The sequence below is a fragment of the Ictalurus punctatus genome, chromosome 5 (assembly GCF_001660625.3).
Source record: "Ictalurus punctatus breed USDA103 chromosome 5, Coco_2.0, whole genome shotgun sequence".
Taxonomy (NCBI): domain Eukaryota; kingdom Metazoa; phylum Chordata; class Actinopteri; order Siluriformes; family Ictaluridae; genus Ictalurus; species Ictalurus punctatus.
Genome location: NC_030420.2, coordinates 18,743,286 through 18,815,374, shown reverse-complemented (window position 1 = coordinate 18,815,374; position 72,089 = coordinate 18,743,286). Strand labels below are relative to the sequence as shown.

Genomic DNA, 72,089 nt, shown 5'->3' with positions numbered 1-72,089 from the left:
TTCATTACACACAAAGTGAAATATTTCAAGCCTTTTTTGCTTTAATGTTGATGATTACAGCTTACAGCTCATAGAAATAAAAAATCCAGTTTCTCAAAATATTAGAATAAAGAGTTTATAATACAGAAATGTCAACCTTCTGAAAAGTATATTAATTTAATTTAATTAAAAGATCCTTTTGCACGAATTACTGCATCAATGTGGCGTGGCATGGAGGCAATCAGTCTGTGGCACTGCTGAGGTGTTATGGAAGCCCAAGTTGCTTTGATAGCGGCCTTCAGCTCGTCTGTATTGTTGGATCTGGTGTCTCTCATAGATTCTCTATGGGGTTCAGGTGAGACGAGTTGGCTGGTCAATCAAACACAGTAATACCAGGGCCAGCAAACTAGTTACTAGTAGTTTTGGCACTGTGGGCAGGTGCCAAGTCCTGCTGGAAAAGGAAATCAGCGCCTCCATAAAGCTTGTCAGCAGATGGAAGCAGGAAGTTCTCTAAAATCTCCTGTTAGACACTGCATTGACTCTCAACTTGAGAAAACACAGTGGACCAACACCAGCAGATGGCACCCAAAATCATCACTGACTGTGGAAACGTCACACTGGACTTCAAGCAACTTGGATTCTGTGCCTCTCCATTCTTACTCTCTTCTTCTCTCCTTTATTCTAATATTTTGAGATACTGTTTTTTTTTCTTTTCCATGAGCTGTAAGCCTTAATCATCAAGATTAAAACAAAAAAAAAGGCTTGAAATATTTCTTTATTTGTAATGAATCTGGCATATATGAAAGTTCCAGTTTTTGAATTATGGAAAACAATTTTCCATGATATCCAATTTTTTGTTAGATGCACCTGTATAGCTCAAGTCAAGTACCTTATATAACGAAAAATGGTTCTTGACAAGAGAAGGTTCTTTGCAGAACCTATGGTGCTGTAAAGAACCATTGAGGAACCTTTATTTTTAAGAGTATAGATCCAGAATGGGGTAATTTCCATCTTCTTTGTACGCCTCCTTCTTTTGGAATCAGATAATCTCTTAAAGTGAGGTGATCTGACTGTTTCACTAGTAGTAAGAGCAGTCAGTATAGCCAGTTGGTGTGGGTCTTGCATCTTTGTGGGGTGCACCCATGTGTTTGGTATTGGTGAAAATGTAAGCGATTTTCAGATAAGATTCTTCTTTCAGAGAAGACTCACTTTCACTGAAATATGGCCTGGAAGCATGGTCATGTCCTGATCTAGCACAAACTTTAGTGCTTTGGATTTCTATTGCAGCACCACTGTGGACCACACTGTATCTTATGTAACTCCCTGCATCCACTGTTTTGGTTTTTGAAGTCCAGCTTTGCTGGATTAGTGTAATGGATCAGAGGGTTTCATTTGAGAGTGACACTTTTTGAACAAGTCAGTAAGCTGAACAAATCACTCCACTACTTCCAAATGCATGCCAGGGAATGGGGTTCTAAAGCGGTCACGTCGTAGTGTGCTTAAACAAAACTTCAGATGTTAATGGTTACATTTTTATAGCAGAAAGAATCAGGTACCGATACATTTTTTCGAAGTAGAGTGTATTGTTTCTTTAGCATTCATTCCAACATAAAGTCCCCTTCAAAAGTATTGGAACAGCATGGCCGATTCTTTTGTTTTTTGCTACACACTGAAGATATTTGGGTTTGACATCCAAAGATGAATGAGATGTTAGAACTTCAGCTTTCATTTCCTGATATTTACTTGTAGATATGTTTAACACCTTGGAATATGACACCTTTGTTGGCAGAACACCCAATTTTTGGGTGAGAAGAATTATTGGAATAGACAATCGTCAAGTAAATTAAATACTTATTATACCATGTGGCTGTTGAATTCTCAATTCTGATCGAAACGTTGAACAGACGTTCTTTAGGTGTGCAATTATTTTTGAGTAAATGCACAGCTAAAATAGTTCCAATCAGGTCTTGACCACATTACAGTTCTAGATTACTTTGCCAAGATAACTGAAATAACGGAAAAGTTTGCCTACTGTCCACCACAACACACACATTTAACAACAAGCAAAATAACAGAATTTTCCAGAAATAAGGAAGTAATAATTGAGGACCAGCCGTTGAATTATTGGAAAAAATAATGCACACCGAGGTGGGAATGTGGCCACGTGGCGAAGCGGAGGCTTTAGCCATTCATATGCAGTTATTGTAGAAAAGAGAGAGCAAGAAAAAAGAGAGCAAGTGCCTGAGAGAGCATGTGTGATTGCAGTAATGAGACAGAAAAGGCAGTGAACAGTTATAAATATCCATCCATCCATCTTCTATACCGCTTATTCTTTTCAGGGTCGCGGGGAACCTGGAGCCTATCCCAGGGAGCATGCGGCACAAGTCGGGGTACACCCTGGACAGGGTGCCAATCAGTTATAAATGTTTATTTATTTATTCGTTGTTTTCTGCAGTAATAAAAAAAAAAAAACCCAGTGAACAAGGCCTATAAATATTTATTTATTTATTTATTTATTTGTTCTCACTCTCTCTCACTCTCTCTCCAGTAACTGCATATCAATGGCTCAAGTCTCCATTACTAGTTCTAAAATGATGTTTTGGAATTTGCAACAGAGGCTTGAAATGGGATGCATAATAAATTAGTTCCACACAGATGAGCGTTTTAAGGAAAAAACCTGACAAATGTATTGAGGTGTAGTAGCTGTGGTATAAGCTGAATAATTGACTTGGGTCTGTTGAATTATTAGAAATTAATGTACACTCAAGGTGTGAGGGCCACTCCACTTGGCGGCCGCATCATCACCTCAGGGTGTACATTATTTTCTAATAATTCAACAGGTCCATTGTAAATGATTCCTTACTTTTATGGTTGCACATCCCTTGCTTACAATTACTGCATCAAGCTGCTAGCCCACTAACATCAGCAAACATTTCCAGGCTTGTAACTGCATCTTCTTTCAGTTGTTGTTTGTTTTGGGGGGTTTCTCCCTTCAGTTTCCTCTTCAGGAGGTGAAATTCATTCTCAGCTGGGGTAAGTTCTGGTGATTAACTTGGCCAGTCTAAAACCTTCCACTTTTTTCTCCTGATCAAGTCCATTGTTGTGCTGGCAGGGTGTTTTTGGTCTTTGTCTTGCTGCATGATGAAGACCCTCCCAATTAGATTGTATGCATTTCTCTGAAAATTAGCAGACAGGATGGTTCTGTAAACTTCTGAATTCATTCTGCTGTTGCCATCATGAGTTACATCATCAGTGAAGATTATGAGCCTATTCCAGAAGCAACCATGCCTTGACTCTACCTCCACCACATGGCTCATTTCTGTATTTCTTTGCAAATTCGAATCTGGCCTTGCAATTCTTACTGCTGATGGGGGTGTGCATCTTGTGGTATGGCCTCTATATTTCTGCTCTCAAAGCGTTCTTTGAATGGTGAATTGTGAAGTTTATACAAATAGTTCTAAGATTCTACTTTGCACTCAAGTTATTGCTGACAATATAATTTCTACTAAAAACCTTTGTTTTAAATTGAAACGGGAGTATTTTTTTACTTGGAAAGCAACTATATTTCTGATAAATGTAGGATAGGTAGATATCTTAGGAGCACAACCATACTCATAATGTGAAAATGCAAATGTCTACCTTAAATTTTTCCATTTTACAGAAGACCCCACTGAAGTGAAAGAGGCTGGTGAAGTTTTTGACAGTCTTGTTGGAAAGCAAGTGGAATATTCAAATGAGGATGGCGCACAGAGGACCGGCACGATTATTCATCACGTTCAGGCTAAGCCATCCGTCTACTTTATTAAATTTGATGATGACTATCATATCTATGTTTATGACATGGTTTGAGTTTAGAAATTTGACACTATGATACAGTGAACATTTCTTGCCTTTTACTGCTGTTTCTGTGAATGTTTTGTATATAAAAGCCTTTCCGATATTGTTTAATTTGGCTGCCAGGTGTTGCTGTTGTGAGGCTGCAATGAAGTGGTTTTACTATTAATTATTTGTGACATTGGTTGTTGTCTTGCTTGCTCCCTTGTGGATGTGCAGCCAACAGCAACTTGACTGGTTCTTGTTTGTGTTCGTTAGTTTTTCATTTGCTTAAAGATGTTGCTGTTACCTTTCGAAGAGTAATTTTGTCTTTTCTGACACTTATTATATCGTGGCCTTATTGAAAGGCATAAAGTAACCATATGTACTTAATTGTTTTCTATTAAAGGAATAAACTCAAATATGATATGTATATTTATTGGACCCATTATTTGTGTTGTAGTTATGTATTCCATTATTCTGAATGTTTTAAAATGACTAACTCAAATGTATGAACTCAAAAAATTAATTAAATAAAGCAAATTAAATCAAACTAATTAAGTGATATATCAGGAATGGTAGGGTCTTCTAGACGTTGCAAGAATAAAAAAGGGAATTATACACCAACTTCCTGGTGTTTCTGATTTTCTGAAAATTAAGCATATATGCACAATTAATTCTGCTCATATACTGCAAACCTTTTTATTCTGGGCATTAAATGTTAGACTAGCTTTTATCTACTGTACACTCATCTGTATCTCATATACACTATATATCCAAAAGTATGTGGACTCCCCTCATAATTATTACTTTAAGGAGTTTCAGTCACACCCACTGCCGGTGCATAAAATCAAGCACACAGCTAGGCAATCTCCACAGACAAACATTAGCAGTAGAATGGGCTGTATTGAATTAACTATTATTGTGAAATGGATGTGTCTAGGAGGAACAACTGCTCAGCCAGAGGTAGACCATGTGTAAAACTTGCATACCCTCTGTTGTATCACTCACCACATATTTCCAAACTGCCTCTTGAAGCAACTTCAGCACAAGCACTGTGCATTGGTAACTACATGAAATGAGTTTCCAAGGCTGAGCCGCCTTACACAAGCTTAAGAATATCATCCGCAAGTGTCAGATGGAGCGGTATAATGCATGAATGGTTATTAATATTAATATTAATGCCCATGGCTTTGGAATGGGATGTCCAACAAGCTCATATAGGTATGGTGGTCAGGTGTCCACATACAGTATCTCACAAAAGTGAGTACACCCCTCACATTTTTGTAAATATTTGATTATAACTTTTAATGTGACAACACTGAGAAATGACACTTTGCTACAATGTAAAGTAGTGAGTGTACAGCTTGTATAACAGTGTAAATTTGCTGTCCCCTCAAAATAACTCAACACACAGCCATTAATGTCTAAACCGCTGGCAACAAAAGTGAGTACACCCCTAAGTGAAAATGTCCAAACTGGACCCAAAGTGTCAATATTTTGTGTGTCCACCATTATTTTCAAACACTGCCTTAACCCTCTTGGGTATAGAGTTCACCAGATCTTCACAGGTTGCCACTGGAGTCCTCTTCCACTACTCCATTACAAAATCACGGAGCTGGTGGTTATTAGAGACATTGTGCTCCTCCACCTTCCGTTTGAGGATGCCCCACAGATGCTCAATAGGGTTTAGGTCTGGAGACATGCTTGGCCAGTCCATCACCTTCACCCTCAGCTTCTTTAGCAAGGCAGTGGTCGTCTTGGAGGTGTGTTTGGGGTCTTTATCATGCTGGAATACTGCATACTTATCATGCTCTGCTTCAGTATGTCACAGTACATGTTGGCATTTATGGTTCCCTCAATGAATAGACGTATGAGTGCTGCCAGCATTGCTGCAAAGGTTGAAGGGGTGGGGGGTCAGCCTGTCAGTGCTCAGACCATACGCCGCACACTGCATCAAATTGGTCTGCATGGCTGTCGTCCCAGAAGGAAGCCTCTTCTAAGAGGTACTCACTTTTGTGAGATACTGTACATTTGGCCATATAGTATGCATGCAGGTAATTAATGTTCCATCTTCTCACAAATTGAAACGTTATAGTATGTAGCTAAAACAGATTTAACCCTTTCACAAACAAGTGTAAAAATGTACAAATTTACAGTTCTCTCCGGAACCACTGTTTTTGCTGTAGACTGAAGACATTTGTGTTTGAGATCAATAGATGAATATGAGAAGAGAATTTAGAATTTCAGCTTTTATTTCCTGTTATTTATATGTAAACAACATAGAACATAGCACATTTTGTATCAGACCACCCAATTTGTAGGCAAGCAAAAATAGTGGAACATGACTGACTGACAGGTGTTTCTTGTTACCCATGTGTGTCCTGTTAGATTGATTGTTAAACAATAAATAGCTCTGAACATCTACTCTTGGTTTTAGCTCAGTTTCACCTGTGAAGACTGCGTTTGTTGTTTAAAGGATAAGCCATTTTGAAGCTGGGAAAAGATGGCATAGCCAATTTCCAAAACAATTTGGAATGTCCTGAAAAAGAAAGAAACCACTGGTGTGCTCAGCAACAGACATCGAATGGGTCAGCCAAGAAAAACAACAGGTGATGATAGAAACATTGTGAGAGCTGTGAAGAAAAACCCAAAAACAGCAGTCAGTGACATCACCAGCAACCTCCACAAGGCAGGAATGAAGGCATTAAAATCCACCATTTGAAGAAGACTTTAAGAGCAAAAATATAGAGGCCATATCACAAGATGCAAACCACTCATGAGCAATAAGCATTGCCAGAAAGGCCAGATTGGAATTTGCAAAGAAATATAGAGATAGAGATAGGCCACAAAGGTTCTGGAACCAAGATGAACCTCTGCTAAAGTGATGGAAAGGCCAAAGTGTGGAGAAAGATAGGATCTGCTCATGATCCAAAACATAAAAGCTCATCCATGAAACATGGTGGAGGTATTGTCCTGGTTTGGTCTTGCATGGCTGCTTCTAGAACAGGCTCACTAATCTTTATTGATGATGATGGTAGCAGCGGAATGAATTCAGAAGTTTACAGGAACATTTTGTCTGCCAATTTACAGTGAAATGCATCCAAATTAACCAGGAGGAACTTTATCAAGACAGTGATCCAAAACACACTGTCAACTCAACAAAGGATTTTATCAGGGGGTGAAAAGTGAAAGGTTTTAGACTGACCAAGTCAATCACCAGATCTTACCCCAATTGAGCATGTATTTCACCCCCTGAAGAGGAGACTGACAGGTGAAAGCTCCCGAAACCAAGAACAACTGAAAGAGGATGTGGTAAAAGCCAGGAAAAGCATCACAACAGAAGAAACCAACAATACTGTGGTCAATGAGTTGCAGGTATTTACAGTCTCAAATAGAGTCACAACTTTCTTCTCAAATATACACACAAACCGTCCAATAATCACAACAAATTAATGTATCAGTGGCAAAAAAAATGTAATAAAATAGGTGAAAGCACAAAAAGTACTGAGCCATTAAATCTGTACATTTGTTGAAAAAAATTATATAATTCAGAACCCTGGTGTTCTATGATGTGTCCCTCTGGGGAACATTTCAAGGTTCTAATTAGAAACATAGAACATAAGCTTTCACTTTCAGAGAGGCTACAAGCAGAACCCCTGCAGAAAGCAGAAAGCTAGAGGTCACATTACACTATTCTGCTGCCAAAAGTTGGGAGCAAACATATCAGTTTTGTGCAAATTACTTTTCTTGCAATAACACACATGCAGAAATCTCCCTTGCTCATGTGCAGATTTGCTTTGCTTTTGCACAAAATGTGCACACATTTACAACATGCTTATTGATAATATTTAATACCTAAAATATCTTTCAACAAAATATTCCTCATAAAATTTATGCTTTATGCCTGTCCAAATACAAAACATTAAAAACATAATAACTGAGGCCTAATACAAAACAGTATTATTTGTGGAGTGGTCATTTGTGTAGTGGTGTGAGAACAACAAACTGCTACTCTATATGTCCAAGTCCAAGGAGTTGGTGGTGGACTATAGGAGAAAGAAGACAGTAACCCAGCCCATATTCATCAAGGGGGAGGAAGTCATGGTGGTCAGTGATTATAAATATCTTGGTGCCCACCTCAGCAGCAGACTGGACTGGAGAACCAACAGTGAGGCAGTCTACAAGAAGGGTATGACCAGTCTGTGGTTGCGAGAGTAGCATCAGAGCTGGTGATGCAAAGAAGCTCAATAAGCTAATCAGGAAACCTGGCTCCATCCTAGGCCACAAACTTGAAACCCTGGTGATGGTGGTGGACAGGCGGACAGTGGACAAAATTAAGAGGATCTTGGACAATAGCAAACACCTCCTCCATGTTACACTGGCCAAACAGTGGAGGTCCTGGTTATGGCAGCTTCACTGTAACAAAGAAAGATACAGTAATTCAGTAATAAGTACTTCTTGCCCACTGGTATCTGACTCTACAATGAGTCAACAGTAATGTTGGGTAGCTATGTGGACATTGGAGATGATGGACATATCTACTGAGTTTGCATACCCAGCTACTACATTGCATACTGCACAACAGTTTTTACTTAGGGTCACTGCACATTCTGACACACTCACCCCCACTTTACCTACTGTACATTTTTATACACACATTAACGAAACTGCTCATCACACATATCTAATTTACAGCTTTAAACCTGCCAACCTGTAATATATTTCATGCAGTTAATCTGTACTGTAACCTTAGTCTGTAAATAACTTGGAGAGCTATTTATATGTATATTTTTATTCCCTCCTATTTGTGATGTATATTGTGAGTTTATTGTGCATTTTAAAGTCTTGTGAACTTAAGCCGTAGCCCTCCTTGTTGATTTTGTTTTGTGGCTGCCATAATACCAAATTTCCCCTTGGGGATCAATAAAGTATTCTCTATCTATCTATCTATTAAACATTAACAGTAAATTAATGTCACTAGACATGTCACAAATCCTTCATAAAATGAAAACTCACACAATATCTGAGTGCTAATTGTTAGTGACTCTTATGTCCAAATATGACACAGTGTGCCATTTTGGCCAAAAACATGTAAAATAATTTCTGACATTTTCAGAAAGCAGCTTTACAGAAATATATAAATTCAGAATATAAAATTTAAATATATAAATCTGTCCCTAGGGAGCAAGCAAGAGGCAATGACAGCAAGGAAAATCTCCCTGAGATGCTATGAGGAATAAACCTTGAGTGGAACCACACTCAAAAGGGAACCCATCCTCATCTGGGTGACAACAAATAGTGCAATTATAAATAATTCCCTTATATAACTGTGTATTACATAGTCAATAAACTTCATTAAAGTTTTCATATGAAGTCTGTTTTTTTTTTGTTTTTTTTTTGGAAGTTATCAACTGTTCACTGATGGAGACTTGAGTGCAAAACTGTTCATGCAGTCCTAAAGCTATCATATTAACTACAGTCCAAAGCCATAGTCATGGTTTTTAAGTAGTACCATCCACACAGTAATCTCATCTTTAGGCTGGCCATCTTCATGGACACTTTGAACTCAATTCAACTCAACAGGGACAATCTAGAAAGCCTGAAGTGGCATGTAGTTTTCTTACAGTTGGGACCAAAAGTTTACATACACCTAGGCTCAAGATATTCAATCTCAGTTTTTCTCCATACATTTTATCCATCCATTTTCTCTACCACTTATCCTACACAGGGTCACGGGGGAGCCTGGAGCCTATCCCAGTGAACTCAAGGCAAAAAGTGGGGGACACCCTGAATGGGGGACCAGCCCATTACAGGGCACAATCGCAAACATTAAAGACAATTTGGAAATGCCAATCAGATTACAGTACATCTCTTTGGACTGGGGAGGAAATCCCTGAAGCACACAGAGAAAATGCAAACTATGCACACAGCACAGAGGTGGGATTTGAACCCCCAACCCTGGAGATGTGAGGCAAGCATGCTAACTACTGAGCCACTGTGCTCCCCCACACATCATATTACCATTAGGGCATCTATTTTATATACAAATCACTCCTCTTTGGTTTTTATTATCATTTTCCATACTGTCCAAACTTTTTCGTAATTTGGGTTGTATGTTGTTGTTGTATGCATGGGTTTCCACTGGGTTCTCGGGTTTCCTCCTACCTCTGAAAAGTTGGTTGAGGGTTCAGTTCTCACCTCTACTCTGTGTGTGCACAGTTTGTTCTTCCCATTCTTTGGGGGTTTCCTCAAGATACTCCAATTTCCTCCTCAGGCTCAAAAACATGCATTGTAGGCTGACTGGCATTTCCAAATTGTATGTGTGTGTGTGTTGATGATTTTTCCCGGAATTCCGTATCCCAGTTTTACGTGTTCTACCCGCTACTCTGTCAACTGATAGAGCTTGTAGAATTACTTTATCTTACCTTCTCAGGAGGTGGAATCTTCATACCGCTGGGCTCGAGAACCCTTGAAGTCCTTTCTCTTTCTCTAAAGAAGTTGGTAACAAAGGAGTCTTACTCTTGAAGTAAGGTATACGAATCGTCCTTTATATGGACTTCGGTTTATTAAAGAACAAAAGGATTACAATTATCTTAACTCAGAATATAAACAAAAATAAAATAAAGAACAACCTTAGACCACGCAGGATCTGAATTGTGGTTTTCTTTTTACAAGAACTTAAAACGACCAAGTCTTCACCCGAGGAAGTGGCAACTCAATGCTTGCTTATCCTAAATATTTATACATTTTTTCTATTGCAGTTTCAGGTGCTAGGGTTTAAGCTGATGCTGAAAATATCATGCGGTTATGTGCGCCAGCTCGCTTTATTAAAGGTTACAGGATGCGGTTATGTAAGCTAGCTTGCTTTCTTAAGAGAATAATAGAATGTAAAAGGTCAAGAGATTGTGGTATAGAGCACTAGCTTTAAAGCTGTGTGTGTGTTGAAAAATCAGGATGCATGTTTTTCATGGTTCAGTGGTGTGTTTCAGTTTTATATCTATGCGTTCTATCAATTTCTCCAGTGCATCCACCTGTCTAGTAAAAGCAGAGGGTCTCGGTCCCTCAAGACAGTTTTGCGCTACTTTTTTCATTTCTTCTGTGTACCTTTGCCCGTATCTCTGATTTAATTGCCTAATGCCTTCAGCTCTCCTATATTTAGCATGGTTCCCTAACATTTCAGCTTCAGCCCTCTTTTGATTCAAGACACTCAGTATACTATCACATTCTTTCACTAAACAATCATTTTTCAATATTAGTTTTTCAGTTCTCTTCACATCCAGCGTGTCGAATTGTAAATCTCCTCCATGTTGCTGGGTACCTCGGGACTGGCTTTTCCCTTTTCGCCTTTTTGGCCCTCTTTTTCTACTGACGTGGTTGTGTTTCCCCGGGCTGTCAAGGTTGAGGGTCTTTTCATAGTTCAATCATAACACATATTCCAAGGCAGTTATAAGATATAATATTAACATAACATATTATATCAGCTTGTATTTACATTAAGCAAGAAATAACGGCAGAGCTGAGGCTACAAATTTCTGAGATCTAAATCTCCAACAACAGTGTGTGTGCGTGTGTGTGTGTGTGTGTGTGTGTGTGTGTGTGTGTGTGTGTGTGTGAGTGATTGTGCCCTGCGATGGGCACCCATCCCTGGGATAGGCTCCAGGCTCCCTGCGACCCTGTGAAAGATAAACTTTACAGAAAATGGATGGATGGATAATTCTGCTTGAAATTCAATGTTCATAATGAACAATTTATTATCACATTCCACATAAGAGTTTTAAAAGATTCAAAGATACTGATCTGCCAAAGTCTGGTGAAACTGGAGAAATTTATAATCTCTCTCTTGTAGCACTTGTGGAATGCAAGCAATGTGGACTAGAAAGTTTACCAACCTGCACAAGAGGGCACTACACCAAAACATGTCAATATGTAGAAAATTATGTATGCATAATACTAGGCTTGTAAAAATTTATTGCAAGCCTACTGACATTTTATGCTTTTTTTGGGTCACCATTTACAGATATCTTTTTTACAGATATAATTTACCCAATTTTGTCATTCTTTCTGACTGTAGCCTATATATATTTGAATAGTTTGTACTTGCGAAATGTGTTACAACTAGGCTGGGAGTATATACATAAGAGTAGATTTGATGCTAGTATTTCTGTAGGATGTTACTGTTCTTTCATATTGTGGCCTATGATTTGTTTTTATTCATAATCTCAACATATCGTTGAAAGTCAAATTCTTTGGTGTTATAGATGTGCTGAACAATTCTGCTTTCATAGTTTTAAGGGGGGGGAGTTTGCTGTAGAAGGCAGAACAGAGCAGGCACTCAGTAGCTCACTGAGGCCTTTAGGGTACCTCACAGCAAATTAGACTCACACAGACTTGTAGATACAGTAGATATAGTCATTTCAGGTAGCCTTAATACAAGCACAAAGTCAGTCAAGTTGATAGAAGTTTATATGGATTAAGTGCTGACTTGCAGTGCAGGTTAGGCTAGTCAAGAGAGCCGCGAAATATACAGCAAGGTGAGTACATTATGCAAATGCTTTAATTATATATTTGAGTGACTGATTACTTCATACTGTACATTAAATAGCTATATTTAATGCATATAATATGTGTTTAATATGTGTGTAAACTAAAATAAGTGATCTGAGCCCAGATTCCTAATTTGAAGAATGTAGTAGGAAGAATGTCTTATGATTGTTAGTGAAGGAAGATTGTGGGAAACGTTTGATTTTGAAATTGGACAATGATTATTACTGTTGGAAAAAGAAACAACCACTAGAGATAATTGGCTAGAAATTCACTTGATATTCCTAAAGAGTAATTTTAAGCCCCATGTCCTCAGACTTGCTACTCTGGCACAAACTGCTATACTATTAAATTCAAAGTGCATGTAAATTACAGTTAGCTTGTAAAATTGTCCATTTATAATTTATGGTACATTTTAGAATGTTAACTGTTATAGTACCATAATTTCCTTTTTAGTGTGGTTTTATATCACATTTTTTAAAAGTAATTTTATGCGAAGGATATCTTTGAACATCCTGCTCCTTTCATATACAAAAACAGGACAATATTCATAACCACTCATAACCAAGCCAGAAGGTAGTACTGCAACTTTAAGCATAACTACAAATATGTGGATGGGCAATATGTATAAGCATGCACATTACTCTTACAACTGCTCCTTTATCAGCAGGGTGGTAGGTGATATACGTGAATAGGCTGTTTATGTTGGTGCTGAATTCTGATTCTTCAGGGTCACCCTAAAATGTTTCATTGCTCAAACTTTTCTAGCACCTAATGTTTATTGTTTATTTTATTTTTTACCCAGTAAAGAACATGAAATAAACTTAAAGATATTACACAAATGTTTTTAGAACATGCTGGCAAAAATATTTTGTCTATGTAATTTAAGTAACCACAGTGAAGCAGAAATTATCATAGCAAAATTCTAGTGCTTATGATGATTACAGCTCCATACAAGCTATTAAACTTTGTTGGTCTATTTTTTCTCAATAGTGATATAAATAGATTTGGATGTTATGGATGGATGCTTCTGGTGATGTGGAAAGACTAAAACAACCTGAAGAAACATGGAGACGTGAAGATGCTTAAAGACAAAAGTTTGACCATAGAAATTCATTTTTAGAAATGTGTTAAATGACAAATAACAAAATATGAGCCAATATGCGAGCCTGACTTTGAACAACTTCACTCACATGAGTGAAAGTAAACATTTCTACCACTCCAGGCTATTTTAACTCCTAAAATAGCCTAGCAAAAATAAAAAGTGCAACCATGCTGAAGAGATGGCTTGTGGCCATGATGGCCCGTACAAAACTTCTGATTATGGTTGCATTCTGCTTTACACTATTCCTGTATAACCCAGACTGCAGAACTCGTGGAAATCAACACCAACAAATTTTGCTCAAAAAGACCATGGATGATATGAAATATCAAGCTTTGCTGCAAGAACGTGAGGAGCAACATCATCACTATACTGCAAGCCTAAGAAAGCAGATTTTCCATTTGAAATATGCTCTCAGAGAGAAACGACTTCTACAGAAGGAGGAAACACACAATAGTCATTCAGAACTTGAGGTGTTCCTTCACAAGCAACTACATCGTATGAAAAGTCAGGTTGGCGTGACTATACCAAATGAGTTTGCTGCAGTGCCATATGAGAGCTTTACACTTCACAATGTCTATCAGCTTGACACCGGGCTCACAAAGCATCTGCGAAAAACTCTTCGAAGGGATATGGCTGGGGCATTAGAAGCAGCTCTGCATATCCTTAATGGTCCTAAGGATAAGGATGACCCTCGATTTCGTAAGACATACTCACCGCATGACTTCTTTGAGGGTGAGATTGCCTTTGATTGCCACCTTTAGTTCATTTCCAGATGCTTTTATCCAAAGAAACTTGCATTTCTGCATTTCATAACTCATTTCTTAAAGTTCATTTAAAGTGCAACTACACTGAGTCAGTGCTAGTACTCACAAGTACTTTAAACACGATTAAGAGAGAAATGAAGTAGAAAGTCTGTTTTAACTCTTTCACTTTTTCCTGAAAGTGGCATGCTATTAACTGTTTTGTTTTTTCTTTTATATTTTGCATTACACTAGGAATTTTTCATTCTGAAAGAGATAAAGGATCTCTATATGATCTCACATTCAGAGACAATACTTCTCTGGACTTCAGGAGGCTGGAGCTCTTTCGGCCATTTGCACCTCTGCAAAATGTGAAGGAAGAAATAATCGACACATCCAGGATGCTAATAAATATAATTGTGCCATTGGCCACGAGGGTTGACACATTTCAACAATTCATGAACAATTTTAGGTAGGATTCAACTCTATATTCCAAACTGCAATGCAACATTTTGTTAAACCAGATTGTAATGCTACACAATGCTGCTATACAAAGACATACATGTTTAACCTCCACTCCTCACAGGGAAATTTGTGTTAAGGATGAAAGGATCCATCTTACTGTAGTGAATTTTGGAACAGAGAAGATAAATCAAGTAAGAAGAATTATAGAAACTGCTGCAAGGTAGTATGAGACTATTTGCTCAAGTGTATGTAAATGTGTGTAAATAAAAAAAATGTTAGGTTAATTAATTATTCCTGTCAAACAGGAGAGTGAGATCAAGGAATTTCACTTTAATCCACCTCGATGAGAAGTTTACCAGAGGACGAGCTTTGAACATAGGAGCTCGAGCTTGGAAGAAAAGCAATGTCCTCCTATTTTTCTGTGATGTCGATGTCCACTTTACTGTTGATTTCCTAAACTCGTGCCGCATTAACTCCCAACCTGGTAGGACCACTTTCTTAAACAGAAAGTCATTTAGATTTTGGTCTTTGATGTTTTACATTATTGTATTTCAGTGTATACTGTAACATTGATACTGTTGTTTTGTTCTGACTGATATGTTGATGGTAGTGGTCATTTTTTCTTGGATCTTTTAGGTAAAAGAGTCTTCTACCCCATACCTTTTAAGAAGTACAACCCAGATGTAATTTATGGTGACCATACACCCACTCTTGAAAAACAGCAGGTGAGAAATGACACAGAACAACCCCTCCTAACCAATAGTGAGAATGACCTTGATACGTATGAGATTAGATTTGTGCTGAAAGTATTGAATGTAACTTTTCAAGAAATGAACAAAAATATACAACGAGAAAGGAAAAAAAAAACACTCTGAAACTGAAAGCAGTGAACTCAGTGGCAAAAATTTAACATGGTCTTCAAATAAACAGCATTCTTTGTTAACAGTTTTCTAAGCTTCATTTTTGCTTATCATGGTTTATGTATGTGCTGCCAGAGTTTTCGTTCACTCTATCAAAGCTTTCGTTTATGCTCCACAAGTTTATGTTCGCTATTCTGCCACAAATCTCATGTTTGGGTGGGCTTACCAACGATCTACTTTGATTTGCTAGTGAGATTTGGATCAACAGCTCGAGCATCTAGTTGAGGAGCAGGAGGATGACGTTGATGATGATCATTACTGGCCTGATGATTCTGAGGTGACCTTGTAGTTGGGTCTAAGATCATATCAATCAGTTATGTAAATCAATTTCTAACACTGTATCAGAGCATTCCTTGTTGTGCCTTGTGCACACACCACAGTGACTGGACAGCAGACAACTGATCTATAGATCAACTGTTTATCTGTCATAAAGGACATCATCATTATGGCCTATAATCAGCATAGACAACTGTCTATGGCATGCCTTTCTAAGAGGACTATCTTCTCCTTATAACTTAGTGGTGTGCCATACTTGGACAATTGGAGCTATTGCTACCTGGGCATCACCATTTTCCTTCTCCAGGTTACAAGGGTAATATCACCTTCTAGAGGTATCAATGCAATTATCTTGGAATAGTTTCCCAGTTAGTTTCTCATTAAAAAAATAAGAATTACCATTTCCATGACTTTAATTCTATTCTTATCTGGATGGGTGTACTGTTATACCAACACCAATCTGGCAAGAACTCAGCAAGAATGTTGCAGGGAAAGAAGCATAACAAGTGGAATTTATTGCAAATACTGTCTCATCCATCAGTTTGTGACTTTTTTCGTCATGTGTGTGCACACTCACCAGAAAGTGTCCTGGTGGTTTTAATCCTCTCGTGCTTATCAGGTGTGCAAAGAACCACAGTTAAATGACTAACTAGTGTTCTTTTTCCTTACACTATTTTCTTTTCTTTATTGTTCTTAACAGGTAATAAATAAAAGCACTGGATTCTGGAGAGAGTTAGGCTTTGGAATAACATGCCAGTATTTGTCAGATTTCATCAACATAGGTAATCGTAATATTTCACAAAATGCTAAATCATGCAACATTGTGAATTTCAAAAATTGTTTGAGAACATTTAATTAACTACCTAAGGCATAAGCAGTGTAACTTTAGCTATTGCCATTGTACTTTGCTATTATGCATTCGTGCCCCAATTTATTATGACACACATACTCATGGTTCATTTATGAATGTCACAATTGCATTATTAAAATAAGTGTGATCGTACAACATTATACACATTTTGAGTTGCACAAAATTTTGGTTGTATTATAAGTAGTCCTTGGAAGCAAAAATCAGCATTATTGTCTTTAATATTATACAGCGTTTGTGAAAGAATACATTCTGATACTCTAACTGATATTTTCTTTACACATTTCTTCCCATTTCTCTCCTTTACTTATATTCCAAAGGAGGTTTTGATGTAACTAACAAATATACGGGAGAAGAAGATTTGCACCTGTACAGAAAATACCTGCACAGCAATCTCATGGTAGTGCGTGCACCTTCACGAGAACTCTTCCATATGTGGCATAAGACACCTTGTGCAGAAAACCTACCAACAGAATCATTTAATGAGTGCATACAGACTAGAGCCATGAATGAGGCCTCTCACAGTCAGATGGGAAAACTGTTCTTTCACCAACAAATAGATAATCATCTACACAAATACAATCAAACAGAAACTCAGTGATAGTGCAGAAGACATTACACATACATGAGGGAAATATTTTGTGCCATAAACACTTTAATAATGCAAGTCTTGTTTGTTATTTATTTGTATGCGTTGATAAGCTTTATAAGTTTTCGACCCAACGAGGACCCAGAACAGAGCAATCTGGAGACAAAAGATTAGGAGAGCCGACCCCAAGTAGATATGGGAAAAGGCCTGACAAAGAAGAAGATAAGCTTTATTAGTTTTAAGTAACTAGTTCAGTTATCCCAGACACAGGTAAAATCCATAATGTGACTACACCCTTCATGTTCTCATAATGCTCACTATATGTATGTATGTATATACTGTATATTAATCCAGTTTCTGTATGGCTAAGGGCTGAACATGTGTAAAATTATCCTATGAAGACAATGTATTTAATTTTGTTTTACTTGTACAACATTCTGGTCAGGTTTATGCATGATTTTTCACTTTTCCTCCATTTCACACACAGAAATGCACTGATCACTACTTCAAGAATGATGTTGGTCTTATTAAAAAAAAAAAAAAAGAAGAATTACCCTTTGTACAATTTTGCTTATTCAATATAGTCAACATTGTATTTCCAGTCTATGACTTTATTTTTATTCTTATATGGATGTACTGTTGTAGAATATTAGTTTTATTTTAATTATTATTTCTCATATGTGTTTGAAGCATCATAGATTTTTATGTGTTCATGATAGCTTTAGAAGGCCTCAGTATGTTCATATAGTGGTAAGTTCCATATCACTCTCTCTCTCTCAGCAGCATCGCTGATCCGAGGCTGGTATCAGCGAAATCTTATTATTTGCGTACAGGAGAGATAATGGAATGTGTTGCTAAGGGACTTGGGCAGTTTATCTATAAGTTGACCTTGGTTCACAAGCACAGGAGGGCTTTTAGGGAAGGTTGGAGTCGGGGAGATTGGAAGTTGAGAGTGAGACCTAGGTACAAGAACGGAACATCTGTATGTTTATTGAATCTTCAATAAAGAGACACATTTCCATCTTCAATATTTGTGCCTGCATGCATCTTTTCTAAGAAGGGGGAAATCAATCTGTTAGGGAATCCCATTGATTAGCACCTTCTGTGTGATAGAAAATAGTAGTAAAATAGTAGTGCTTGTCACCTTATATGTGTTTTTACTATGGATGGTGCCAATTTGTACTGTTTGATGTTTGAAAGTTTGCATTCACATAACAGAACAACTTATTCCCCATTTTACTTTCTTGTTTCTAATTTACCCTGTATTGCCCCAACCAAAACTTTTTACTCTGTCTTGCTTAAAAGGTATATTATATTATTATCATTGTGTACAGTATATTATTCATATACAGGAATGTAATTATCAAATGATTCTTTAATACTTAGACAGATCGAATCTTACAACTATTCCTACAGCTACTTATCTTCACCAACTAAACAATCTGAGGTGTCCCTACAGTCAAATAACTCAAGTGCTATGTAATCTGTGTAATCTTCTTTTACACCCAGGAATATAAGCACATAATTACCAAATAACCGGTCTAACCAATACATATATACAATATACCAATACATATATACCAATACATACATAACATCTACTATCGATTGTTATGGACAACAAATCATATAAAAATCCTGTTTTAAAGTAGTTTTAATGATAACACTGGTATTAAACATTTTATGTCATTTTAGACCATGATGCATTGTTTAAAATTATGCCAAACCTATAAAATGATGAGTAAAATTTCTATGACTTGTTGGAGCCCATAGAGAAGGCCTTAAGATTTCTTTGAAATAAAAATTATATAACTCAGGAAACCTGATGGTCTTGTTGAATTGTTTTCACTAGTGGATCTTTATATGGCATAGAAGAAATGTTTCATACAATGGTCAAAAGTAGTGTTAGCCTCACTAAGCTCACTAAGTTTTAACAGGCCAGATGAAATGTGTTACTGATGCACGTGGGGTGGGGAGCAAAGGCTAACCCGTCTGGTCCAATCCCACAGAAGAGCTACTATAACACAAACTGCTGAAAAATTAATGTGCTTTTGGAGGTGGGCAGGTTTCAGCATGGACACTCTGAGTGGTCTGCAGCTACGACTTCAAGCTGCAATGCACTTTTGGGTTCAGACACCTTTCTATCATAACCAGCATTACTTTTTCAGCAATTTGTGCTACAGTAGCTCTTCTGTGGGATCAGAAAATACAGGCTAGCCTTAGCTCCCCACATGCATCACTGACTCTTTCGCATCCATGACCCTGTCATTGGTTCACCGGTTGTCCTTTCTTGGACCACTTTTGGTATGTACTAACCACTGCATCAGAGGAACACCCCACAAGACCTGTCATTTTAGAGATGCTCTGATCCAGTTGTTTAGCCATCACAATTTGGCCCTTGTTAAAGTTGCTCAGATCCTTAAGCTTGCCCATTTTTCCTGCTTCAAACACAGTGACTTTGAGAACTGACTGTTAACTTGCTGCCTAATATATCCCACCCCTTGAGGTGTTCCATTATCAAGAGATAATGTATGTTCTTCACTTCACCTGTCAATGGTTTTAATGTTATGGCTGATTTAAAAGATGACTTTGATTTAAAAAAATGTAGCCTGAGCTGAAATTGAGTTTGACACTCCTGGAGAATGTACGAAAGGCCTGGGCCTAAAATCCACAAACCCAAGAAAACAATTTATTGTTTTCTTGGGTTTGTTATAATATCATATTTTCCAAGCTGGTACTCAGGTCTCTTCAGGTGACGCCTCCAAGAAACCTGTACCATTCAATCAAGAACACTGAATACCTGCTTCATGTGTGTATGCCTGTGTGTGTATGTCATGAATCTCCTCCTCTCTGTGTATGACACCTGTCTCAGCATGATGTGCACTGATTGCTGTTTGTTGTTCACTCTATCTAATTTTGTTTATGCAGACATGCACTTTTATTTTGAAATGGCATTGTTGTTCCTGGTCCTGCCCCAAATCCTATACTTGTGTAAACCTGTTTCTTGTTCAAGCTCATTACTCAATGTGAACAGCGATGGTCCTGTTCTGCCATTAATTTTTGCCTTACCTTGTCTTTTGTTTATATCTACCCTTTTTATTTTTGAGTATGTTGTCACTATTTACTTTTAATAAAGTTCCTGTGCAAATGTCCTTTTTCTACTGAGTCAAAATGAGTCCAGAAGTCTGACTGCCAATAATTACTGAATTATTTTTCACTAAACATTTTAAATATAAAATAATAGACTGTTACAATAGAGATAATATTTAGCAGAACAAATTCTTGTATGACACTGAAAATTTGATATTATAATTGAAAACTTATCGGAAATTATAATAAATCCTATCTGAACATTTCACCAATTCAACTAGGGAATTAATATTTAATTTGAATGCTATCAATTTATTATATAGCGCAACAACAACAAAAACAACAACAACAACAACAATAATAATATACTTTTAATATTATTTAATTTAACATTATAATAATATGATAATAACAAGACATTTACTTAAATAAATATTTAAGTACATTAAATATTTTACTTAGACATGTACTTTACAGTACATTTACATAGATACATAAATGTGTACTTCTAGTCAAGCGCGAATCTTGTTTAAGAAAACGACATTTTATAAGCTTTTTTCATGCTCGGTACATTGGAATCTTTAGTGTATACATTGCATGAAGGCTACAGGGCCTGAAGGGGTTAATATTGACATTTTCCGCTTTGAAAGGGGCGGAGCCTAAGAGATCGCTGGCTGCGAAGCAGCATACTATCATGCTAAATAGTATGGCATAATAGTACGCAACCTAAGGTTTGATATACTAGTTAGTACGATAGTATGCGCATGCATACTCCCAGTCGCGCGATGATGACTAAACAGATAGCGGTAACATCGGACAATTTGTACCGTAACAGTTGAGTCATTTTTAGTTTGGTTTGCGCGTGATGATTTGATGTAGCTATTTTTTTTTAGTTGGGAGTAAATTTAGAAACATTTATTTTACTTTAGCTAATGTGTTTTGCGGCCTTCGAATTAAGTAAATTATTCCTGTTATTGAAAAATTAGATTTACAAGATTAGATTTTCAGAGAAAGAAAGATGTTCGAGACTCAAAGGTACTTCTTCCTTCTCCTGGATGTCACCTGCGTTGTCCTTGGTAAGTGACTAGAGCCTTGTTTCAGTAGCACAGTCTCTTCCCAGCACTACTTCCCCTTCGTCTGGAAAAATACAGAGACCTTTAATGCGCTATAGTATACTATACGTAGCAGCTGGTAATTTAAAAAAAGATAGAGGGCTTCGTGTATAATCACAACTTCCGGGGAATGCGCATATGACGATAAACAATATAAGACTTTCATTCTATGCAGAAAAAAAGAGAAGTGGGATTGCTGTTTCCCCCCACAGACAGTTCCTTTTAAAACAAATTCTAGACTCTTAATACTCCTGTGTTAAGTACACTGTTTTTACACTGTTGTTGTTTTATATAACGGCTGATTGATGTGATGATAACAATATTTTGAGAGCAAATGGTTGGTAAAATGACAGTACTGTAATTAAATACCTTTTAAGAAATGAAAATAACACTAAATAACCACAGACCTAATTAATTATATTAATTATGAGCATTACGAAAAGATTCATTTTACTTTAACCTAAGCATAAAATACATTTATTATGCACAAACATTTTTAGGAAGCTTAATCCAAACACATTGTATCCTATACACACACACACACACACACACACACACACACACACATATATATATATATATATATATATATATATATATATATATATATATATATATATATATAAAGCTGACTGCAAATTAGCTGCAAAATGTGACAAAACTTAGCCAGGCACTAGAATGTAAGAGTAAAGCACTCCATTAATAAATTAGATGAACTAGAGCACAAAGCCTTTGTTTAAAATCCCTGTACATAATAAAATGAAATTGAGCTGCACTGTGAGATTCTAGTGGAAACAGCCAGCTAACAAATAACAATATTGCAAATAACAAATAAAAACAAATAACACTCCTCTGAGAGCTTATTTTAAATCCCTATTCTCAAATGCACACATGTTCCCTAAGACAAAATATAGCAGATACAGACAAGACCAGACAAGTTATAACACACCCAATTTAGTTAAAAAAAAAAAAAAAAAAAGATCAAGTGATACTTTCATTATGTCCAAAAACAATGATGATCTCAGGAAATGAAACAATGACTACGTTTACATGGACAGCAATAATATAATTACTGACCTTATTCTGAATAAGATAATACTGTGATTAAGGTGTTTACATGAGTCGCTTTTAGAATACTCCTTTCACGTTCCCGTTTTACATGATGTAGATCATAGATCGATTAATGGCACACGTCATTAATTCCTCACGCCACGCCGTCTGATGTTCCCTCCAGAATTTCACGTATTAACATACAGTTCGTCTTCGTTATGGTACCATATACAGTTTTGGGTGTTTTTATTTTTAATTTTACGAAAGCTGCAAGTGCAGTTCATTATTTGTCATGCTATACGTGCTAATAGACGACTGCTGGAAGCCATGGGCTGTGTCCCAAACCGCGTACTTACCTACAATATAGTAGCCGAAACACATGTATTTCGCCTACTACATAATGTAGTAGGTAAGTACGCGGTTTCAGACGCAGCCATGTTCACTTGTTTGCCGTCAAACGGTTGAGCACTGCCGTGTGTGTACGTGTCTGGTTGCGAATTGCGGTGAAAACTCCCACACGACGTTAATAGTGTGATGTGTATGTACATATGTGAATGTAATGCGTGTCGATATTGCGACTAAAACAGGAATACTCCACATGTCTTAATTCGATTTGTGTTTACTTTGAGTATGACTTTAGCCGGATTAAGGTAATCAATAATCGTTGTTTGAATGGTAGTTTATTAATCAGAGTATTGTCTTAATCTGATTAATATCTGGTTAATATTGTCCATGTAAACATACTGACTGACTCATACTCCTGGTTTGGTATGCGGTTAAGGTATTCATGACTCTGAGGAGATAAATTATCTATGACCATTATGCTCGTATGACAACTTTGCAAATAAATCAATAAATAAATGTCTTGCTTGTTCAGCAGGAAAAAAACTAAAATACAAAAAATAATCATGTGCATTGTAGCTTTAATTCTCATCAGATGCAATACTGCAAGTCAAAGTCAACATATTTCATTTCAGTTTCTTGAAGAACCATTAAATGTCTTGTCATTTTGTTCATGGATTAATGCATTTTTTTGTGTTTTATTACTAAATGTCTTTAAAGGATTTCAGACATCTAGGCCACTCTGAACACCTTGTTGTAGTAAGTCAGTGTGACTGGCGTTTTTTTGCCCTACACACACTCAGACAGAAATGAAAAATACAAAACACAAGTAGACACTGTATATCCTAGCCTAAGTTTGTTAACACAGTTTTATCATTTTAACAAAATGACATTTTGGGATTGGTATTGGATAACATTGTGTACTTGGAAGGGGTATTATGGTTCCCTTTTTAACTAGTCAAGAGGATATGTCATAATAAAACAAACAGCGTATTGTAGTCATCTAGCTTCACACTTGGCATAGCTGTTGCAATGTTGTCATACAAATCACATGAAAAAATGAGGAACAATTGTTATTCATTAAAATGAAGAACAAAACTCATGTGACAGATATTTTTCTCAGCCAGTTGTCATCTGTATAGTTTCAGCTGTGGTGTTTGGTGAAGTAATCTAATTTACCATAATTTCTTTCAGCTGGACTTCCCTTTGCAGTATTAAATTTACAACACAACCCATTCAAAAGAGGATTTTTTTGCAGTGATGACACAATCAAGTACCCGTACAAAGAAGATACTATATCTTATCAGCTGCTAATGGGAATAATGATTCCATTCACATTATTTGTAGTAAGTATTTCTTTTTATGTATTTATTTATTTATTTATTTACAAATAGGGAATTGTGAAAGGCTATGATTACTAAGCCCATATGTCAAATGAGTATTTATTATCATTCCTCTGTATAGCTTGTATACATTGGGACGAAATATCATGTCTTCAGGACCATGGTTCAACACAGAACAGTATGGAAGGCTATAGAAAGTGCAGATACACAACATTGTGAGATGAGTGCAAGACAATAAATGCACAGAACAGGACAATAAATACACAGGACAATAAAGCACACAAGTTTCGAAATATTTATTTGAGGACCTTAAATCTTTTACTCCATATATTCATGTATTCTATACTTTTGTATTGAAGGGTGCCAATCTCACAAACCAGACTGCTAGCATTTGTAAGAGGGTCTAGTTCCTGACTAAGAACCACCTTCTTTAGTAGGATTAGCCCATTCAGTTGACATTGCAATCCTGTAGCCAATCAGCAAACAAAACTGCTAATAAACTTCTAAAGATGGAATGCCGTGAACAGTCTAGTGACTATATCTTCAAAAGTTTGTTTTTCATTGGCTGCTAGTGCCTGTATGTGCATACACAGAATTGTGCAGATTCCAATTTTGAAGCTTGTGGCAAGAAAGGTGTGCAGTAAGTATCAGAGGCCTTGTGGGCATAGGCAGAGCATCTGAGGCTAAGACTACATGATGCCATTCATTTTACAGAATGTAGGTAAGAAGTTCTTAACAAAGTAAAGGTTAGAAACTTCAGTCGGTTCATTACTTGGATTGAGGCATGTATCTTTTATATAATGTACCACATTAGTCAACATAATATCATCATGATATTTCCCCTTGAAAATATTGTCACTATATGCTGCCTAAATTTTTGGGCAGAGTTTGCGTACTCCTGAGATAAAGGGTGTTTAAAAGCAAGAAATGATAAAAAATAAAAGTTTAGATTAATCATAATAGACAGAGATTTGAATAAAAAATATAATCATAACCTATATATTTAGAATATAGTGTGGTTAATTTTTGTAGAAATGATAGTTACGTTCATTTTCAGTCTTTCAAATTTGTCTAAATTGAACAGTATGGAATCTTCCCATATTAATTTGTTGCTAGCCTATAAAGTAGCACTTGATACAGCACATCCAAAGAATAACAGAGAAGCAGGCCAGAAATGCTAATAACTGAGCTCTCCACTAAGCAAATGATAGCCGATATTGTATGAACAGAATCTCATATCATAAAAGAAAGATCATTACAAACATTATTATTCAAAGAATTATAATTTATTTAATGTAACCACCTACTAAATTGTGTACAGCATTTAGTTTTACACTAAATTGAGAACATAAACCTCATAGGTTTAGATCATTATAAGTGCACATGTTTTTCATGCTTTTCATTTTTTATATGTACTTTCATGCATGCCTGGTGTCTTTTGGGGGACATCCTAAAAAAGTACACACTAGAATAATAATTTTTGTTTCCCATCTATAAAGTTACAGTGTTTAAAAGTCAACAGAAACTTTCAACTGAGATTAAATGCAATATCTCTCACAGAAGAAATTAGAAAAATTATATTAGCAGCATCATTGATTGGTCTTCAAAACTGGAACATTATGAAGCTTTGGTGTGCAAAACATACCAGGTTTTTTTCTAGACTCAGAGCAAGAGAAACTCTGTGAACAAAAACTGAAATACTTGTCGAGGACACAAGGACATGCCTATAATTTACAACAATACACAAAAGGTTAGCATGAAAGTAGTTTATTAATTATTTTTTTACCAGCATTCAGCGAATTACATATAATGTTTTAATTATATTGTACTAAACTTACTATCTAGATATTGCCATAAAGGATGAAAATAAAATGGGTGCTTGTTGTCCTATTATGCATCTCATCTCATTTTTACAGATCATTGGTGGAGAGTGTATTTCTATATATCTCAGATCCAGATCCTCCTTAATCAATGACTATGTAGCCTGCACCTACAAAGCTGTTGGGTCATTTATTTTTGGAGCAGCAATAAATCAGTCCCTGACTGACATTGCAAAGTACACCATTGGTCGGCTGAGGCCACATTTCCTGAGCATATGCAAGCCCAACTGGAGCCTTGTGGATTGTAAATCAGGTTACATTCAGAACTTCACATGTACAGGAGACAAGACATTGGTCACTGAAGGCAGGTAAGAACTCCAGAAAGCAATTCTGGGCCTAGATTTTAAAGCTGTTGTCTTGAATTTGAAAATAAAGCAATAATTAAAATATTTAAAGGAGAAATGAAATCAACTTAAAATAAAATTTATACTTACAGTATATGTTCAATGTTATTATCTTCCCTTATTTTGCTATCTGCCAGTTCTTTTTTTTTTAGTGTTTTTATGTCTGTCTGCATTGCTAGTGTATTTGTGTGATTATTCTTTTATGTATTTCTTCTTGTTCTTGGTGTCATTATCTTCACAAACATAAAAGATTGTAATAATTTTTTTTACAGGCTTTCATTTTTTTCTGGACATTCTTCCTTTTCAATGTATTGTATGCTGTTTGTTGCAGTAAGCACAACTTCTATCTTATTATACTATTACAGAAACCATGCTTGATTACTCACACTTTAAATTACTAATATTTCTCTGTTTTACCTTGAAAAGCTGTACCTGCAACTGAGAATGAAAGCAGAATGGGCCCGGTTGATAAGGCCGACTATCCAGTTCTTCTTAATTTCAGCATCTGTGTATGTGGGTCTGTCACGAGTCTCAGACTACAAACATCACTGGAGTGATGTTCTCACTGGATTCATACAGGGAGCCATTGTGGCAATATTTATCGTGAGTATTTTGCAGGTCTGTTGATGCTGAGTCAGATTTACTATGACTAATAAAGGTTAGTCTTGACAGAATAAGCCTTTATTTCAATTTTATGTGTACAGCCAATTCCACACTTATTGGTATTCTTCAGAAAACCAACCAGAATTTAATATATGCAGTTAATAACAAATGCATTGAATGGTATTGGGATTATACTGTATAGTTTATCCCCGTTTTTTTTTTTTTTTTTTTTTTTTTTAAATAAATGCTATCTTATAGCGTGCACTTTTTTTTTATCTAATTATCAGCACCCCCACAATTAATATTTGCCGAAGCCCTCTAGGGAGAATGCCAGCCTCTTATACTGAGCCTCTTCCTGCAATGTCTAACAAAGCTGGAGCCTATTACAATAATAATAATAATAATAATAATAATAATAATAATAATTTATTATACTTTCAATGACCCAAAGACACTTACAAAAGTTAACACAGAGGGTTTAACATGAATAAACAAACAAACAAAGGAGGCAAATAATCATATGTAACACAAGTTGAGGAAAACACAAAAAAAGAAAACAAAAAGAAGAGCTGAAAACAGAATCTTGGGTAGTCCTCAATGCAGAACATCACCTTCTTTATATGCTTAGGTTTGTGTATGTTGACTCCCCCACTTCAATGCAAACCACAGATTTTTAACAGGTTTCAATAAAATTATGCCACGTGTTTTCAAAATAAAATTTCATTGGAAAATTTTAATCATTTAGTGTAAAGCTTTTGTACATTTTTTGCCCTTTCTTTTAAACTGTGCCAGTTATTCAGATAATAAAATGGACACTATATTTTTCTCTCATTGTAGGTGATCTGCGTGTCAGATTTCTTTAAAACCCAGCTCAAGAGGGACAAAGAGGAAATCTCACACACCACCCTGCAGGAGACCACAAATGATATGAACCACTATGGGAGCACTGAGTGAAAAGGAGACTAAATTGCTTGAAATTTCAGATCACGTCCATTAAAAAAGGAGAGTTGACCAGGACAAACAGCTGTTTCTGAAACCTCAAGTATAGTCATAGATGTCAATATTTCACTGGCCAAACCTACTGGAAGGTTTTAAACTGCAAAGCAACCACAACTGAATCTGGATTCTTCTGAAATTGTTTCAGTTTTTCCTCTACGTAAAATGAACTGTCCCATTGAAAATCCATTTGTAATGGAAGGTTATGCATATAACTGTGGTTGTACAACTGAGTGGAGGACCCCCACAAATATTTCTTTCAGACCAACTGGAGTCTTTCTTGTTCTTGTTCCTTGTAGAGTGCAAATACCAAAGTCATCACCTTGTGACTGTGACCTCATGTCGCTAGCTTATAATATGTCTTATCCACGCCACATTCATTCTGGCTATTCTCATCAAATGTCATAGAATCATAAGTGCATAATAATTGCATTACATACATACATAATCCTCTGTTCTAATTCCTTACACCCCAGACTGCCACGGTGGTTTCTTTAATAACTAGTGGAGGCTGCATATAAAAATCATCACAATGGTTTGTAACACATCTTGATAGAATACTCTGTAAGATAATAACAGACAGCACTCCCCAATAGTACTGATATTCTTTATTAATGATGAGAAGCTCTTGAAATGTTTACACTATTTTTGTGGTTCTGATATTGTGAAATCACTTCAAGTGAAGCTACTCTACTCTATTTGAAAATGGGAATCACTGAAAATACTGATAATGTTCTATATACTGAAGATAAGATTCATTCAGCATTCTCATATACTGCTCTTTATTGAGGATAAGACTTACTCATATTAACAGTGTATAGTGGGACCAATGAAGCAACATTCAGTCCGTAAATTGTGGTGAAATTAAAGGGTGAGTTCCATATTGCCGCTTTGCAACTGTTTGAATGTGCCACTGAGTGGTTGGCCATAACGTAATGGCATTTTTTGGAAGAAAGTACCTTTTGACTTGTGTTCAAGTATGCCGGTTTAATCAGATCTTTTATGCAAATATCTGTCTTTAGACAGTGAAGCTCTTGTAACCCCAGTGTCCCAAAAAGTGTCCCTTGATTTTTGTTTGTAGGGCTACATTATCATTTCCTACTGTTTCGAGTTCGGGTTGAAACACCTGCTCAACACAAGTCCATGCGATTAACTTTGTGCACCTGCTGAAGTTATTGCAGTTATTTTGTAAATAGATAGTTTTTTTTTTGTTTTGTTTTGTTTTTGTATATTTTCCAAGGGGTATTCACTTCCACATCTGTGGTAGGATCTTCAGAGTCTATAGCAGAATTTTTTTTAGCTGATTTTTAAAAAAAAAATTTTTTTTATTTGTTTCGTCTGTCTTCTTTGTACTTAGCCATTTCCATGATGTACTTGGCAATATATCTTTTGAGATACTCAACACTTGTCTTATTCTATTCAATTGCCAACCTTTCCACTCTGCTGCTGACTCTTCCATCCTGCATTTCAAGGTGCTCACTCGTATCTTTGTCAGCAACTGAGCATTCTGCCTATTTATGTTTCTGCTGCAATACCACAGCAAAGAAGTTTACCCATTTCTTATGAGATTTCTTATTAGATGCTATTCGCTTGACTACCTGCTGGCACGTCATTGCGTCAGAGGAAAGATAATGAATAGGCAATGGTATTCTCATAGCTTACAAGCTTCATGCTTTGCTATTGGCATTACTTTGCATTTAGGGCAAGGCTTTGAAAAGTGCTTGTTGTATAAGTTTGTGCACTGATCATGCCCATTATCCAACTCCATCTGGGAAAGGTATGGGAAAAAACAGCTCACCATTCTGCCCAAAATACAAGAGTTTGGGAAGTTTAGAAATTTATAAATTATGAAATTAGTTTCATGCTGCATGAACAATAGACCACATGCCTGGCTCAACAACACAATTAAAAGGGCAGAGAATAGTAATAAACAGTAGATTCCCAGGCATGGGAGATAGATTAGAGTGCTATATTTTTGCGTCAAGTGTCCACTTCCTTGTCCAACTCCTTGGCAAAATGAGAATGGGAAAGAGGAGAATGTGACATAATGGGGACTGTAGCTGTGTAAAGTCACAGTTAGTTTATTACTATTTCTACTCAGCAAGGAACAAGTACACGAAAAGACTAGGACTAGGACACTAGTTGCACTAGGACTCGGCAAGGAAACTGCTACAGTATGGTGGTTCAGATTGTAAGGAAGAAGGTTTCATTTTCTCCCTGGATTTTTTTTTTTTTTTTAATTTCTGGCATTAATTTACTTTTAATAGCTTATTTTGCAGAATTGTTTTCTGATTTTTTTTATTCATGAATCATGCCCCTTTTTCCTCACAAGAAAGGTCACATAGGTCTGCAGGACTACATTATTTGTATTATTATTGTATTTTTTTATTTATTATTTTATATTATATTATTACACATTATTAGTGACTGGAAGCCAGCCATTATATACATGTGATGATTTTTACAGGATTGTGCAAACTCCCCACACTTTTAAGATCAAAGGTACTTGGAAATTCCAATAGGTTAAAGAGCTCTATTAAATGAAAATAGTCACTGTGGTGGTGAACTGCCTGTTTTTCTCTTTTTGTATTTGTGCATGTGTGTGTTTACTGGTACTGTAAACACTGTAATGCCAAATACTGTATAAAGACATTGAATTGGGTGAATTTAGCATTTATTTATTTATTTGAGTTAATTTAGTCTTCTCTTGTTTTATTTTGAAATAATAAAAAAAACTTCAGTCTGTACAAATAATTCAAAGACAGAAAGTAACAAGGCTTTGTGTTAGTTCTTTTATAATCATGTATAATCAAGAGAATAAAACTATATCATTCCACCATAACAATATATATTGTAAATGATAAATGCCTGACATGTCTAAATATGTCTGTTATGTCAGCACAAACAATACTGCATTACATGACTTAATAATTAAACTTTTACATGAAAATATTTATGATGTCCAATTTAATGCCACAGACAAAATAAAGGAATATATTAGTCTTCAATTTTCAAAGCAGCAAATTTTTTAGTCTTAGACAATTATCCTTACCAACATTCATGCAAACTGCTTTATTCTTGGACATATTTTCCCAACTATAGGCCTTTCACTTTCTGAATTGATTCATCAGTACAAAGTTCAACTTCTTGATATTTTAAGGTTATATTCAATGCACTTTGGTTTACAGGGAACCTGACTTGGTTTACAGGGAACAACTGTATGCCATGAGTGAAATACAGCATTCCCACTGCGTAGATAATTAAAAAGGGAAACAATGCTTAGAAAATATGATCCAGATAGTCAGATTTTTGTGAGCTGGTGGCCTGATGGGAATATGCAACTAAATATGAGGAAAAGGGAAACAAAGAATTATGTATAGCGTATATTAGAGAAGAATATATTTTTTAAAAGTGTTCGAGCTAGTTTTTGTCAGGTGAACATTCATAGCTGAGTTGCCAATTTGGATATCGTAGATGCCAGCATGTGCAAAGCCTCATGTTTACCTGTATTACAGCTCTCATGTACATAAAGAGCTGCTAGGAAAATGGACCATTGCAACAATACTCTATTGCAATAAGATTATATGGTTTCAGACTGCAGGAGACTGAGAAAACAACTGCAGTTTTTATAGTGTCATGTTTAGACAAATGGGTTTGTGAGCAAAAGGGTTTAAAGTTATAGTTTATAGTTACATGGTTTGGTTATATCAAATCAGTTCATATTTATCTTAAACGGTATAAAACATAACAATGATCACGTGGGGTTCAAAGGTTTCAGCTGTGTAAACGACTGACTGTGTCTGTCTCAGACAACTGTCACTGGTATTATAACGTGTACAAATTGATATTAGAACTATTCATGATGCATTCGTAGGGTTTAAATGAATCCTTTTTTCCCCCTTTTTTCTTTCTTTTTTTCTTTCTTTCTTTGTTTGTTTTTTTTTTTTTTACCAAATGACAAAGTATAAGGGCAGTTAAAGAAATAATTAATGTCATCATAACAAAATGTTAGCAATCTTACTCAAACTACTTCCTAAACTAGCATGGTTACTTGATCCTCTGAGCCAGAAGATGGTGCTCTTTTCTATACAGTGATCTATCCAGAAGCCTAGACTGAAACACAGGTAAGTCAAATATGTAGGCACTCTGTAGGAAAAAAATAATTTTGTGTTTCATTTATTATGGAACCAACAGCAAGTAGATTCAATATTTATTACTTCCAACTCATATGCATTCATTTTAGTTTGAGGTATTTTTAATGTTGTTTGTTTGATTTGTTTATATAACTATAAATGTAAATATAAAATATTACTATTTTAACTGTTTTTCCACTGTTATTCACCTTTTCACATTTAAGAGGACTTATTTAAAACAAGCATGGGATTTTGATGTTTAATTCTCTTATTAAACCAAAAACCTATTCTCACACATCCTGTTAATATGATGGGGAATTAAGTGAATAAAACATAGGCATGCTGTAAACAATAAATTAGCTAAAACTTAAAACAATAGCTTACCATGTTACTTTCTGAGGATTAATTGTCAATCAGATGATTATTAGAGTATTATAAATAATTGTTACTGTACTGTACTAGTAGCTGGTGCTGTCTCACCCAAATTGGCCACAGGGGGGCACAATTCATATTTAAACAGGTTGGATTTAAGTTTAAATAGCTGTTTTTCAGGAACCAAAAATCCAATTTGATGTGGTGCATCAATCTGCTAATCTGTACTTATAACCACCACTGAATTACAAGAAAAACATGGGCATGTTCATTCAATCAGCTTTCAACATGCTTTTTAAACAACTTTAACATTATAAGTATGTTAACATTATACATACATCATAAGTAGGATAACATTAATCTATCATCACAAAACATTATAAGTATGTTCATGTACTGTCTGATTTCTTTCTATGTATCTTGGCCATTGGGGGCACTATTTGTGAGGAGTGCTTTGGCCCCACAGATCATCACTTGTGGCTATATTTATTATTATTATTATCCATCCATTGATCCATTGTCTATACCGCTTATCCTTCAGGGTCATAGGGAACCTGGAGCCTGTCTCAGGGAGCATCAGGCACAAGGTGGGGTATACCCTGGACAGGGTGCCAATCCATTGCAGGGCACAATCACATACACATTCACACACCCATTCATACACTACAGACACTGGACATGCCAATCAGCCTACCATGCATGTCTTTGGACTGGGGGAGGAAACCGGAGTACCCCTGCAAGTACGGGGAGAAATTGCAAACTACGCACACACAGGGCAGTGGCGGGAATCAAACCCCCAACCCTGGAGGTGTGAGGTGAACGTGCTATTATTATAATTATTATCATTATTATTATTATTATTATTATTATTATTATTATTATTATAATTAGTAGTAGTAGTAGTAGTAGTAGTAGTAGTAGTAGAATTAATTTACAGTTACACATTTTTGTAGTTTTATTTTGTGACACAAAGTAATCAAATTCATTATGTAGACTGAATAACCAGTTATTAATTATACCTTACTTGTACCTTCCCAGACTATATACTGTAGCATATTACTCTTGTATGGGTAGCACATAACTAAACAAAACATGCAAGTTTTAATTCATGAGCTGATGCATTTACACCTTTACTTGGTAATTGTGCTCAGTAATAAGCTTAAGGGCAAATGTAAACTATCAATCAGACCTCACTTACTGTTTTGTGTGAAGGAAATAAATAGTAGTAAATAGGCATATTAAATAAATAAATAAATAAATACATACATACATACATACATACATGTAACAGTCGCATACTACTTATGATTATACTAATGATTTGTACAGACCCCTGATTTGTGCATAGGTCAGTATATGGGTAAAAGTATATATACCTGCAAAGTGCTTGTTTTTTCACAGTGTTAATATCTACAAGCGTTAACGGTAAAGGTAGTGTGCATTACGGAAAAGGTAGTGTGCTTTGACCAGATCAAAACAGGATGTGGATGAATCTTGTAGAACTGTGAAAATAAATTGTTAAAAGGTGTTAATGACACCTTAAAGAAGTTGTATAGTGAATATCGTATATTGTATATCTTGTGTAGTGAAATTTTAAAATCTTATATACAGTTTTCTGAAGTAAAATGTTTGGATTAAAATAGCACAACAGCATATGGCTGAAATAGAAAATAAAAATGTCATGGACTTTTTGGTGAGTCAGTGATATTTAATTCAATTAAATTTTATTTGTATAAAGCATTTATCAATGGTAATTGTCACAAAGCAGCTTTACAGAAATATGTACATTCAGGATCTACATTTTAAATTGATACATTTCTCCCTAATGAGCAAGCCAGAGGCGATGATGGCAAGGAAAAACTCCCTGAGAGTATAGGAGGAAGAAACATTGAGAGGAATTAGACTCAAAATGGAACCCAAGCTCATCTGGGTGACAACAAATAGTGCAATTAATAAATTATTCATTTAAATAACTGTGTATTACATGGTCAAAAAGTGCAATTCTGTAACCAGGAAAGTCATTATAGTTTTCACATGAAGTCTATTTTGTTTAAGTTATCAACTGTTCACTGATGGAGACTTGAGTGCAAAACTGATATGGAAATGTTTAAATACTTATATGTGGGTATGCATGAGTTTGAGGATTATATATGTCCTCAGGGGAAAGGTTAGCAGTATACAGGCCTGTCACAGCTGCAGTGAAGATGTAAACAAGGGCCTCTTTCTCTCTGGTCCACTCAGTCCTCCACAGGCAGATGAGTAGACATGATGACAGACACCCAGGCCCTTGGATCCTAATATGGATGTGTGTGGCAGATGTTTTGCTCCTCCAGGGCTTCCATCTCCCTCACAGTGAGTCTGCACTGACCCATGACTGACCTCTTAGACTAACCAATTTCAATCATCCTTATAGCTGAGGGGTGGTAACAACATTTACTTGTATGTTTTTTGTTGTTTGTGTGAAATCTGATGAGGACTGTCTGTGAATTTATGTATTTGTTTTTATTGGTATCACAGTTCTGGATTTTTTTTTTACGATGCAAAGTGCTGTTATTAATATCATCACATGCTACCCATTCAGTATCAGAATATCATTTTGCAAATCAGGTAACATTCGCAATTTATGTGTGTGTAATGATACACTCTGGTCATGATTTGATTCAATTTATGATACTGGCTTCAGATTTCATATTGATTTGATTCTCAGAATATTTTTTAAAAAATTTGAATGCTGAAAATTTATCACTGAAAAGACTCATAAACTTTTTCAAAATTTAATCATAAACTATGCGAAGCAATGTGGTTTTTGTCTGTATTAACATTGCTACAAACAGCAGTTAATATTGTAAACAATATTTACTACAGGTTCATATTATCTTGAAAATAAATTAATAAATGTCTAAATTCTCCCCTCAAAATTGACTGAATAAACAAAGTCTCTGACCTGGGGAAAATGATGGATTAAAACATAATGAGCTCTGTAGCAGTGCCTGGAGCATCATTTTAACTGGAAATAGAGCTCCAAATGGCTAAAATGCAGACTGCAGCAGCCTGGGGCTGGTATTTTTTGAAAGCTACTGAAGAGCTCTTTTTAACTTTTACAATGTGGTCATGTAACCATATAATCTATAATGCGTGTCAGTCATTGTGATCAGGAGCTTTCGGATCTCTATATTTTAACTCAATTGCACTATTAATTGCAAGTGCACTATTAACTCAAATAGTGCAATTGCATTAGATACATAATTAATAGAATGCTGATTCCCACAATGTGAATTGCACATTCCCCTGAAGCCCATTGTCAAATTTGTGCATTGTGAAGCACTGTGTCATGATGCATTGTTACACCACTATGATAAACTCATTCACTGTATTCCTGTGACTAATAAGTGCTAAAAACTCGATGACCACTAAATTGCAAACTATCCATCTGATCTTCTACTAAACATGACCTATTTTTCATTTGGGAGATGTTCACCATCTTTTCACAATGCATCAAGAGCCATATTGAAAAGAATACCATACATATGAAAACAGAACATAAATGTTACCCAAAGAAAAAATCATTCAGCAACCTTATATTTGTACTGGTATTGTAAATAAGCAGTCTCATACAAATTGAGACCTTAGAATAACGTTTATAAATGACATTTCTAGTAAAAAACATTAATGTTACAAATATATTATTTACATGCCACTCAGTATATCCATCCATTTTCGATACCACTTATACTTCAGGGTCACGGGGTGAGGCGAACCTGCTAACCATTAAGCCACCGTGCACCCGCCACTCAATATATGTTAGAAGTTTTATATCAACTTGCTATGCTTTACTATATAGTTTTACTCGTGATGACCTTATTAAGGATCAATATCTTATCAACATATCGTCAGGTCATTAAAAGCAAATTGTCAAATAGAACATTATTTTAAGGTCTATATGGCCAAAAGTTTGTGGACACCTGACCATCACATCCATATGTGATTTTTGAACGTTCCAGATTTAGTTCCCCCCTTGTTTTCATAATAACCTTAACTCTTCTGGGAAGGCTGTCTACAAGATTTTTGAAGGTGGCTGCAGGGATTTGCCCACTGAGCCACAAGAGCATTAATGAGGTCAAGTACTGATGTCGGGCAAGGAGGTCTGGGGCAAAGTGCTATAATTCATCCCAACGGTTTTAAGTGGGGTTCAGGTCAGAACTGTGCAGGCCACTCAAGTTCTTCCACACCAACCTTGGCAAACCATGTCTTCATGGACCTAACTTTGTGTAAAGGGCATTGTCAAGCTGGAACATGTTTTGGCTCCTTAGTTCCATTGAAGGGAAATTGTAATGCTACAGCATACAAAGACATCCTATCTAATTGTGTGTTTCCAATTTTGTGGTAACAGTATGGGGTAGAACCACATACAGTGCTGTGAAAAAGTATTTGATTTCTTCTGTTTTTGTGTATATCTCATACCAAATTGTTTCAGAAATTGAAACAAAATCTAACATTAAACAAAGCCAACCTGAGTAAACACAAAATAGAACTTTTAAATGATAATTATTATTATATACTGAAGCAAAAAAGCTATCCTATACCAACTGTGCGAAAATGTATTTGCCCCCGTGGTTACTAATTCCCCAAATCTATGAAACTGCATTCATAATGGGGTTCAGCTGGACTAAATCTTACCAGGCCTGATTACTGCCAGCCCTGTGCAATCAAATCAGAACTTTTTCAACAGCATGAAGTTGGTTAAAAGGTCTTACCTATTATGCACAGTAATACAGTATGCCAAAGTTTAAAGAAATTCCAGAAATTATGAGGAAGAAGGTGATTGAAATACATCGCTCTGGGAAGGGTTACAAAGATATTTCAAAGGCTCTGGGACTTCAAAAAACCTCACTGAGAGCCGTTATCTCCAAATGCAAAAATGTGGCACAGTAGTGAACCGTCCCAGAAGTGGCCGACCTTCCAAAACTCCTACAAGATCAGAGCAACTACTCATCCACGAAGTCACAAAGAGCCAACGACAACATCAAACTACAGGTTCTTGCAACAATAAAGGTCACTGTTATCACTCCACTATCAGAAAGAAACTGGGCAAAAATGGCATCCATGGAAGTGTGGCTAGGTGAAAGCTATTGCTAACCCAGAAGAACATTAAGGCTCGTCTGAATTTTGCCAAAACACACCTTGATGATCCTCAAACCTTTTGGGAGACTGTTCTGGGGATTGATGAGTCAAAAGTGGAACTGTTTAGAAGACAGGAGTCCCGTTACATCTGGCATAAACCAAACACAGAATTCCACAAAAAGAACATCATACCTATGGTCAAGCATGGTGGTGGAAGTGTGATGATGTGGGGATGCTTTGCTACTTCAGGGCCTGGGCAACTTGCAATAATTGAGGGAACCATGAATTCCGCTCTCTACCAGAAAATCCTAAAGGAGAATGTCCGGTCTTCAGTCTGTAAATTGAAATTCAAGTGCAACTGGATTATGCATCAAAACAATGATCCAAAGGATAGGAGTAAATCCTAGTCCTAGAAGTAAGTGAAAGACTTACCTCCAGTTATCTGAAGCATTTGGTTGCAGTTATTGCTGCTAAAAGTGGCATAACCAGACTTTAAGTTTAAGGGGCAATTAGTTTTTCACGAGTGATATGTGTTACATAACTTTTTTTGTTTCAAAAAACTGTATGGTGTTTTTACTCAGATTGCCTTTGTTTTATGTTGTATTTTGTTTGAAGATCTAAAAACTATTTAGTATGAGATATAAAAATAAATAAATAAATAAATAAGATGGGGAACACCTAGTGCTCCCTGGGATAGGCTCCAGGTTCCCCCATGACCCTGAAAAGGAGTAAGCGGTTGAAGATGTATGGATGGAAGATGGGGAAAAACTTTTTCACAGTAACTGTATGGGTGTGATGTCCACAAACTTTTGTCCATATAGTATACATGTAAATAACCTGTTCTTAAATATTGGAATTTGATCACTCCAAGTAGAGCTTTGTCAAGATCTGTTTCATCTGGAAGGGGAAAGAGTTTCTGTCAATCTGTCATAAATACAGAGTCATTTGTAACATTACATTGAAATGTGCATTAATGATGCAATAAGCAAGGCTGTGTTAAATAAGTGATAAGTTTACTATGAACGCTCTTCCCTCTCTGTTCCCTTGTTAACACTTTTCCTCTTTGTTCCTTTGATTAACTTCCACTGCAGGAATCCAGTTTCAACCAGGTACAGACAGATAAAGCTCCTCAGAAAATCATCAGCACACAGCTACCAGCAGTTGAGGACTTGTACACTACAAGCTGCCTCAGAAAAATAGAGTGCATCATGAATGACCACAGTCACCCTCTACAGGCACATTTCTCTTTTCTGCCCTCCAGCAAACGGCTCAGGACTATTCGAACACGCACTACGCGATTCAGGAATAGTTTCTACCCGGATGCCATAAGACATGTTTAACGCATATTAATGTGTACTAACAATAATGACACTGGACACTTTATAATAGCAATAATGTCACTTTGCAACTTGTCACTTTATTGTATTGTCACTTATTGTCAAGGAATTGCTACTTATTGTAATTCTTGTACATTTTTGTAATTTCTGCACACTTGTACATTTGTGTATATAGCAATGATGTATCTATTGTATTTATGTCTTTTCTATAGTCTGTTGAGCAGCATTCAAGAAAGTTTTTCATTGTACTTTGTACACGGTACTTGTACACATGACAATAAACGACTTTGACTTTGACCATTTACATGCATCCCTTTATCTCCCTGAATACCATTTGCACGCATTTACATACCTTGCTCGTATTCCTATGACTGCCTGATTACCATATATGGAATTGCTCAGTTTTTATATTGATATGCTTCCTATTTTATGCAAATATGCCATTTCGCTTAGCCAATCAATAGTTAAACCATTGTCTCTGTTGTGTGTCGAGCACGATACATGTACTCTGCCTTTCTTATATATTGGAGAGCTTGCCGCTTGAATTTTGTGTGTCTGTGTGTCATTTGGCAACTCTCCCTAGTGCTTGGCGTGGGAAGTGTGTGGTGGGGCGAGGGTGCCTTCTTTTTGTGTACTTTCGCTTTCTCTCTTCTTAAGAATCACAACATGAAGATCACATACCTAACAACAAGATTATGCAGATTACTTCTATTATTATAACTGTTTACATATGACATGTCATGAGTGATTTTTAATTGCAAGAGATCGGTTCATATAGAATCAGAAACTAATGGTCATGAGCTAAAAGACATGCTTGCAAGGAAAACTACAGTAAAACTATACTAAACTATGATACATATTTCTGGAAGGAAGGATTTAAGATTTTTTTTTGTGTGTGTATAGTTGTTCTATAAATCATTGGTAGCAACCTTTTGGAAACAGTTAGTACTTGTTTACTCAAGCCTTTAATCAGGCCCTTAATTTTATTTTATTTTATTTTTTTAAACCAACACTACTGAGATCTCTTGGCTAACTTTTTAACGACTTAGTACTGCACTAGAGAGAAATAGTTGGTATAGATTGTAACTGTAGTTTTGACAGGTATAGGTCAAAGGTCAAAAAGATACACATCATTACTCTCTATATCTAGATCAAAGGTCATGATCATAAAAATATGAATAGTTATGTTAAATCTGGATCACATCCATTCGTGACTATACCTGGTACGACCATGTGTTCCCCCCACCCCACCCCACCCCACACAGACACAAGTTGCATACTCATGTTTTTCTAACACTCTGTGGTAGGTCATCGACCATGTGGTCCCGAAACAACCACTCAGGACCTTTTGAATCTGAGTTCCACACGTAAGTCACAACATAAAATTGTGAATGTTTCATGCTGTAAAAGTCTTTCATACGTGAATATAACATTGTTTGTATCATATTCAGAATTTGAGGGAAACGTGTCTAACAGTGATTACGACGGAGATATTTCAGGTGAGTTGTAGTATATTTACCTTCTATTTACACAGCACAAAAAAAAAAAAAAATAAATAAATAAATAAAATAAATAAAAGCTCTTTCACATGTTCTGTGACTTATAGATACGAGTGCTGCAATAGAAGACCAAGAGGAAATCATCTCGGAAACCGACATTCAACAAGACATCGAACTACAACAGATCTGCGCAGTGTGGCGTGAATTCTTCGAAGCAAAGACTGATTTATTGGAAAACTTTGGACAGATTGATTATACACTTGAATCTGGTCGAGGTACAGATTTTATCCCTTTACTCTACAGCACGCTTGAAAATGTGAATAGATGTCTCTCAGTGAGCATAAAGTTGATTAGAAAATTGTATGATAGATATGGCGCAGAAACGACTGAAATGCAGTTCGGATATGGAGATTAAAAAAAAGAGAACCGAAAATTCTCCATTATCGCATGATTTCTTTTATGACGGAAACCAGAGTTTTTCAAATGATTCGCACACACCCCTGAACCCATATTTAACTGAAGCGATCAACAGGCTGAACGAAAGTTTAATACCGTCACACCAAGTCGTTAGTGAGAGACCTAATCAGAGTCCAAATCACGTCGTATCAAACACAACGGTAACGCCGAATGATATATTTTCTGAATTAAATCAATGTCTGTTAGAGTTACATAATAACCTAAATGAACACGGTCATTCAGTACAAATAAACCCTGATCTAATCGATGCAGTCAATCAGTTGAATGAAAATTTAAGATCGTCAGAACAGAACAATACTCAAAATGAAAACCCCAGACGAATTTCCAGTCAAACTGTATCAAGTACGCCGGTCACGTCGCACGACATATTTTTCGAATTAAATCAATGTCTGTTAGAGTTACAAAATAACCTAATCGAACAAAGAGAATCTTTGCAGATAAATCCATGTTTAATAGACGTGGTGAATCAAATCAATGAAAATATGTCATTACCTCCCGTTCAGAATATCGTCTCGACTCCAGAAAACGCTCAGGAACCTAGTCCGTTATCTTCTCATGATACGATACACGAACTTAATCAAAGTATTATGAGGATAAATGACGGTCTTGTTAACTTAATCGAAAACCCTGACAATATTGCACAAAATTCGGAAAACGATAATGAACGCAACCGCCCAATGGAAAACATACACTCACCTAATACCCAAGATTCTCAAATGGAAAACACACATTCGCCCGATACCCAAGATTCTCAAATGGAAAACTCGCCCGATATCCAAGTAGAGCAAGAGGGTGATGGATTAGATCCTAATATTAGAATAATTAATCGGGAAAGATTCAACAACACTGAGATTAGGAGAAGAGTGAATTTTTCTTCTATCGCGAACGTTGACAGCTTTGCAGATTTTTATAATTATGTTTTAGAGATTTTAAACAGCGCGATTGAAATCGCTAACAATTTAATTTCTGCCAAGGATGTAGTAACCGTTGAAATTAGAGGTGATACGGTCAATGTTTCATCACGCGTTCAAATAGACAATGGTGTCATCGATTTAGGTTCTTTTCTGACCATGCTCGAAAATGCAATTCAGAGTAAACGTGAAATTTTTACCGATAATACCCTTGAAATAGTCGTCCAAATCGTCCGACCACTTCGGGGTGGTGGAAATAGAAGGAAAATAGGCCATATATTCAAATCAGAAACCCTGCAGAAGAAAATGCAGCATCTATACATTTTTCACAACAGAGACAACATGTGCTTCGCCTTGTGTGTTAGCCAACTTCTGAATCGTGAAAAAAATGATTTTGAAACCGAAAAATCGCTAGAAAATTACAACACGATGTGGGATTATCCGTAAACAACGCGGTCAGCTTCGCTGACGTACCGAGATTTGAGAGACATTTGAATTGCAAAATCGTAATCGTATACTGTTCTGCTAGCAAAGCCGGATACTCTTTCTTTCAAACTAGCAAGACTCCCCACGAAAAAACCATTTACTTGTTTTTACATGACAACCACTATTATGGGGTTAAAAGTATCACCGGACTTTTAGGAACGAGTCATGTTTGTCATTTCTGCCATTCGGGGTTTGACGTTTTATGGAAACATAAATGCGCTTATAGCTGCAACGTTTGTCACGACCCCGATTGTTACAAACACCCTAAGAATGTTACTAAATGTCCAGAGTGTCAGAGACTGTGTAGCTCCCAAAACTGTTTCGAGAGGCATAAAGCAAAGATTCAATCGCACAAAGGCGAATATTCTATGTATGAAACGGGATTCTACTGCGGTAAATGTAAACGTGTGATAAGGGATAATCCTTCTAATCGTGAGAATCACGTATGTGCCCATTCGAAATGCATACTCTGTGGCCAAAAACTCGATGAGGATATCGAGCATTGATGTTTTATACAGAGGGCCAGGAAAGAAAGCGAAAATACGGATTATGTGTTTTACGATTTCGAAACTAGGCAGGAAACAGGAACACATGTAGCTAATTTCATATGCTGTATTGATTTTAAGGGAGAGGAGTGGGTGGCTGTAGGGGAAGATTGCGTCAGTGCCTTCTTTAAAAAGTTTCGGTGTAATGCATACCACGGATACAAGTTTATAGCCCATAACGCTAGAGGGTTCGATTCATACCTTTTGTTAAACCATTTAGTGAAAGAAGGAATCACACCCGAAATCATAGCACAAGGCGGTAAAATTTTGTGTTTCATCGATACCGCGTTTCGTCAGTCCTACATTGATAGTCTATCGTTCTTACCCATGAAATTGAGTAGCATCCCAAAAGCCATGGGTTTTTCGGAAAGCAAGAAAGGCTATTTTCCCCATTTCTGGTACACCGTAGAACATCAGGATTACGTAGGGCCGTATCCTGACCCTAAGTTTTACGGTGTAGATGGCATGATGCCTAAGGATAGAGAAGAATTCTTTAAGTGGTACAGAACGGTTTCTGACAAAGTGTTTGATTTCAAGAAAGAGATGGCGGAATACTGTGTGAACGATGTAGAAATTTTGAGAAAGGGTTGTATAGCTTTCAGACAAGAAATTCTGGATAGTACAAAGGTCGATCCTTTTAAATGCATAACGATCGCGTCTGTGTGCATGAAAATCTTTAGAACCAACTTCCTGCGTAAAGACACTTTAGCTATTCCGCCTCTTGATAATTACATCACCACTCAGAAATCTTTCTCAACACCATCCATACAATGGCTCGAATATGTTTCAAAAACGCAAAACCTACCCATTCGCCACGCGTTGAACGAAGGTGAAGTCAGGTTCGGTACTTATTACGTAGATGGTTACTGTGAGGAAGGGGAAAACCGTAAGGTTTTTGAGTTTCTTGGGTGTTTTTATCACGGCTGTGAAAAGTGTTTTCCCTCAATGACCCCGCATCCTCTTACCAAATCAAACGCAACCTTCGGAGATATCCGTCAAAAATCGATGGAGAGAATTAAGAATTTGCAAGACACTCTCAATTTGCAAGTCACTCTGATGTGGGAACACGAGTGGAATGAAATGAAGAAAAACGACAATCTCGTGCAAAATTTTCTAAAAGACTTTGACTTTCCTGAGCGTTTAAACCCTCGAGATGCTCTTTACGGCGGTCGAACAAACGCGTTAAACTTGCATTATGTAGCTCAACCCGGTGAGAGAATCGATTATTTCGACTTTACCTCGCTTTACCCATTCGTAAATAAGACAAAGACATACCCGATCGATCACCCTATCATCATTTATCGTGACTTTCAACCTCTGAAAAATTACTTCGGTATCATTAGAGCAAAGGTATTACCACCTAGGGGTCTGTGGGCACCTGTTCTACCATTTCGTGTAAAAAGCAAACTCCTCTTTCCTCTATGTAGAACGTGTGCCGAACATCAGTTAAAACATTGCGATCATACGGCTCAGGAGAGAGCTCTTATCGGAACATGGGCATCTATCGAAAATGAGAAAGCCGTCGAAAAAGGTTACAAAATTCTAAAAGTGTTTGAAGTGTGGCACTTTCCTAAAAGGTCTGATAAGCTTTTTACGAGATATATTAAAATGTTCCTCAAGACCAAACAGGAAAGTTCAGGTTATCCATCCTGGGTCGTTGATGAATCATCTAAACGTGAGTACATTCGCAAATATGAGGAGAACGAAGGGATTACGTTGGATCCGAAATTTATCACTGTTAATCCTGCCAAAATATCCGTGGCTAAACTCGCACTAAACTCGTTGTGGGGTAAGATGTGTCAAAGACCAGACAGATCGAACACGACCTTAATTCGAGATCCTGCCGAGTTTTTACAGTTCATGTTCTCCGAAATTTATAATGTGAGTCAGTTCTCTTTTTTGAATGAGGAGGTGGCTATGGTACAGTGGCGTTACGCAGACGAGAGATTGATTAAACCGCTAAACGCTAATGTATTCATCGGCATTTTCACTACAGCGTACGCTAGGCTTGAGCTGTACAATTTGATGGATCGATTGGATCAGCGTTGTTTGTACACAGACACAGATAGCGTCATTTTTAAAAGTAAGGAAGGTGACTGGATGCCACCCTTAAGCGATTACTTGGGTGGTCTTACCAGCGAACTAGATGATGGCGATCAAATCGTGGAATTTGTAAGCGCAGGTCCTAAAACCTACGGTTACAAAACCATGAAAGGAAAAACAACCATGAAAGCTAAAGGCATTACTTTAAATTATATCAATTCTGAAATTGTCAATTTGAAATCACTAACAGAACTGGTGGACGAGCGAGTGAAAAATCCGGATCATACAGGTCATCTCGTAACCACGCATAACCAAATCGTGAGAGATAAAAAGGGGTTTCATTTGAGAAACAAATCACAGTTGAAAAGGTTCAGGGTTGTGTACGATAAGCGTGTTTTATTATCTGATTTTACAACTCTCCCTTACGGCTATTAAGACTATTCTTGTATATATGTGTATATAGTTTCTGTTGATGTGTTTTGTAAAGGAAAATATGAACGTGACTGCTTTTGACGCTAGGATGCAACTTCCCTTTTCATGTATCGTATGTGGACCGAGTAATAGTGGAAAATCTTTTTTTATCAAAATGCTGTTGGAAAACTGTAAAGAGGCAATGTCGGTTGTTCCGGAAAACATTGTCTGGTGTTATACGTGTTGGCAGCCTTTGTACGATGAATTATTGACCAGAATAAAAATAATTTTTCTTCAAGGAATCCCTGATTCTTTGTGTGATGACGAACTATTTCCTCCAAATAAAAAAAACTTGTTGGTAATCGATGACTTGATGGAAACCGCCAGTAAAAATGACGAAGTAGAAAAATTTACAAAATACACACACCACAGAAATCTGAACGTCATCTACCTCGTTCAAAACTTGTTTTTTCAAGGAAAGACCAGTAGAACAATCAACCTGAACACAAACTACATGGTTCTTTTTAAAAACCCTAGAGATAAATTACAGATCAGCATACTGGCTCGTCAAATGTATCCGGGTAACAGCAAGTATTTTTTAGAATGCTTTCTCGATGCCGTCTCTAGACCTTACGGGTATTTATTTGTTGACCTGAAAGCACAAACGCCAGAAGAACTTCGTCTCCGTTCAGGGTTGTTTCCGAGGGAGAAACCGGTTGTGTATGTTCCGAAGAAGAAGAAAAAACTTTAAAGTATCGACACCAAATGTCTGAGCGATTGAAAAAAACCCTCCCGTTGCTGAATTCATTACACAGGTCTCCATCCCGAAGGAGAAAGAATATATTACGCGATGCGCCCACAGATCTCATCCTGAGCATATGTGAACTAGCTTTAAACGTGCTCAGGGGAAACATACCACTGACGACAAAACAGTATCGGGTTTTAAAAAAACAAAAAAAATGGATCAAACTATTTGCTGATAAAAGAGCATCCGTTGAAAGAAAAAGGAAAGTTATTAATCAATCCGGAGGATTTCTTCTGCCTTTGCTCAGTGTAGCCATTCCTTTTATAAGCAGCTTAATCGCGTCCCGCAACAATTAACATGGAGACTGCTGAGAAAATGTATTTAGTCCCTCAACATCAGATCGATAAACTTAGAAACATCACCGCGGAGAAGGAAACCATAAGAAAGACTGTTGAAAACAACTTGGACGATGCAATACGTGGTATTTTATCAAGGACTGATCTGAATGATTACGATAAGGCGAAACTCTAACAGTCTGTGCTGCAAAATTTTTTAAACTTGGTTAAAGTAGGAGAGCAGGAAACCGCCCAATTGACCCTGTCTCTACCTAAAATATCGGAAAGCAAAACGGAAGCAGCTGTGACCGAACCCCCCAAAGACGAGATCGTGCAAGAGGTCCTCGCTAACATTTCTGCTAGAAACAAAAGAAACGCTTCGTACGTTATGGAAAAACTTTTAAAAGCCGGGGCTGCGTGGAACGATAGCGGTGAATTTATTTTTAAAGGAAACACTATCAAAGGATCTCACATGGTGGATTTGCTAAAAAATCTCACGGCCCCTCATCGAGTATCCGACGAGCGGAGGCCTTTAGGTTGGAAAGAGTTCTTACAGACAGTAGCCAACCTAAATATACCCTTTTCAGCAATACCTAATGGCGGTGTTCGACGCAAAATATCTGACATAAAAAGATCTAAAGATATCTCTCATCTTGTTTCCCCACCTAAAAGCAAAGACTACGATTCTGAGCCAGTTTTCAAATCCCCCGTTTTTAACCGTACTGACTGGTTTGGTTTTTGAAAAGGACGAGGGACAAAGCATGTTATGTTATGTTATGTTACCCTTTATTTCAATAAAATAACTTTTGTTTAACATTTTTCTTGTGAAGCATCGTCATTTAACATTCCACTACATATGCAAATGAAACATATCTAGAGAGTTAACACATTGTACACATGTAATTGAATGCTTTTTATTTACTCTAGGGTACATTTTTTTAACGAATGACACAACAGTGTTATCATTTCTAATTAAATCTTTGCTATACATAGACATAATACGGTTAAATGAATAACCTTTAGCTTTGTGACACAGAAAAAACACACAGTGTTGCCCGCAGCAAACCGACGTAAAGTTTTGAACTTGTACAGGGTTATATTTTATTTTGCAACAGTTCTTTGTCAAAAAATAATGAATCGATCGAGGAAAGAGTTCGTAGTCTGGAGGGTTTCCGTACGAGTCAAAAAATTCTCCTGTGTTTTCGTCATTAAGGCATAACGCTAGCCAGTGCTCACCCGGCATGTGTCTCGGATGTGTGTTTACGATGAATAAAGCTGGAAACTTTCTCAGAGTACTTGTAGGTAGCTCGTCACAGGCCATCACGCCATGAAATATTTTATCTATTTCAGGACAACTTCTCATAACCTCCGTTAGTTCTCTGGTATCCATGAGTTACTGGTAATCGATGAGCACGTTTCTTCGATTGTTTATTTCTAGAATGCTGTCAAAACTGGCATACACTATTAGATTCACCGTGATCGGAAGTGGTTGACGAAATCTGAGTTCCAATCGCATATTGCCCGATTTTATTAATGACAAATGTTGCCCACAATCGTCATCGGGATTCATGTTGAAAGCGAATAAAGTATATCCGTTCAGGTACTCTTCTCTGTTTATCGACAGTGCCTGATCTTTCAGCTGCTTTCCTGATGCTAAAATTAGAGAATGGAATTCACGGACCACGTTACCGGACTGAAAAACAGGCTGAAACGGTTTTGCGGGATATTGCGTACCATCTACGTACAGCGCGATAAACTCTGCATCGTAATGTTTAAAATTAAAAGGGTTTTTATTGTACGACCCGCTGAAGGCGTCGTTGTCAACCATCCCAAAGATAATGGTTTTAGGTAAGGGACCGAGGAAGAGGTTCTCTTGTGAACAAATGCGGCTCCCTGCAGCTAGACTGAAGGTCTTCAAACAGACTCTTTCGATCGGATACTTGGCTGTGGCGGTGAGAAGTGCTTGTCCGTGACCGATTTTTACAGACGGTGAGACGGTTACTTTCTTCACAAAAAGAGAAGCGTTGAGTATTTTCAGATTGAAATTTGCATTTCCTTCCTTCATCAAACAGAATTCAGCTTTGCTGCGAACCATTTTAATCCTCAAATCGATCCCGTTCAGTAAAAGTTTATCCTGAAAAAATATATCCGAGTGAATGTGTCCAATCAGGTCGAAGGTGTTGCTTTCAGCACTGAAACTGGCCCTTTTTTTGAGGCCTTCGTTTCGTCCGTCCGGGTCTGTGGCGTCCATATGCCCCGCTGTGTCTTTGTAGAATAGCCCGGTGCAAAATTGTGTTTCCAGTGTATCTTTTCCATAGTTGATAAGACTTTCAAAGGTGGCACGGTATGGGTATGTACTGCTAGATTGAGAAATAAGACGATCCCCGAGCATGACATCCACTTGTGAAAAAAGTGAGGCTACGGGGTAGTTAACGACCCCAACCTTTGCATCGTTAGCTATATTGGAACCGTCGGGGTTCACGATTTTACAGGTCAGATGTAAAAAAGTGTTGTTCAAGTCGAGGTAATCCTCCCCGTTTCCAGCTACGTAGAACTCCAGGGGCCCGTTGTCCGTAAGAGCGGAAAGTGGTGGTATTTCGACATAAGTGTACTTTTCGATACTCGTTTGGGTAAAAGGTAATGTGAAAATATCCAATTCTGTCTTGGTACACTCTGAGGATAGACTGTGTAAGAACGCCATGATGTTAGAAAATGTTCAGCCGATTTCTCTTGTGAGAGATGTAAGGGTGCCTGTTGCCTCTCTGCTCGGTCTTTTTCACACTGTTCTTGATTTTAGTAACCTTACGTCTTTTATTAGGAACCACATGTCGACGCCCTGGGAGCCTTTTAGATTTTTTACGCGCAGTCAACGCAAGCCCCGATCCGTCTTGATTCTGAGCTTGTGTCTTGCTCATAATGTTGTTGAATACGTCACTTACGAACCCTTTAGCAGCTGTTTTTAAATGAGGCTTTGCAATAGCAAAACCCCTTTTGAGGAACGGAACCACCATTCTAAAAAGACCCTTGAACAGTCCTCCTAGCCCCGACCCATACATGGTGGGGGCGCCTTGAAACCCAGGAAGACCATTTCCAGCCTGGTGGACATAATAATCCACGTAGGTCTGCGGATGAACGTAGCCCCTATCCATCATTTTACATACGGAACGAATGTTTAGCGGGTCTAAAGTGTAGTTTAGCAATAAATTTCCCGTAACTAAAAGGTATAGGCTTGTTCTGATCCGTTTTGACTTCGATTACTATATCGGTAATGTGGTTCTTGGTGAGAGGTACGTAATGCAACTTATCATAAGTAATTGTGACGACTTTGTTGTTTTCACCCGTTATATGTACGCATCTCAGTAACGGAGCAAAACTGTCACCAACTCGTTGACACTCGATAACGTCTGTATATACATACGTCGTATAAAAGCCTGCGTGAATATCAGAGGGGTTAGGCGCTTCTGGTTCTCGGGCCGTTATCGGAACACCGGGGTTCATACCGAGCATATATGCTAATTTTCCATTAGCTTTGAACGCAAAATGTTTTTGGGATACGATGCGTATTTTATTTTTCATAGGGTTATAGAATAGCTCTATTCCGAGCTCCATTTTCTTTAAGTTGTTGTTGATTTCACTAACCACTTCATCGATATTTTTATAATATCCTGGAGTGATATTAAAGTTAATGTTTAGTGTTCTCTTTCCATCCCTCTGAATAATATGACACATACTGTCTTCCTCCGTTAACGAGTACCAACTCTGGATATATTGAACCTCTGCGAGCGATACTTCCCATATTCCGTTCAAATCGATTGGTTTGGCGAATTTAGTAGTGTAATGCGAGATCTTATTATTAGGGTAAATATCCAAAGACGCGTTGCTTGGAAGGGTCACAAAGAAACCACACTCTTCCATGGTTTAATGAGTATAGTTTTCAGTTTTGTTCACGGTGATCCTTTTGTTATGTTAACTACGTCTTCGACCGGAACCCACGAATTAAATTTATCGGGCCAACCCACCCATTTCACCAGGCAGATTTTTTTCTGGTTTCGGGTCTTTTCAGACAAGATTTTCTCAATTTTAAACGTCTTGTCCTTACCGATAATGATCTTTTGTAGCTCGGGTTCATAAAATGTTCCGTCAATTTTTTCACCATCATAGTCTCGTAATTTATACACTGGGGGATCTCTCGGTATCCGTTCGGAGATTGTAAAATATTCATCCGTAAAGTTTTGCTCGTATCCTTTCTCAAACTGTCTTTTTAAACGAGAAATTCTAACGATATCACCAACTTTAAACTTGAAATTTAGTTTCTTTAATTTAGGTGTGAACAATCCGTAGAGGGTTTTAAATACTCTGAAGGAATTGGATTCGTTGACCTCGGCAGGTTTCATTTTGATGCTGGAATGGTAATTGTGATTGTACGCTTGAATCAAATCCTGAACTATGTCGATGTATTTTCTCGTGTTAAAAGCGGTAAAATATCTCCACATCCTGGTCTTTAGCGTTCTGTTGAACCTTTCACACACCGATGCTTTTTGCCCCGTACCCGTAGCAAAGTGAATAATGTCATGTTTTTTCGTTAATGTTTGAAAATTTTTATTAAAAAACTCCTTCCCTTGATCAGTTTGTAGTTTTCTGGGGACCCTACCTTCATTTAGAATGGAATCAAAAGCTTTAGTTACTTCGATTCCGGTCTTGTTTCGTAACACACGTACCCAGGCATATTTGGATAAAATATCTATACACGTGATCATAAATTTCGCATTGTCGTTACTCTCTGACAAGTTGCTCATATCGACTAAATCAGCTTGCCATTGTTCATCGATGATTTGGTTTATGTAGACTGTATGCATCCTGCTCTGCTAACCAGTTTTTTATTTCAGTATCATTAGCTCTTTTACCTATTTTCTCAACAATAGCTCTTTGCAAACTCTCAACACCACCGTACGAACCAGGTTCTGACGGTGTATAATATATATTCTTCATCAATCGTTCAGTCATTTCGAGTGTCAAGGCAAGAATGATCAAATACCAGTGTAGAATAAGCATTTATCTCAGAACACGTGAGTAAGGTATTACATATTCAATCAAAGTAACATTTTCCATTCTAAACACACGCAGGTTTAGATACATGTTTAGTTTACATTCAATTGATTCAGCAATACATATTTTAAAAAAAACTTGTTACACACCTATGTGTTAAGGACACACGCTATTTACGAATGTCTTCAGCATTTTTGTTTTAATCGGCTTCAGCCTTTTCTCGCAGTTAGAATAGACGTGGCTTGTTTTGAGGTTTCCCATGTATGCGATGGTTCAGCAGGTTCCAGAGATGAGTGAAAGTTCCAGTAATCTACGACGTCTTCGCACACTTGCTCGTTGAAAACGTCTTTGGTTTTCTCCTTGACCTCGTTCAGCACGGTTTTGATGTGAGGCTCGTCTCGCCATTCACACACGGTGGCTTCAGCGATGCCTTGAATTTTTTCCAGGGAAGCAGTGTGTTTGATTCCACACAGTTTCAGACCTCTTGCCAATGTGTATTTGAACCATGGTTTAAACAGTTTTTTCAGCAATCGGTAGGTGTTTAGGTGTAGATAGTACTCTTCAGGATCGAACAAACACGCGTGTTGGAGTTGACTCGGGTGATCGATCGCGCAGCCGTGACAGTTGTCCTTCAGATCTTGTTGGATAACTCTGTCCAGCAGTTCCCCCGTAACAGCACGTATGATGGTTAGAACAGTGTTGGTTATACACCCGTCGGCTTCATCGTTCGTTGTCAGATAGGTCAGATTTCTTTTTCCTAGGCTTTCACCGTCTTCAAAACCCGAACTGGTCACATCATCATCATCATCATCATCAGCAGCAGCAGCATACAGGGTTGCATCAGAGGTGTAGAAAACGGGGTTGATTTCACAAGACATATTGCTGGTTGACGTTCAGAATACTTTGGCTCGATATGTAATCAGACTCATTTATATAGCGTGTGGGAGGAGTCTTGAGGAGGTGGAGTTTCTGATCAAGAATAGTATATTGACGATCTCAGAATAAGACTTCTTCTAGCCTTTTTTTTATTTGCATCATTTCTTTGTCTCTTCCAGTTTTTTGGAATAATTCATCGATTTGCCGGAAGTAGCGTTGCAGATCGTGCCAGCTGGTTCGGTCATACCTCACTTCACAATTCTCTTTGTTATCAGGGGCGTTGTCACCGGTTAATAAAGCAGCACAGTGCAGTGAAACTTGGTTCTTGGAGAAATTTGTTGCTCTGGTACAGTATTTGCATTGAAGAGACGTACTGTTCCATTTACGTCTGTACGCATCCGGGGAAAAGAAATCCATTCTAACAATGTAGTCAAAATCCTTGCACCATTTTCTGAACTTTTTCCAGTCACCTTTGTTAAAAGTTACGTTCTCTGTAGCACGGCTCCAGTGGATGTGTCCCGGGACCGAGAACTTGAAAAGCAAAACGGTTCCTTTTTCTGCATCGAAAAAAAACCCGGCTGTACATCCGTTTGACATTACCCAATATTGAATCTTTTCATGTTCTAACATTTTTTCTATTCTTCCCAAAAAAGGGTGAGCTTTTTTCGGCGCGTTAGGACAAACATCAGCCATGTTGTAAGATCGCACACGTTGTTCTAAGTACAGAGTATTATAAAGCCTAGAGGGATGCTCGACTTTTATAAGCAGGTTCGTATGCATGCGTTTGTCTGTACATGCACGTGTGTGTTTGTGTGTGTGTGTGTGTGTGTGTGTGGGTGTGTGTGTGTGTGATATTTTTGTTTGGATGTGGGATACACATGGCCGTACCAGGTATGGTCACGATTTGGATGTGAACCAGATTTAACAAAACTATATATATTTTTATGACCTACCACAGAGAGCTTCATATTCTATGTGAAGAGGAAAAACATGAGTATGCAACTTGTGTCTGTGTGGGGTGGGGGGGGGGGGGGGGGGGCGGGGGGGGGGGCGGGGGGGGGAACACATGGTCGATGACCTACCACAGAGAGCTTCATATTCTATGTGAAGAGGAAAAACATGAGTATGCAACTTGTGTCTGTGTGGGGTGGGGTGGGGTGGGGGGGTGGGGGACCACATGGTTGATGACCTACCACAGAGTGTTAGAAAAACATGAGTATGCAACTTGTGTCTGTGTGGGGTGGGGTGGGGTGGGGTGGGGTGGGGTGGGGGGAACACATGGTCGTACCAGGTATGGTCACGATTTGGATGTGAACCAGATTTAACAAAACTATATATATTTTTATGTCCTACCACAGAGAGTTTCATATTCTATGTGAAAAGATGTACCAGGTGTGCGCAACGTGTGGGGCGGAAAAACACACATGGCAGCACCATGTATGGTCACGAATGGATGTGATCCAGATTTAACATAACTATTCATAGTTTTATGATCATGACCTTTGATCTAGATATAGAGAGTAATGATGTGTATCTTTTTGACCTTTGACCTATACCTGTCAAAACTACGGTTACAATCTATACCAACTATTTCTCTCTTGCACTGTAGAAAATCTGTTTTAATGGGGCTGGAAAAAAAGCAAAAAGAGGAGAATTTAGTGAAAATCAAATGTATGTTTGTGAAGCTGTAGGCACAGAAAGGCGTAACATGTACGTGCATTTAGTTCATATGCCATGAAGGAATGCCTTCCAATGTGTTTAGATGATGATGGATGTGCACATAATGAGATTGTGATGGATAGAACACATCTGAGAATATTGCCATTAATCTTTACAGTGGAAGCAGAAGGTGGCTCACTGTGTTGAGAGTTATACATAGTTTTCCAGTAGCGTTTTCCAATACTAGTATTTGTTGAGGATCCCAGTTGGCTACTTATATTTTAACATTTTTGCAAACTTCTTCTAGAGTAAAGTAGTTTTTGACTTAGGATAGAAGCATGTGCATTGGTTACAATGGGTTACTTTCTTTTTGGTATCTTTTCCGGTTTTTTTTTCTTCCTTTTTTTCAATTTGAGTCTTGAATATGATCTTGAATATATATATATATATATATATATATATATATATAATTTTTTTCTTGTCATCTACTCATTTTACATGCACAAATATGTAAGGATTAACTACAATTATATACTGCATATCTATCTATCTATCTATCTATCTATATAGATAGATAGATATACATATAGATATCTATCTATCTATATAGATAGATAGATATAAATATAGATATAGATATATAGATATGCAGTATATAATTGTAGGTATTATTTACATATTTGTGCATGTAAAATGGGTAGATGATAAGAAAAAATGTAGATCTAAAGGTAATTGTAATTCTGGAGTTAAGGTTTGGATACAAATGCAGGATTTCTTTGCAATTATAATAAAATGTAAGGCATTGTCATTGTCACAAACAGGCAGAGGTCAAAACGTAGGCAAAAAATATAGAGTTCCCTCCACTAATATTGGCACCCTTGGTAAATATGAGCAAAGAAGGCTGTGAAAAATTTTATTTATTGTGAAACCTTTTGATATTTTGTCAAAGAATTCACAAAAATATTATTCTCTCATGGATATCAAACAATTGCAAACATAACATGGGTTTATCTAAAAAAAACAAAACAATTATAAACAATTGTTCCCATTGATATTTAAAATAAAAAAATAAATAAAAAAATAAAAAAAACTTTAGTACACCTGGGTGACTAGGAACAGGAAATTGTTCAACCATGACAGGGGTATAAAGATGAGGTAATACATAGGCGAAATTCCCTTAGTCATTCATAACAATGGGTGAGCTGTTATGTGCAGCAAAAGGTTGTTGAGCTTCACAAAATGGGAAGTGGTTATAAGAATATAGCACACGCACTGAAAATGCCCATTTCCACCATCAGGGCAATAATTAAGATTGATATGAGTCAAACTGGAATTGGACATGTGTCTCTATTGTCTCAATGCACTGTGAAGAGGATGGTGGAAAAAGGGAGGAGTGGCCAAAAAGGAATGGAGAAGAGGAGTGGCCAAAAAGGATCACAGCTGGAGAATTGCAGAATGTAGTTGCGTCTTGGGGTCAGAAAGTCTCCAAAACTACAATCCGAAGTCACCTACCTCACCACAAATTACTTGGAAGGGTTTCAAGAAAAAAAGCCTCTACTCTCATCCAAAAACAAACTCAAGCATCTTCAATGTGCCAGACACAACTGGAACTTCTAATGGGATTGGGTTATATGGTCAGATGAAACCAAAATACAGCTTTTTGTCAATAAAAAAAATGCCCCCCCACAAAAAAAAAAAAAAAAAAAATGGAAATATGACAGTCTCATCAACAGCCTTAACACAGCAGGTAGTACTGTGAGCACAAGTTCATGGATAATATTTAATCTTTAGGAATTTAGCAACAGCCATGTTAGAAATGTTGCCAGCTACCATGACATATTTTGTAATGAGTTGCCATTCTTCTGCACCTTATTGAAACCTTCTCTGTCAAGACATTGCTCTTGCTTAGAGCATGTAAAATATAAGCAGTAAGTGGTAATGATGATGGTAAGATTATGTAGTGACTCCATTAGTGTAATGTCCACAAATCCACGAATGTTAGCCTATTCACTTTTTCTTAATCAGCAATTCTAAAACTTGAATTTGAATGTACGGCACAGGTGTTGTTGTATTACTACACAGTAAACTCCACAGTGCTGAATTAACACCTACAGTGTTTTTCATGTCTGAACACTGAACGAGTTAATTCAACACTCTAGGTGTTAAATTAACACTAGGGATTTTTCTGTGTAAAGTGATATTGAGATGGTATGCCATACCTTGTCTCCAGTTGGTTTAACACTGGGCTAAAGCTTGCTGCTCAATCCAGAACCCCCCCCCCCCCCCCCCCCCCCTCTATATTTAACAATAGCTGATTGTTGCACCCTATTAACTCCAGTTTCAGAACACTGTTTTCACACTCATCTGTGAATCTATTAGCTAAAATATTATTGCTAAAATATTTGGTTTCTGCCTGAATTTTTTCTTGACTTTGAAATGCCTCCTGATTTTCTTTTTTCTTTTTGGACATTATGTTAACAATTTAGTCTTTCGCCTCTAGAGATTCTTTTGTACAAATTTTTTGTACACTGGTACACAGGTACTCACTAGTGATTATTGATGCAATTGATGCACTGTAAATATTTTAGCCTTTGAAATACTTTTCTTGGGTTTGCTAGGAGCCTAGGGAGCAGAAGGTGAGAAGTGAGTGATTGTTTACATTAAGCCATTACAATAATTCACTGATATTATATGTACAGATTAAAGCAAACAAACAAAAAAACTATACCTTAGTGTTACATCCCTCCAGCCAAATTGATCAACATCATGTATAGAAATAGCTACAGGAACGGTTATCTTTAATGTTGATAGCAAATATGGGTTTACTTGGGCAATTCACTGTTATCTGTATTGACTGGCACTGTGTTTCTGCAAGATGGGGAAAGTAATGAACAGTGTCTAGGGAAGCATAACTGGCTGACCCAGGGAAGGCACAGGTCCCTTGGTCAGAGGTGGGGCTAGTCATGGTGCTCAAGGTCTGAGTGGTCTTGTAATGTTATCCTCTTGTGCTGAGTAGATGCTGGTCTTGCCCCTGGATTATAAAGAAACCCAACAAAAGAACCAACCACCTCCCGTGTCTCCCATTTGGACATGGTCAGTAACAATGTAAGCTATATATTATAAATGACTCGTAATAAATTTATGTGAAGGACTTTTCCCACTCTCTCTCCAAACTCAGGTTTGACCAGAAAAAAAAGATCTGTCTGGGTTGGGTTGTTGTCTCTGCTGTACATTCCATTCTTTTCAGATGAATGTAGGCATAAGACATAACATAATCTTGTACCAGAGCTAGCACTGCACTTAGGCCCTGGTTAATGGAATTAGTGTAAAGAATAAAGGTCAGAAATAAATCTTAAAATATGCAAGTTGGCATTCTTTAGTGCATTCTAGACCTGCCTCCAAGTTAAGTTGTATTTACATAATATTGGGCCGATCTTTGGGAGATAATTTTGAGAAATCAACTACAGAGTGAAGGGAAGTTTGTGCATAATACTAGTTTGAGAGTTCCACTTACATTGATAAAAATGCCGCATGAACATTTAGTAGGTGTCTCAAGAATAGCACGTAAATGGAATATTAATTTTAAATGCATTGGGAGTGCATGTTGTGGCCACATCAAACCACAAAATACTGTAAGCTAAGTGTATAGCATGTATATGTAGCATGTACATATATTCAATGTATACAACTAGTTTACGGAAATCACATACAGCACTTGAGGAAATCTGACGTAAAATTTTGCAGGATGCTTAAACACACAATTACGCTTGTTAAAGAAATAGCACTTTTATTATTAAATCTAATGATAAGTAAGAAACTAGTAGCCAATTGTACCCAACAATTGTGAGGAAGTTCTACAATCCAACCTATCAGACAAAAATTGTTTTGTTAATAGTATTCTTGATAGAACTGTTAATAAAACAAGGGAAAGAATACTCAGAACAGTGCTTGACATTCCATTCCATACACCACTTACGATGCAATGTTTAGGTCACATAACTTTGATTGCTACACATTATCAAAACTGATTTCTCAGTTCTGGACAATATTGCTGTATACTTAAGTTAATATCTCAATGAGAAATCAATAGCGAGGCAAAGCATAAAAATGAGCAAGCCAACATGAGTAAGTGTTTTCCCTTTATGTGCAGTGCACTAAAATGAAGGTTTTGCTGTTTTCATTTCATTTTGTGGTTGAAACCAAGTGCATATTTGAAATAAGATAGATTCAATAATTTGAATGGGCCACCCGGAAAATGGACTAAGCACTCATTCAGCACAGTTCTCAATTTTCCTGCGTATCTGCATGTGGGGACAGAGGTGGCTCAATGGTTAAGGCTCTAATCAGAAGGGCAGGGGTTCAAGCCCCAGCACTGTCAAGCTGCCATTGTTGGCCCTTGAGCATGGCCCTTAACCCTCTCTGCTCCAGGGGCGCCATATCATGGCTGACCCTGCGGTCTGACCCCAACTTCCTTACAAGTTGGAATATGCAAAAAAAATAAATAAATAAATAAAAAATTCAATATGCTGTAATGTATATGTGACAAATAAAGGCTTCTTCTTCTTCTTCTACTGATCTATCTTTTGAACTTGCCAACTTTCTTATTACGTACCAGTTCAGAACACAGAACTTTGTAAATTTTTTTTAAATAATTTTATAATTTTTATATAATAAATTTAATATTTTGTTAATGGTTATTTATTGGCAGAATATTTTATTGCTGGCTTCTTTTCTGTTGGCATAACTGATGGCCTAGACCATGGTAGATTATGCATCCACTGGTATTTTGCAGCTGCAGCTACAATCCACAATATAGGATCACAGTTCACTGTGCATTCTAACTAAAATTCCAGGGTACCATCAGTGGTTGTCAGGATATGGTTGCATTTTTACTTCATCACCAGGTTTCAGGACAGCACAAAGGTTAACTGCTCTCTTCCTGTCATGGTAGGGCTTTTGGATGCCCTAGGTTTTGTCCAGCTGACACTTCACCCTCATAGGTTGTTGGTGCAATAATCTGCATGCAGTGGGCAGCTTATTTTGAGCCCTTCCGCTCATAAGCAGTTGAGTTGGTGACAAACTGAATCAACTTGAATTGTTCTATTCGTTGTTTTGTGTGTAATACCATAACCCATACAGAATTCTGTGAACTCAACTAAAAGAACATTTTCAGTCTGTAGAGGGGAGGATACAATGTCTACTTAAATGAGCTTTCAGAGCCTCTATATTGTGACTGCCCATCTACCTTAATGAATTTTGAGCAATCAGCCACAAGTATGGAATATTGTTTACCCTCAAATTTGAACAGGTCTGATGCCACCACTTGAAATGATAGCTCAGGCGTTTCTGTAGGCATCTGGGTAGTTTGTTTTGGAAGTGACCATACTTGCCGGGGGATTTATTTATTTTTTTTTACAATCATTTCTTCAATGTCAGCACTCATACCTGCCCAGGCTTATGTTGCTCTTAACCATCCCTAGGTGAGACTGGTGTACGAGCAGTACTGTAATATTTGTTCCTACACAGATGTTGATACTACTATTTGCAGTCCTTTGTAGACAGTTCCATCAAACATATCTAGCGGACTTCTCAAGTTTTAATATGGCTGAAAAGAAAGTTTGAAGCACACAATTGTATAAGATGTTTTTGTATGCTGTAACATTACAGATTCTCTCACTGGACCTAAGGGGCCCAAACATGTTCCAGCATGATAGTGCCCCTGTGCACAAAGCAAAGTCCACGAAGACATGGTTTGCCAAGTTTGGAGTGAAAAACTTCAGTGGCCTTCACAAAATCCTGTCTTCATCCCACTGAACACCTTTAGGATGAACTGGAACATCCACCGCACCCCAGACCTCCTCACTCACCATCAGCGTAACCTCACTAATGCTCTTCTTGCTGAAGGGGGAAATGTGAACAGTCACGTTCCAAAATCCAGTGGAAAACCTTCCCTGAAGAATGCAGGTTTACATATCAGCAAAGGGAGGACTAAATCTGGAATGGGATGTTCAAAAAGCACATATGGGTGTGATGATCAGGTGCCCTAAACATTTGCCCAGATAGTGCAGGTATTTAGACCCTTGGCCAAGGTATTCCACATTTAGCTCAGATGCATCCTGTCTCTAGAAGTTGACTGGAGTACACCTGTGGCAAATTCAATTGATTGGATTTAGAAAGGCACACACCTGTGAGTATAAGGTTGCACAATTGACAGTAAATGTCAGGCCAACAACCAAGTGATGGAGTCCAAGAAACTCTCCGTAGCCCTCTGCGATCAAATTGTGTCAAGATATAGATATGAGCAAGGGTATAAAACCATTTCAAAGTCCTTTGCAGAGATGTGAAATCCTACTGGAAAGACAACTATCTCCAAATATCTGAGACCACTAGTGAAAATACATCTATTTTGCATTCTTTTCCAATTTAACTGGCTGACCATTACAAATGTCATTACAAATGACATTACTGACAGCAACTTAAGTGAAAAGCAGAAACTTTACATGAATTTCAGAGTTTCTTAGTATTTAGTATGTCCCCTTTTTGATTTAATGATGGTGTGCACTCAAGCTGCCATGTGTAAAACCTGAACACGTTTCAATAGAAGAGGTTATTGAGGAAGGCTTGAGGAAAATCTGACCTTTTGTACAAAGCAGTTAACATGGTCAATATCACACATTTTCTTACATTAAAACAGGGCTCTATACATAGTGAAGAATCTCGAATATTAAATATTCAAGATATTCAATATTTACTTTCTTTGTTTAAAATATTTTAAAATTCGAAAACCTTATGTTTATTTTTGGTTATAAACAGGAAAAAAAAAAATCCCTGATTTTCAATGTGGTCTCAGAATTTTGGACCCCATTGTATGTGCATATGTGAGTTTTGTCATGATCCCCCCTTGAAGCAGCGTGCTCTAAGCGCGAATGCGCGAGAACCTGCTTTTCCATTGTTGACAGTAGTGACATCTGGGCACGTGTGTTTTGTTTATGTTTCTGTCATGTCTCCTCCCTGTTCTGTCATTGGCTGGGATTTCACGTGTGTCTGTATTGCCCTCAGCTGCTAGCAGTTTAGACGCTGATCATGTCCACGTACATACCGCGCGGCTCCCAGCACACAACGCGGAAGATTATCGTAGAGTTAGATTAGTTCGTTTAGTAGTCATTGTCACGGTCCATGTTTAGAGTTAGTTCATGCTGGGTTATCCGCTCCCAGTTCCTCGTTATCGACCCTGTTTTCCCTGACCACGAACTTGGTTCATGTTTAACCCTGTGTATGCCTGTTTGCCGATCGCCTGACCTGTGCCTGTTTTGGATTACGTTTTGGATTACGTTTTGGATTACGTTTTGGATTTGTCTGCCTGTCTCTCTTTTAAAATAAACAACTGTTCATACTGCATTTGCATCCGTCCTATCTCCGCTCCGTCTACGTGACAAGTTTTGAATGGCTTGACTCTCTTTTCATTCCTGGTGTTTAGCTGTATTTCTGGTGATATTATTCAAAGTATTCTTTTTTTCAAATATATTGTCTTGGATTTATTGACTGAGATTAAAAAAGTAGGTGTGTTAAGATAGTCGCAGCATACAACATCTAAATATAAGGTGAAAATAAATAGCATGTTTCACTGGGCAACAATATCATATCAGTTTTTCAAGATAAGTGTAAATAGATTTCTATGTTGAGGCAGGCCAAAATAATAACCAACAAACTAAGATGAGATAGGACTCGGAGTTTTTGTTTGTTTGTTTTGTTTTGACAAATGATGGATATTTGCCTCCATCAAATATATATGGATATTTGTCTCCATTTTCCTTCTGGCTTCTTAATTGCCCAATTCCTGGAGTGCTTCTAAGAATTGCTAACCCATTCTAGCAAGCAGAGTTATATAGGTGTGAAAATTTTATTGTAGTTCTTACTACTTTTCATCTTTAGGTTTATTGATGGAATGCTGATCCACGTTTAGGCTTCTACTGCCACCTAGTGTACATGTATCCCAAGAAATTTCTGACTCCTATAAGGATACACTTGTAAAATTTGTGCTTAAACGAGAAGAAAACCAGAAACGGGAAAAATAAAAGCTGGGTAAATGACAGAACACAAAACATATCTGAATGCAAATGTGAAGCAATAGTAGAACCCCTCGAGATATTTGACTAATTATTACTTTGACAATATAACTGTTAGGATTATTTGGATTAAATATTTGATATGTATGAACTGTGGTATATTCATTACTAAATTGCAATGAAGTCAGCATCAAAAATATACTACTATAATTTAGCACAGAAAATGTTTATACTAAGTAACAGTTTGTGTATTTTCTCAAACTGATTTCTCAGCGCAGCAAAATAAATTATGTTAGTAGTGAGTTCTTCTCAAAAGCCAGGCCTGGAGCATCTGAGGATTAGACTAACAGTAAGTAAACAGTCTAACAGCTTATCATCAGCACCTAATAACAGATGTCATTACTGTACACCAGCAGCAAATCAAGATAAATTTAACAATTACATAGGCATCAGATTAAGTATTTCACTGCCTATAAATAAAAGGTGTGACAAAGGCAATTTGAAATAGTGACACTTAACCATAAAATCACATAACTACCTACAGGTGAAGTTGGAAAACTTTGAGTTAATAATTTTACTGAATTATGCATATGCAAATGCTTTCCATTGCATTCAATTCCATGCTCATTTTTATGCAACTCTGAAGAATATGGGCCATTATTTTCAGTAAGGATAAATCAGTAATTATGTTATGTGTGGATGTGTGATCATAATATTGAGAACTTGAAGTTTGTACCTTGGATCCAATTATCTTTCTGTTTATTAGGACCACTCCTTGTCTCTCTCTGTCCCTCTTGGCCCCCAATCCACTCACCACCCCCCTTCAGCAGGAAGCGGACAGGCTATAAATAAGAAACAAATTAAAGGGGCAAAAATCAATGGGAAGACATTAGCCCTTTAATTTGGTGTCTTAAAGGTGCACCTTTTCTCTAAATGCAGTGAGAAATTGGCAGAGGAACTGAAGTAGATTACTAGTATGCACTTTGAGGACATAGCCATAAATACTAACCTTAAAGCAGTTAACCCCACATGCAGCACCACAGACCTACCCATAATTTTCAAATATCCTTGCACACTCGCTTATTATGTTATGTACCAAGGTTATAGATGTTTGCCAAATGCATAGCATAAGCAACAGGAGTCCGGACTCGAACTTATGAACAAACTCAGACTTGTCACACACTCGGTTAAATTTGTACTCGAACTTGACACGGACTTGGACATTTTGGACTCGGAAATTGGTACAGTCAAGTCTAGGTGCGTAGCCTGGCGCGGGAATTCGGGGCTGTAGCCCCGAAGATTTTTTCTTTAGCCCTGAATAATTCTCCACTTGTAGTGGTTTGTCACTATGTAACTGATCATCAATGAAAGAAGACAGCAGTGTTGTAATTTTACATCTTCAGTGAACGGAGGCGAGACCAATCAGACAGGGTTTACAGGAAAATACATGGAAATACATGTCTTATTGGCTGACAGCTCTCAATTCTTCCAAATGCTAGCTCACACAGTCAGTGTGGGGAAAAATTTATATACGTCGATTTTTTTTAAACCACTAAAGGGGTTGAAACTGAAACAGTTGCATCCTCTATGCTGAGCAGGAAAACAAGGTGTGTGAATGTCTATATGAGTTCCAGTTTACATGAACATGATATGAGCATATGACATAAGGAAAGATAATGTATTTTGCATGGCATTGTAGCAGCTAAACCCATAGCTTAGTGCCTCCCCTTGACACCAAACTAACCTAGTTAGAAAAGTTTAATATTTTATTGGTCTCTTAGTCCTACAAACAGTGACAACACCCGAGGGAAGTTTTATGATAAATCCAACTTTTTCTGATCATATCATACATTGACAGCTAAGTCAATGTCAGTGTCAACTCAGTGTCCTTAAAACAAAACTTAGGATACTAACTGAGCTGGAAAAATGCATGGAAAAGAATCTGGGCTCATCCCCAGATGATTAACAGTTCAGTTAGCGCTCCTGGTTGTGTCTGAGTCATGTGTCACATGAAAAGAAAGATTAAAAAATAAATAACAACATAAAAATTAGAGAACAGAAAATTAATGCATGTCTCACTGCGTGAACAGGGGCTTTCTGTGTGTGCGTTTTAAGTGTGTGTTCACAGAAACTCCTGGTCAGGCAGCATTCTGTGCGCACACAGTTGAAATGTGCACGCAGAAAGCTGCCTCATCGTGCAAATACCGAATTGAGTTTTCTTTAGCAACCTATTATGCTTGGATGTAATGCAAAATTCAGGTCTGGCTGAGTACTCATGCAAACAAAGTTGGTTAGGTCATAAGTAAATGTAAACACTTGGGAATACAATTGGAGGTGTGTCAATACAGTATATTGGATCTGCGTATTAGGTCTTAAAGTGACAGCAGTCTAATAAACCTGCTGCTGTCTGTGTTATTAATGTTAATCAAACAACAAAAGACAAAGAGAAAATCACTTACTCACTCATTTGACTGAATAACTTCAGTAAATTTAATAAGAATTAATGTATATTTTACATTTAACTGCTTTATTCAATTTCTGTAGTATTTCTTAATTGAATATTACTGATAGACCTACCTGAGAAAATGTATTATTATTGTGAAATAAGATTGTAGTCATATCACCCACCCCTAAACATTATCATTTGGTGATTCCAGTCTTGAATTTCATGTAAAATGTGAAATGTACTTTTTAATGTAGTAAATATCATAAAACATGCTGATAGTTTTTTTTTTCTTTATGCATTTTACAAATTAAATAAAATGAAAAAAGTTACAAGGACAGAACTGTGTTCAGAAATGAGTTTGCACAAGTTTGAGAACATCAATGAAAGAAAGAAAGAAAGAAAGAAAGAAAGAAAGAAAGAAAATAATTTCCATAAATACCTCTATATTGGAAATAATAGAAACAATAAAGCAGATATGTGTGTATGTACATATGCTAGAGTTATATTTGTCTAGGTACATGTGCAATATCCTCAGTATTTATATACATGTGCGACATAAATGACAATTAACTGTTGAGTGTGTGTTTTTTAGTGAGATTTAATCAGTGAAGTAGGAGGTACTGGGTATTGTTGCATTGTGGAGTCTGATGGCTGATGCCCAGATGGTTTGAAGCATGTGGCTGGATGAATCTATGGCTAAATGTGCTCCTGAGCCTCCTCAGCTCAGTATAGAGAGGATGAGAAGGATTGGCCCGGATAGCTTCCAGCTTCCCTCTCATTCAATTCAATTCAATTCAGTTTTATTTGTATAGCGCTTTTTTTAATCTATGGCTGAATGTGCTCCTGAGCCTCCTCAGCTCAGTGTAGAGAGGATGAGAAGGATTGTCCAAGATAGCTTTCAGCTTCCCTCTCATTCAATTCAATTCAATTCAATTCAATTTTATTTGTATAGCGCTTTTTACAATAGACATTGTCTCAAAGCAGCTTTACAGAAATATCAACACGGTATACAGATATTAAAGGTGCAAATTTATCCCAACTGAGCAAGCCACTGAGTGGCGACGGTGCCAAGGAAAAACTCCCTAAGATATTTTAAGAGGAAGAAACCTTGAGAGGAACCAGACTCAGAAGGGAACCCATCCTCATCTGGGTAACAACAGATAGTGTGAAAAAGTTAATTATGGATCTATATGAAGTCTGTTTGGCCTTAGAAGCAGCAGTAGTCCAGCCAATCTGGAATTGGAGTAGATGAGAGCTCCATCCAGAGGTAGGACATCCAAAACGAATCAGGCAGGTCCGGAGAGCAAAAAGGATCAGGATCTCTAGTATCTCCATAAAATTGTGTGTGGCTCAGCAGAAGGAGAGAGGGAGAGAAAAGGACTGTGCTTAGCATAATACAAAGTCTAGTCAGGGTAGGCTTGAGTAAACACATATGTTTTAAACCTAGACTTAAACACTGAGACTGTGTCTGACTCCCGAACACTAATTGGAAGACTGTTCCATAACTGTGGGGCTCTATAAGAGAAAGCTCTTCCCCCTGCTGTAGCCTTCACTATTCGAGGTACTGTCAGATAGTCTGCATCTTTTGATCTAAGTAGGCGTGGAGGATCATCTCATCCTCTTCTCAGTTACTTCCTCCACCCTGTCCAGTTCCAACCCTACCACAGAGCTGGGCTTCCTCACCAACTTGTTCAGTTTGTTGGCACCACAAGTCCCAAAGCCACCTCCACAGCAAAGAAGATAACACTGGCCACCACAGACTGGTAAAACATCTTTAGCAGACTAGTGCACACATTAAAGGACCTGAGCCTGAGCTAGGATGCTCAGAAAGAACATCCTGCTCTGTCCTTTCTAATAGAGGGCCTTAGTATTGTCTGACCAGTCCAGTTTGTTATTGTATTGTACCCCTAGGAACTTGTAGGTGTCCACTATCTCCGCTCCCACTCCCCTTATAGCGACAGGAGTGGGGGACCGCTTGCTGTGCCAGATGTTCACCACCAGCTCCTTGGTTTTCCTGATGTTGAGCTGGAGGTGGTTGTTGTCATACCATCTTATAAAGCTTTGATAAGATCTCTGTACTCCCCCTACTTTTTATCTATTATACAGGCAACAATGGAGAAGTCATTCAAAAATGTCTGTAGGTGGCATGTTCCCAAATTGCAGCAGAAGTCAGAGGTGTAGAGAGTGAACAAGAATGGACACAGTACAGTTTCCTGGGGTGCTACAGTGTTGCTAGTCACCATATCTGACAAGCAGCCATGCAGCCTGACATACTGTGTCCTGTCAGTGAGTTAATCTGTAATCCAGGCCACAAGGTCCTGGTCCACCTGCATCACAGAAAGCTTCTCAGCCAGGTGGAGTTGCTGAACCATGTTAAAGGAACTAGAGAAATCAAAGAATATGATCTTCACACTGCTTTGTGGCCTCTCCAGGTTTGTGTAAGCTCTTTGGAGCAGGTAGATGATGGCATCCCTCTCACTAATATCAGCCTGGTATGCAAACTGCAGCAGATCCAGGCAGTTATGTACCATGGGCCTGAGGTGCTGCAGAACCAGCTTCTCAAGGGTCTTCATTACATGTGACATTAAGGCCACAGGCCTGAAGTCATTGAGAGCACTGGGATGTCTTTTCTTGGGCACAGGGACTAAGCAGGATGTCTTCTAGATTTTAGGTACCTTCTTCAGCCTTAAGGAGAGGTTAAAAAGATGCCATAATCTTCCAACTGCTCTGCACACACTTTAAGCACCACTGGGTTGATGTTGTCAAGTCCTCTGGTTGATCCTGGTCTTAGTGAACTGTCGTCTCACCTGGCTGGTCTTGATTGTTATGACTGCGGTGGTTGGAGCTATGGTGGAGGTGGGGATATTGGAAGGGGGTGATGGTGGGGGTAATGCTGTCTTCCAGGGTGTAGGATGTGTATTGATGGAATTCTCTTTGTTTGCATTGTCTGCAGGTGAGAACAGGTGGGCTGTGGCTGTCATGCCCCAATCTTGTGGTGCCACAGGAAAACCTGTGAAGGAGGGGGCAGCCGAGGTGTGAAAGGGGACAGCCATCTTGGTGGTGTGAATGAGGACATTTGAGGAGGTGGAGGGAAGTTCAGCCTGCGTTGGTGAGTAAAGCCTGTTGAAAACTGGTTTAACTCGTTGGCGCAACCCTTTGTCCCCTCAACCTTTGTCCCCTTCTGGCCTTTTCATGCCAGCAATGCTCCTAACTCCCCCCACACAACTCTCGGATTGTCCTGTTGCAGCTTCCCCTCAATCTTGTATCTTGAGCAGTCTTTAGCCCACCACAGCTCCCTCCTCAGCTCCTTCTGTATTCCCTTCTTGGTCTCATCTGTGACCCCTGCTATGAAGGCTCTCTTCTTTCTGTTCAGCTGATGCCCCTGTTGATCCAAGGCTTGTTGTTGAGGAAGCAGTTAACATTCTTGGTGGGGACAACACTCTCCTCGCAGAACCTGATGTAGTCAGTTATACACTCTGTTAGACCCTCTATGTCATCTCCATGATCTTTTTGAAAAGTTTAGAAACAGTTGTCCTGTAACACTCCATCAGGGCCTCTTCTACCTCCACAGACCACAGCTGCACAGTTCTGGTGGTGATAGGCTGTCTCCTATCACACCAGGCTTGTATGTAGGAGTACACCAGGCTTGTATGTAGGAGTGAGCTGTGTCAGACAGTGGTCTAATTTGACGAGGGGAGGAAGGGCAGTGGCACTGTATGCCTCCTTAACATTACTGTAGCATACAGCAAGTCCAAGGTTTTATCCTCTCTAGTGTTGCAGGTTACATACTGTGTAAAGTTGGTCAGGTCTTTGAGATTTTAATATCTCCTGCCATGTCTGCAGGTCCGAGACGGTGGAATGAACAATGTCACAAGCACACGCCACTACTGCTGAGAGTGGAATGTAAACAATAACAACAATGGCGACTCAAAACTCTCGGGGCAGATAGTATGGCCTCAACCCGATGGCCAGCAGCTCAACATCAGGTGTGCAAATTGTTGCCTTTGCAATAACACGCCCTGGGTTACACCATTTGGAGTTAACAAAGACAGCAAATCGTCCACCTGACTTCTTGCCGCTCTGTTTCTCCTTGTCCACCCAAACTAGTGAGAAGCCAGCTAGTTCCACTGAACAATCTGGATTTTACTGTTCAGTCATGTCTCCATCAGACATAATATACTGCACTCCCGGTCCTCATGCTGTCCGCTGACCATGGCCGAGAGTTCATCCATCTTGTTAGCCAGTGAGCATACAATCCCCATGACAAAAGAGGGAAGACAAGGCTTGTTTCTCCACCTTCTCTCCATCTTCTTGTTCCTCACCATCTCCCCGGCTCGAGTTCCACTCCGCCATATTCTTAACTCCACCGGGATATCCTTTGGACATGCAACTGGTCGATTTTGGTACTGGAGGAGCTCCATTACTCATGTGAGTAGACTATGGTGCATTGTTGTTTGGTGGTTGTGCTGTTCTTTGTCTTGCACATAATTAAAACAGTAAACTAGCAGTCCTACTTACACAATAATTACAACAAGGTATCTATTGTAGCAGTGCTCAAGTAACAAAATAGTGTAATAATAACAAAATAAAAACAAATAATAAAATATAGTAATAGAAATAAAGAAAAGCATAGAAAAAGAGTCAATGTAGGCAAGGGAGAGAGAGCTGCTGGCGCCGTAGTGTGATACAATAACAAAACAGGTTAATTTGTATTTTCATACACTTGTAATATAATAAAAGTTCTACATATTCCTCTATATACCTTTTTTCTTTGAAACCAGTTTTTTTTATAGGAAACTAGTTGAAGTGCTGACTTGAAATGTGTGGGTTTTTTGTTTTTTTTTTTTTTTTTACATTTATGTTGCCATTGAGTTGTGAAGCTTAAAATAGTAATTTAACAGCTTAGTGTAGAATTTACAACTGCAATTTCAAATCTTTCTTCAATTTATTTACCTTCTGGACTCTGGCAGACTTGGCCATTAAGGACTCGGACTTGAGTCCAACTCTGCCCATTTTGGACTCGGACTCGGTTGTTTAAGGAGTTGGTCTCGACACAGACTCATTAGAGTTGGACCCAAAACTAACAAGAGTACAGCATATACTGCAAAGATATAAGCTCTAGCAAGGGTCACCCAAAATTAATTACAAAAATAACCAATCGCACGTTACTTTCTTTGTGTTAACCTTGACTAACACAAGGTAAGTAACATGCCATTGGTTATTTTTGTAATACTTACTGACCAGGTTGGCAAAATTTCTCTCTCTCCCTCTCGCTCTCTCTCTCTCTCTCTCTCTCTCTCTCTCTCTCTCTCTCTCTCTCTCTCTCTCTCTCTCTCACTCTCTCTCTCTCTTTCTCTGTGTGTGTGAGGTGTAAAATGATATTGTAAAAAAAAGCAGCTTTACAGAAATGTATAAATTGCAGATATAAATCTTACATTTATAAATGAGCAAGCCAGATGCAACATTGGCAATGAAAAACCCCCTGAGACAGCATGAGGAGGAAACCTTTAGAGGAATAAGACTCAAAAGGGAACCCATCCTTTAGGTGACACCAGATAGTGGGATTATAAATAATTTATTTTCTATAACTGAGTGAAAATGTGCTAATTTTTGGGAACTTAAGTATGAACATTGTTTTGAAGTCTATTGTATCAAACTGAAGTAATCAGCTGTTCAGTAATGGAGACTTGAGTGTAAACGTCAGTGAAAACTGACTTGAGTGTAAAGTCTTAGCAATTGCAGTCTTTAGGCTATCTGAGGGAAAATCATACACAGCCATCTTTAGGGTGTCTCTGTGGTACCATCCATAGTAATGTCATGGTGATCTTTAGGCTATCTTTGGGGCCATCCTCATTGAGGGTTGGTGGTAGGGGGTGATCCACAGATTTAAGAAAATGTACATTGTGTGCAGAGTGCAAGCAGGGATTCCGGCAATACTAGTTATGACAGCATAACTAAAAGGGAAAGCCAGAAGGTAACAGAGACTTGAGGATGCTTTGGGACATAAAGCAGCCAACCACTCAACCATTAACAAACCTTCGTGAACATTTGAGAGTGGGTAGACGACATCATCCAAACATCTCAGTTTACCAAAACAGAACCCTCCAGATCTGTACCTTTACCTAAGAGAAAAGCTTATTAACAAAAGGTTTGACTAAACAAATATGTGTTAAGCCAAGAATTAAAGGCTGAGACTGTGTCTGAATCTCAACGACTAATTGGAGGGCTGTTCCATTACTGTGGGGCTTTGTATGAGAAGCTCTGCCCCCTGCTGTAGTCTTCATTATTTGGGGTACCAACAAAGAGTATGCACCTGCTGATTAAAGCAGGCTTGGCAGATCATAAAAAATCAGAAGTTGACTCAAGTACTGTGGTGCCAGACCATTCAGTGCTTTATAGGTCAATAGGTCAATGCTAAATTTGGGAGCCAATACAGTGTGAATGTGGGGTGATGTGGTCAGATCTGGAATATCCAGACAGCAAAGCATTAAAATAATCCAACCTAGTGGTAAAAAAACATTAACTATTTTTTTCTGCATCATGTATTACCTGTATTTCTAAGAGTGTACAGTGTAAAACTCACTTTATGCATTATTTTAACTTTTTCTTATTCTACTCTATCTTTAAGTAGCACTTTATTTCCATTATGCAAATCACAGATCTGAATTACAGATCTGAGACCTAATCTTTTAAGATAAAAACTATAATGTTTGGAATTTGGACATGTGGCAGAGATTATGTTTGTAAAAATGTATATATTATATTTATCTTTTTAAAAAAATATTACCTGTCTTATTCACTTTATCTTTATATTATCCACATACAGAACACAATTGTTTAAGGCTAAGGCTCTTATTGTTAACGACATCATTACTGATCATGGAATGTAATTTAATGTGTTTAACAGAAACTTGGATTAAACCAAATGAGTACATAGCATTAAATGAAGCCAGTCCTCCTGGATACAGTTATGTACATCAGCCTCGTTCAACTTGTAGAGGAGGTGTTGGTCTCATCCATAGTAAAAATCTAGTCGTCATAATTTAATTCTTTTGAAATTCTTTATACCAGTACAAGTTATGTAGCCACAAAAAATAAGTCAATTCCTCTAATTATTATTTACAGACCCCCAGGGCCATATACTGAATTTCTTAGTGAATTTGCAGACTTTGTCTCAAACCTGGTTGTGTCTGTAGATAAAGCATTAATCGTCGGAGACTTTAATATTCATTTTGATAACCTGGAAGACCCTCTAAGATTAGCGGTTGTGTCCATCTTAGATGCAGTAGGGATTAATCAGAACGTAATCGGGCCTACTCATAATGGTGCTCACACTCTTGACCTCATACTAACATACGGACTAAGTATAGAAAATGTTATCATTTTTCCGCAGTCTGAAGTTGTCTCAGACCATTATCTTACCTCGTTCATAATACGTATTGATCATAATATTTCCACCTCGCCTCGCTACCGCGTAAAACGTACCTACACATCAGCTACTGCACCGAGCTTCATAAATAAC

General features: G+C 37.6%; 4 protein-coding genes across 6 annotated transcripts in view; all 4 read left to right on the top strand.

Moving 5' to 3' along the window:
* Nucleotides 1–4,242, top strand: part of spinb (spindlin b) — a 21,164-nt gene extending 16,922 nt beyond the window's left edge. Inside the window, exon 5 of one of the 3 annotated variants that reach the window (XM_017468470.3) lies at nucleotides 3,641–4,242. In XM_017468470.3, the coding sequence (XP_017323959.1) occupies nucleotides 3,641–3,828 (188 nt within the window). In that variant the 3' untranslated portion in view covers nucleotides 3,829–4,242. The remainder of the gene's footprint in view (nucleotides 1–3,640) is intronic. The other 2 variants (XM_017468467.3, XM_017468472.3) reach the window with 2 other exon arrangements.
* A 9,106-nt stretch (nucleotides 4,243–13,348) lies between these two features.
* Nucleotides 13,349–18,324, top strand: csgalnact1b (chondroitin sulfate N-acetylgalactosaminyltransferase 1b). Its single transcript, XM_017467346.3, has 7 exons — nucleotides 13,349–14,173; nucleotides 14,437–14,653; nucleotides 14,768–14,866; nucleotides 14,952–15,130; nucleotides 15,283–15,371; nucleotides 16,543–16,624; nucleotides 17,031–18,324. The coding sequence occupies exons 1-7, from the start codon at nucleotides 13,609–13,611 to the stop codon at nucleotides 17,309–17,311; spliced, it is 1,512 nt and encodes a 503-aa protein (XP_017322835.1). The 5' UTR covers nucleotides 13,349–13,608; the 3' UTR covers nucleotides 17,312–18,324.
* Nucleotides 18,325–21,135: 2,811 nt separating this feature from the next.
* LOC108265984 (phospholipid phosphatase 1) lies at nucleotides 21,136–30,286 on the top strand. The gene is made up of 6 exons (XM_017468895.3): nucleotides 21,136–21,465; nucleotides 24,088–24,239; nucleotides 26,153–26,424; nucleotides 26,733–26,790; nucleotides 26,887–27,063; nucleotides 27,901–30,286. Exons 1-6 carry the CDS (start codon nucleotides 21,408–21,410, stop codon nucleotides 28,015–28,017), a joined length of 834 nt encoding a protein of 277 aa, XP_017324384.1. The 5' UTR covers nucleotides 21,136–21,407; the 3' UTR covers nucleotides 28,018–30,286.
* Nucleotides 30,287–40,402: 10,116 nt separating this feature from the next.
* LOC124628150 (uncharacterized) lies at nucleotides 40,403–66,748 on the top strand. The gene is made up of 3 exons (XM_053680578.1): nucleotides 40,403–40,521; nucleotides 40,629–42,265; nucleotides 66,523–66,748. Exons 2-3 carry the CDS (start codon nucleotides 40,884–40,886, stop codon nucleotides 66,746–66,748), a joined length of 1,608 nt encoding a protein of 535 aa, XP_053536553.1. The 5' UTR covers nucleotides 40,403–40,521; nucleotides 40,629–40,883.
* The last annotated feature ends 5,341 nt before the right edge of the window (nucleotides 66,749–72,089 follow it).

What these genes read in the sequence shown, in the direction of transcription:
- csgalnact1b (XM_017467346.3), top strand. Translation starts at nt 13,609, where the DNA reads ATGCTGAAGAGATGGCTTGTGGCCATGATGGCCCGTACAAAACTTCTG. An exon ending in ACCGCATGACTTCTTTGAGG is followed by an intron (nt 14,174 to 14,436) that starts GTGAGATTGCCT and finishes GCATTACACTAG; the next exon opens with GAATTTTTCATTCTGAAAGA. An exon ending in CAATTCATGAACAATTTTAG is followed by an intron (nt 14,654 to 14,767) that starts GTAGGATTCAAC and finishes CACTCCTCACAG; the next exon opens with GGAAATTTGTGTTAAGGATG.
- LOC108265984 (XM_017468895.3), top strand. Translation starts at nt 21,408, where the DNA reads ATGTTCGAGACTCAAAGGTACTTCTTCCTTCTCCTGGATGTCACCTGC. An exon ending in ACATTGGTCACTGAAGGCAG is followed by an intron (nt 26,425 to 26,732) that starts GTAAGAACTCCA and finishes TTTTTTTTACAG; the next exon opens with GCTTTCATTTTTTTCTGGAC. An exon ending in CCATTGTGGCAATATTTATC is followed by an intron (nt 27,064 to 27,900) that starts GTGAGTATTTTG and finishes CTCTCATTGTAG; the next exon opens with GTGATCTGCGTGTCAGATTT.
- LOC124628150 (XM_053680578.1), top strand. Translation starts at nt 40,884, where the DNA reads ATGATAGATATGGCGCAGAAACGACTGAAATGCAGTTCGGATATGGAG. An exon ending in GACAACATGTGCTTCGCCTT is followed by an intron (nt 42,266 to 66,522) that starts GTGTGTTAGCCA and finishes CTCCCCTTATAG; the next exon opens with CGACAGGAGTGGGGGACCGC.